The sequence below is a fragment of the Periplaneta americana genome, chromosome 9, assembly GCF_040183065.1.
Source record: "Periplaneta americana isolate PAMFEO1 chromosome 9, P.americana_PAMFEO1_priV1, whole genome shotgun sequence".
In the NCBI taxonomy this organism is placed as follows: domain Eukaryota; kingdom Metazoa; phylum Arthropoda; class Insecta; order Blattodea; family Blattidae; genus Periplaneta; species Periplaneta americana.
In genome coordinates this window covers 100,495,813-100,567,901 of record NC_091125.1, presented here as the reverse complement: position 1 = coordinate 100,567,901, position 72,089 = coordinate 100,495,813, and the positions used below count along the sequence as shown (strand labels likewise).

Here is a 72,089-nt window from a genome sequence, read left to right as displayed (position 1 = left end):
AGGTGGCCAATTGCTTGGCCTCCACGCTCACCTGATCTGAACCCTATCGATTTCTACTTGTGGGGCCATTTAAAATCATTGGTTTATTCGTCTCCGGTGCCTGATTTGGAATCCCTATGGAATCGAATTGTGGCATGTTCTGAGGACATACGCAATACTCCTGGAGTTTGGGATCGTGTTCGCAGGTCAATGAGACATCGATGTGAGGTCTGTATTCAAGCAGGAGGTGAACATTTTGAACATTTTCTGTAATGACAACGACCTGCGGAAAGAAAAACTTTCCGGTGAATTTCAATGGCCATAACCCGGAAATGAAGCATTTCCGGACACATGTTGTAATGAACTATTTTGATTGTCTACATATGGGAAATACATACCTGAAGTTATGCCCCGTATTTTTAAACATCCTGTATATTACACTTAATTCCCAACTCATACTGACTGCCTACGCTAAGGTTGGAACTCGAGAAATGGGAGAACCCTGAGAAAAACCCCAACTGTGACCGTGTCCGCCACAAGAATCACTATGGATTTTTCAAATAGAAAATCCAAGTCTGTTCGAACTCAAACCCGAAGCGCCTGCTTGATAAATCGACGGTCTCACAACTTCTTAAAGTACCGCATTTAATTTTTTTAAACATTCCAAAAATTCCCATACAGTTTGAAATAAAGTTTTACCGCATTAGAATATCTCCTTTATGTTTCGTGTAAAGCGAAATTAGGCCTGACAGTTCACAAATATGACGACAGTATCCCTTTCGTTGCAAAAACGACATAAGAAATGCGTACGTTGATTTGTATTACTATATAAACCTACTTCTGTGTTTCACGTTTATATAGAGGTAATCAATAAAACACGCAACTTTATTCGTTTCCACCCCAAAACATCGATAAACTTCATTAAACCGGTGAAGTTCATTCACTTTTAAATTGTTATGTTGCACGAATCCGAGCGGGCTTGTGCGTGACGGAAGGCATTTCAGCGTTCAGGCATACTGAAACAATTTAATCTCATTATCTTATAGGTGCTCAAAATAATCACTCTCAAATGCGCGTTGTTATGACAACATATTTACAGACATTAGGTCATCAGGATGAAAAAAGAATTACTTTTTTTCCCCTGAATGTCACTGCTAATGTAATATCGCTATGGAACATTTTGTAGACGACTTTCACATATAATTTAAAATGTGACATTATCTCCTATCTTTTACCTTCAACACGACAGATTAATAAACGGTGTCACAAAGATGACACATTTAAATTTTACAAAGCAACTTATTTCTTTACAATGTACACCACCAAGTACGATCAATTATAGCCACTGCCCTTAAAGATGCCGATTACAACACCTTTGAAGAAGTACATGGTCTCTCCGTCATTGGCAGTACACGACGCATAGATATAATAGCTTTCAAGGAATCTACAAGATCTGGATTCACTGTGCGTTTCGAAAGGAATGAGGAACAGCCAGCAGAAGGGGATAAGGAAAAAAATAATATCTACAATCCTACCATTCCATATTACCTCCAAAAGTACGAGCTAGAAGAGCTTGAAGTAATCGGACTTCTGGTTGGAGCAAAAGATACCGCTACTCTCTTCATGAAAGATGTGTTTAAGAGGCTTGGAATACCTACATCTATTATTCCGATTGTAACTTTAGCTGCATTGAAAGGATCAATTGCTCTCCTGAAGCATCACCGATATTCGAAATGGAATCAAGTTCATTAGCATTCTTTACTTTTTTGTAACACTTGCCTCTCTAAAACTAGGTATATTTCCACCAATTACAAAATGTATTTGCAGCTATGTACTTGTAGGAGTTTCATTGTCGAAACAAAATTAATGGTTCACTGAACTTGTAAACATTTATATGGTTATATGTGGCAGCTCACGAATAGTGAGACGATTTCTAAATTAAAAATTATATTACTATTTATAGTTAATTTCCTTGCACTGTCATAACCAGAGCTAGGAAGTTCGTATTGTTCTCGCCAAGCTTAGACGACCTCACTCACACCACTCTGCTGACTCGTGCCTTACCCAAAACATAATCAATCATATGGTGCATGCCTGTTAGTTATGCAGTGTTGTCACATTATGACTCTGAATTAGCCCAGCCGCTGGGCTGAGGCAAGTACGATGTTTTTTAACAGAGAAGTTAGTAGTTACCTCTCGCGGCAAGATAAGCAGATCTCTCTAGTCGGGCTGAGGCCGTCTATGTTTGGCAACGCTGTTATAAAGCAATTCAGTTATCGGACGCGGCCAACTGCATAACATAAACATCGAGAGCATGTTGATGTGACTTCTCTGACTTCTTTCTCTGCTGAGCTGGGGTCGTGTAAGTTTGGCGAGTGAGCTTGATCTATATCTCTTCCGAATGAAAAGTAATAGCACTCTATGGCCGTGTTCGGTGAGTTAGTCTAGCGGCGACATCGGTAACGTCAATCTAGTAGAGTGTTAGCGCTGTGCTGATGATTCAAACACTTCCAACGTGTCCCCTTTTTCTATTCGTTAGTGTGTGATTGTTATAAATATATGTATAATTTATATTATTTCTAAAATTAAAGTTCTAAGTTCACGTTTAATTTGACTCATATATTTACTGTAATCCGTTATTATACTTCTATGTGTAATATTATTCTGTGTTTTTGGCAACCCAGAATGCCTGGGCAGACGATTCCTTGGAAATAAATTATAACTACTAATACATATTCCAAATTTGTATCTGCGTACTACTACCGCAACTACTTGCGTTCTATTTTCCACTTGGTATGGTAATGGCAGCACGCCTTACAATTTTTTCATATAGCCTATCATCAACAAAAAATAATGTTGTTTAGGAATACATTTTGTAACTTGTAAATATTATTGATATTGATATTTATTATAGGGTAAATTAGGGTCTATTAGACAGTCGGACATATTGGACACTTTGTACTTTAACGTGTTACCTCGCCACTTGTGGGCACCACATTCTGCTAGAAGTCAATGACGGAAGTAGCCACTCGTGGCTACTTCCGTCATTGACTTATAGCAGAATGTGGTGCCCACAAGTGGCGAGGTAACATGTTAAAATACAAAGGGTCCAACATGCCCGACTGTCTAACAGATCCTAATTTACCCTATTATAATTCACAAAAAATATATATACATATAATCATTTAAAACCTTATATTACACACTTTCTAATTTTACACATAGATATACCATTTTAATACAATTTCTACAATTTAATTATTTAATATAAGATTTTTTTGTTTTATTTTGCACTTGCGTCTAGTTTTGTGCAAGACTCAACTTATTTTAGTATGTTGTTACATTTAGTAATTCTATACCTATAACAAAAAACAAGCATATGAACATATTTGTCTAATTTTTTTTTCATTAAATTTTAGCAATGTCATTTATTCTTTCCATTCTAATTTTTTTACCCCAAAATAGATACATTAAGATTATCTTGGAATTTATAACAATAGGAAGTTAGGTGCGTGCAATTACCCCACTCTCCCCTATACGGTTTAGACTACAGAGCCATCGCAGGAACATTATGTATATATTACAAAATTATAAATTAAAAATGAACTTACCGCCGAGTTTCTTATGGCAGTTAAGACTATTTTCACTGTTAGAAATAACTCTGACGTACTTGTGCGTGTTATATGCTTTGTAACTCCTCCCGATTCTTTGCGCTTCTGTGAGTAAACTAGACAGTTGAAGAGCGGCAGGCGTGAACTTTATGACAGTACTGTACCTCAGCCACTATATCAAGTTGATTGCCATATTTAATTAAAAGGGGCGACAGGGATGTAATGAAAGGGATTCGCATGCATATTTATACCAACAACACAATTATTACATTATTTTTGTTTATTTCATAATGCATATAAATGCGGCTATATGGCTACAACTCCCCACACACACAATTATGTTTAAAAATGTCGTGATATACAGCCGTCATTAATTCGCATGTAAAATATATGTATTAGTAGGCTGGAATACATTATATAACATCAGAGGTTAAGATATGATGACATATGGTAAGTCTGACGCTAAAGGGCACACGGAAAAGTTGTAATTAAAAAAGAACTCAGAGGGTGGGGAGAAAGATAAGTGAAACAGATTATCTTTCTTGCACTACAACTCGGTTACAAGGTCAGCGCTCGCCTTGCACATTCATATTACCCAAAGAGAAAAATGCAACCCCGTCCGCTGCTATGATAAAGGATAGGGGCACGTTTAAAACATGTTATTTAGCGTTTGGGGCGTCTTTAAAACGTTTACAAAGGAGTAAGAGGAACAGTGCTGCCTCCTGGTGAGGGATCTAGCTTACTGGAAGATTATGAAGTGCGATAATGGTAGAATTTAGGACAACAGCTTCCCCAACCCTTCTCAACCCATCTGCACTAGTACTCACACCACCATTATAATGTGAGGGGGTTAGTTCGGCGAGACCCCTACACTAGATAAATATGTGTTGTGTATCTTTTTTTTTATTATTTTCATTGTATGAGATTGTATTGCGATAGAAACAGACTGTGTGACCTCATTTGCCTTGTATGTAGAGAGGGACGATGGCAGTACAGGCTCGTTTATTTCCAATTCAATATAATGCATTATTTTTAGTCAACAAAGAAGACATGTATGCTTGTTGCGTATCAGTACTAGCACCCTTCACTCAATTTAGTTCTTATATTCGTCGCTGTGTCTGCAAAAGTGGCTATGTCCACTTTTTAGAAAAATGAATTACGTGCATTTAAAAGAACAGAATGGTCTCGAGATTGTCCCAAAAATTTAAAGGTGATAAATTTGCAATCCTAATAAAGTAACAAAGAAAGAAACAAATAAACACCAACAATTTTCTTGTTAAGTTTTTTCACTGTCCTGTAAAAGCAGCTTCAAATCACATAGTCGTTTTTACAGGAACACCGACGATTTGTTTAAAATAAGCGACAGAACATAATGGATCATTCCAAAGATATTTCCATTCAACTTTTTTGTCACTGGTGATATAAAAGTGAAAGTATAGCGTACTAATAATGTTTGAGAACTTTTCGAATATTCGACTTGACCTAGTTTCCAAAACAACCATAAAGAATTTACAATTCATGTTTTGGTTTTCAGATAAGTCAGTTATTAAATAAATAAATAATGTTAAAATGTTCAATCTTACGACTTATCAATTTAATATTAACATTTGTTAATTCATGTTAAATGTAAATAATGTATAAACGTTTTCTCTTTTACGGCATCATCAGATACAATTTGCTTCTACGATATCTAAATTACATACTGGAATTTACATGCCGTAAAGGACGAAAACGTTTTTATATTATTTATGTTTAACATTTATTAACAAATCTTAATATTAAATTTGATAAGTAATAAGATTGAACATTTTAACATTATTAAATTTATTGTATTTAACCATAAAGAAGTTGCTTACTGCATAGCCAAACTCAAATCTTCCTTATACAGAGTGGAGGAGAAATTACCTTGCAGATTGAAAGGGACGATGGAGTACACGTAAATGAATAGAAAACCTACATTACGCTTTGTGATTAAATGCACGGTTAATTAGAAAATTTAGTTTGGAGTTTCAGCAGTCCGGCAACATCGCCGCTAACACACTCTAGTCGTGATACAGATGTAAGAGGTCAACGAACTCGGTGTGTCTCAGTAGGTGAGCTGCTCTCTGCCAAAACACTGTCACTTGCTCGCATCGTGCAATGGATTGAATTTAGAGGTTATTTAAATTAAATTTACATGAAAACTGTGCACGGTATTGAAATACGACAGAGGGATAAATTATTCTTTATTAGATTTTCTATAGATATGGAAATGTTATGTTTTATTTAACGACGCTCGCAACTGCAGAGGTTATATCAGCGTCGTTATCTCTGTGGTAGCGTGTCTGCCTCCAGACTAACCCCCCCCCCGGGTTCGATTTCCGGCGGGGTCAGAAATTTTCGTTTAACATTTCTACTCGGGACTAAGAGAGGTGGCGGTGCACAACTTTTAATCACTGGATTATGCACCAATATGCCTGGGTTAAATCCCAAATCTCTCCACAGTGCATATGAAGAGAAGGCATAGGCCATATCACAGTTGATAATGATTCGTCCGTCGGACGAGGACGTTAAGACTGGCTGCACCCTTGGTGCTATTCGACAGGAGTAGGCTACGCGCCGGCACCGGGTTCCCCCTTCTCCTTTCCTCATCTTCATCAACATCCTCACTAGAGATGAACAAAACTAACTGCAGCTCTCGCTCGCTGTGTTCGTTGCATTTGTCTTTCGAGTCTCGTCTCGTCTCGTCTCGTCATTCTCGTGTGCTTCGGGTCTCGCTCATTATTCTCGAAATAGCATTTGGCCGGTGTGGAAAGATTTCGTAAACTTTGAGTAACATACATAATAAATAACATAAATGTTTAAATGAGACAAAAAGACAAAACAGAACAGTATCTTAGTTATTAAAATGTTTGGTTCTATTACATGATACCACCTATGGTTTTATAAATAGAAAAAAAAAAACAATTCTCAAATAAATTTGCATTTCTAAGAAATATAAAACATAACGTTAATAAATTTCATTTTTGTTTTTGTTTTCCGATAAGCTACTATAGTATAATATATAATAAGTTTTTAATCAACCACCTATGCTTATCTTTTATAAAGGTAAGCATAGGTGGTTAATTAAAAACTTATATATTATATAATAACGTTAATATCTTTTACTTGAGATTGTACACTTTATCTCCAACATATGAAAAAAAAAATCCTAGCCTTTTAATAAGGTCCTAATAATTAAATAAAGCCTGGGGAACGGATTATTATACACTGAAAGGTAGAGATGATGTTTCAAATAGGCTACTTGATTGTTTATACATATATAACTGTTGCCAAAATAGATAAAAGTTCAGTCAGGTATAAACAACTGTGTCGATTCAAGGCTGCTTGACGTTCAGGACTTCGGGAGTGATCAATCTAGACGTCTCGAAACACTCACAAACAGTCTTTGCGTCAACGACGCGACATATACAACATAGTCGTGCGGGTTTTCGGCTTTGCGGGCGCTGTTAGTCTTGCTTTCTCGATCGTTGTTCATCTCTAATCCTCACTCATTCCCTACACTACACTTACATATACACTCATTCGTCGCCCTGGTTGGCAAGTTGGTATAGCACTGGCTTTCTATGCCCAAGGTTGCGGGTTCGATCCTGGGCCAGGTCGATGGCATTTAAGTGTGCTTAAATGTGACAGGCTCATGTCAGTAGATTTACTGGCATGTAAAAGAACTCCTGCGGGACAAAATTCCGGCACATCCGGCGACGCTGATATAACCTCTGCAGTTGCGAGCGTCGTTAAATAAAACATAACATTTAAACATTTACACTCATTCTAGTACACGACAAAACTCTCCAGAGATACACATCATATATAGCGTGGCCCGCCAAAGTGGTGTACAATGTGAAAATGATTCACAGCCCTACCATCTGTCCACAATATGCGGAACCCGAATCACGCAAGTGAAGTGAACAGGCATTAGATACACATATATACACATTTTTTATAAGAGTAAAATGAGTCTAGCCTAAGCCTGTTCCGAGAATTTATATTTATTTAATAATAATAATAATAATAATAATAATAATAATAATAATAATAATAATAATAATAGTACTCTCCATACTTTAAATTTGTTAAAAAATAGAATTATAAAAATTTGTCTATATAAACCTTTTGATTACCCAACGAAATTAATTTTTCAGGAATTTAGTGTATCGAATCTAGAACAAATTTACGAAAACAAACATTGCTGATTTACGTCCACAAAAATCATAATAAATTTAAATTTTACCCTCATGAATAGACTACCATAAGAGAAAAAACTACAGTTTCTTCCTAAACGTCCCCCAAATGCTACACAACTGTTGGATTAAAACACAGCAGAAATTTTGGACCGAGAATATATAACTCATTAATTAGAGCTTGCCATGAGCTAAGTAGGTACACTGAACACACATAGATTTAGGCAACAAATTAGATTAATTACTTAATTTTTTGTCTTTTATTAAGCTGTATGAGTTTAAAATTGTAATATTATATTCGTGTACTTTGTATATTCTATATTCGTATATGTTATTACATGGTCTGCATTTTACTATATTATATTAATGTTATTGTGCTGAATTAACATTCTTCAATTTTATGTAAGTAAAGTGAAATGCGCCCGAGCATACCTTCTGCTCTTTCGGGCTGCAATGCCTAATGTAGTGTAAACCTTGTGCATTAAATAAATAAATTTGAAATTTGAAATTTATAATTGAAATAATAATAATAATAATAATAATAATAATAATAATAATAATAATAATAATAATAATAATAATACTCTCCTATCAAGGGCATTATTTCTTTTGACCAAAATGTTATCTTATTACAAATCTACAGCAACGTAATACCTTTATTAAATTAAAACAATTCATGAAGGTATAATACTTGACTAGAGAGAAGAATAAGGAAAACCTTCCCTGTGTTATGTCCCTTGTCAAGATGAACCTGGAGTCTTTCCTGAAAACGCGTCTCTGGAAAAAAATGAAATCATGAAAGGCACTTTATCCCCATTACAGCAATTTGCAGTGTGTATCTTGTTTCGTATAAATGGTTGAGAATATTAATTTCAGAGATAATAGTTGCAATGTTTTACAATTTTCTTCTGTGCCACTCTTTATCCCACTCCATATGTCACAAGCGTTGCTTTCTTTAATGTTCCAGCAAAACAATTTCACCGCCAGTGCAAGTTTATAATGATACACTTTTCGTCACACGGCCTCAAAGAGAGAGAAACCAGGTATTTCTACTTGAGTGAAGAACATGGTGGTAAAGCTTGTAGACTTGTAGACATAGATTGAAAGAGGAAGATGAAAATAATGATTTCTACGTATCGATAAAACCATCCGTCAGTTTGTGTGTGTACAAAATATAGATTTCAAAATCTAAATGTAATTTATAATATTTAGCAGACGTTACTGGGGCATACTTAAATGCTTCTGTTCCACAGTAAAAGATAATTCACTGGGATTAATGGAAGATTTTCCGTTAAAAATATTTCTAATTTTGCACATTTGTTTCTATCCAGGATCTTTTAATACAATATAACTTATTTTATCCTTACGCTTTTCCCCTACACTACCAGGGACGGAATTTAGGCTTGATATTGTTCCTTCATACATTTAACGATATACCTACCCTTTCCAAGAACGTTATTGCTTTAGGCATAAGTACTAATGTGCTGTGAGATTCACTAGACATGTCGCGAAATTTTCAATACAGTACTTTGCTGGTAAAAATAATTACAATAATTTCACTCAATACAAGTTTTCAAAAATAGAATACAGTATTTTTATTTAAAAATTCCAAATTATGTGTTTTTATGCAGTATAAAATCAGCTTTAATGAGCTTAAACACAAAAATTTAATATGTCACAATAATATCAATATCAAGAAACATTATGTAATTATAAAAAAAAGCCTAAATATGAAAATATATGCAACATAAAATTTGGTTTGATAAGCTTAAATGTTGATTCGTGAAGATAATTAATCAGCAATTAATTACAGCCAATGGAAAAATACTAGGTGGTTATAATTAAACTCACGGTGTTCAGCGTGGCACAGGACGGACTGTAATGATCGCAGGAGTGTGAAACCTCGTAGATATGCAAATTAAACAATGCGCTTGCGAATTTTAGAAAAAAAATAGTTCCAAGTCTTGCCATCAAATGAAAATATGGCCTGTAATTAGTCAGAACGTTGTATGAGCGCCTTACAGATCAGTTTCGGCATTATTCTTCCTTCACCTACTCTTTCCAACGCTGTTTCATTTCTTATTCACAACAACAATAATAATAATAATAATAATAATAATAATAATAATAATAATAATCTCAACAACTTTCACTAGAAGAAGTTTTTTGTTCAATGGCGGGGCTCTTAAATTGTCGTTATTCTCTCAGACTAAATTAGCGGCTCATAGATGTCCTTAGTACCAAGAATCGTATACACTTAGTTCTTCAGAGACTATCCAGAGTGCGCCACAGGCGATGGGTCCACATTGCGCTCGTGATAAATGATGATGGAGAATTGTTGAGATGTCGCAGAGGAACCGGTGTACTCGGTGCAAACCCCCTGTATTGCCTGGACCACGAGGTTGTCCAAAACAAGTTATACATTTTTGGGTAGAGAGGGATTTGAACTCGGGACTCCTGGTTGCTAAGCCCAGCGCTCTAGCACTGAACTACCGTGGACAGAAAAAAGACATGGAACTTCGTAATATCTTATCACATTGTCGAAACGAATAATATCTTTAAATTTGTTTAATATTTATTTGTAAATATTTAAGAAAGTGATTTTAGTAACGAATGATTCCAAAGTAGTAATTATGGAGTAGGCTATATCGTATGGAAAAATGAGCGAGATGAAAGAAAGGAAGGGAAGATAGAAATAGATCTAGTTTTCAGACAGTGAACTTCTGAACAAATAAATATAATAAATAGTGAATATGCCTGGAGCCTTACGTCAAGATTAAATATCCTGAGAAGCCGACAAACAGCTTTGAATTTATTTATAGGATTTTGTGCACTCAGTGAAACATAAAAAAATATTATGTGCAGAGAGCCATTAAAAAAATTGTACCTAAAACAAGGTTACAAAAACTGCAATTATTTAGTTTAATCGTTTTTTCAAAGGAATACATGTAAAACTAAATATCTAGCCGAACTGGTAAATCCAATTCAATTTGTGGTCTACATGTGTTGTATACATTTAATTAAACCGGAGTAACGGCCGATATAAAAAAACGTTTAAATTGAACATGTCCAAGACAAATACAGGGGTGAAAACAGAAATAAAATTGCAACCAATGTATGGAATAACTGTGCAGTCACACAAAATTACTTGTGGATTTTCCAATAATGATATAACAATTTTACTGTTGTAAACACGTAGCTGACATCACAGTAGTGACAATTTTTGATTCAGTGGATAGCATTAAGAAAAGAAGGTGATCTGTCATGCCATATTCAATAAAACAATTGACACCTAACATCATCTTTGATGTGTACGATATGACAATGTTTTAACATAGATGCTATGGAGGAACAAAAATATTGACGGCTCAGTTTAAAAGAGGCCAATGCCACAAAAACTAAATTTTGTAGAATAAGCATTTATTCCACTGAGATTCTCTCTCTTCAAGTGAAGAAGCATTTATAAATGCTTATCCTGTCCAGTAGGCACATGCCACAAGACTGAAAGTTCATAAAAGAGGTCCTAGATAGCAAGATCTATCGGATTATCGAAGAAACTAAAAATCAACAGGAATGTGGCTTGGGCCCCACAATTATAAATGATATCGAAATAGTTGTAGAAAATTTGCCACAACCTAAAGATAATTCCTAGGACGTGGTGGATAACAATCAGAGTTTTGCACCGTGTCATATTTGTAGAAACAAACAACGTTTCAAAGCTGCGTACCGCTTTCATCTTCCATCATCCGAGGGAGGAAGGAGAAGGAAACCTGTCTATTGAGATCGTTACCGTCCAGTTTCTATTAGATAGGATTGCCTTCCTTTTGCTTCCAGCAGTAATAGCAATGGCAGTACTAAATGGTAATCCGTGACACGACAGACCGTGGAGGGTCAAGACCGTCCAGCTAACAGTCAGTTCACAGCATCGACAGAGGTAAACGATCATGCAACCAATACAAGGACAACTTCATCATTCTTACGTTAGTGCTGACTTACGAAACCGAATTTCGCTACTCGATGTAGTTTCATAAATTGATAGGCTACTGTATCGAAATCTTATAAACTGTAATTATTTTATTTATATAAACAACAAATCTGTTAATATCTACATTTTTTAACTATAGCAGATTTATTGGTGCAAACAACGAATTTGTCTATACCAACATCTGAGAATCACAGTGCAAAACGTCACATATCCAATGGATCACAATTTCCAGTAGAAAGTATTTTTATTCTCGTTACAGGGAGCAGTCTAGTTTCTTGGCAAGTGGTTCCATTTGTAGGGATAATAATAATAATAATAATAATAATAATAATAATAATAATAATAATAATAATAATGTTTTACTTTCGCTGGCAGAGTTAAGGCCATAAGGCCTTCTCTTCCACTCAACCAGCCTTAATCAATACAATACATATTTAAATTGCGAATATTTACATTACACTTAAAAGGTTCTCCAGCAATATTCTTCAGTTAAGTTAACGACTAGTAGACTACATATTTATTAAAATTAGATAAACCTATAAGGTAAAGTAGTAACTTAATGCATGAGCTAATTTAATTCAATCAATTATAATTAATTTGAGGTTTGAGATAGTTAGTAAAATGATCAAAAATTAATTTAATATAATCTTACTGGAACTATGTTACAGGGAGAGAAAAATACGTATATATAAATCTAAAATATATTTCTATAATGAGAATATTAATGTAATTGCCATTAGAGGTTTTGTAAATCTATTTAGAGAAATGATAATAATAGGAATGGACAGATGTTAGTTTCATTATAATATGTAATAAATATTAATCAGCAATTAATTTGTTAAGTAAGAACGTATGTAATTTTGTTCTAAATGAAGTTATTGTCCAACAACCCCTTACATCACTCGGTAGTGAGTTCCAATTTCTAGCACCTGAAACTGTGTAAGATGAAGAATATAAAGATGTCTTGTGGTCTCAGGAAGTAAATTGGGGCAAAGGAAAGAAGTCAGATCATTACAGGTTTAGTTTGGGAGGGAAAAATATGATTGACTTGTGACATTTTGGGTCACAGCTATGGATATGTGCCATTTTGAACAGTAATAACATCTGACAGACAGTTTTCAGTTCTCTCCCATCCACTGAACCTTTTCCACATCTCAGTAGATAGTACTTTAATATTCTTCAGGAGAATATCTAGTCACTTTTCCTAAATTTCTTCTGGACGTGTCCTAACACTCAATCTGCAGGAATGTCATCAAACATTATCAAGTTTTGTAGTTTTTAATATCCAACACACAGGAGTACTCAGAAAATTACACACCAGAGAATCAGAGCTGTAAATTGTTTATAGTATACTTTGAAGTTTTTAATAACCAATATAGGAACATTCTAAAAAAATTACACAAATGAAGATCTACATATTGGCATTATGATGTCAGAGAATCTGAGCTCTAAATATATCACCAATCCTGCAGGTTATGGCCTTCGTGTGATATTGTTTATTGTAGTGTGTATTTTTTGTCTTATTTTGAAAAGCCATTAGTTCTCAAAACTGACTACAGATGGATTTTTGTAAAATAGGAAAATTATGTAGGAAAATTTTCACTGAAAACTACTATTTCTCCGCACATCCTTGGATGCCAAGCTTCAAAATGAGGGGGCATTAATTAAATCCGTTCAGACTTTTTCCCGTAATTTCCATTACCAGTTCAAATTATACATGTAAATACAGTGTATAGAATAGACCTTTCCAAACTGGGTGTCGCCTCAAGGTTTATGGGGTGTCGCGAACTGTCTGGTATATTTCATTATTTTATGGTCACCTCTTGCTTACCTAGCTGCCTTGTAGATACGTGTCCTTGACAGACGCATATATATGTGTATAGTTGTAGTATACACGTATAAGTCTAGTCTGTAAGATAAGGGTAAGAATATCTTAACTGCAACAGACAAAATATCTGCCTTACGAGACAAGTTAGCAATTTGATCTCGGAAAGTGAAAGAGAGCAGCTATGAAATTTTTCCAAATACTTCTCACTGTGATTCGAAGAACGAAATAAATTATTCAATTTACAACTACCATCTGACATTATTCACAAATAAACTCGAAAGTTACTTAACAGATCTGAACACAAATGCTTATAACTGCATAATAAATCCATTTTTGTCATCTGAAGTTAGTGAAATTTCCTTAGAAGAAGGAGAAGAAGAATTGGCAGAGATTAAAATTGATAGGAATTTGAAGTTAAAACACCGAAGACATGTTTTGGACAGATTCTGGATTTCACTTGAAGATTTTCCGCGTCCTGCTAAACGGGCTCTTGTGGTTTTGTTGCAGTTTTCAACCACATATTATTGCGAAGCAGATTTTTCTGTGGTGACCAACATCAAAACAGTGAAACGTGGCAGTTTAAAAATGCTGGATGAAGAAATGCGAGTGAATTTATCCCATATTCGTCCGAACATAAAATATATTTGTAAGATTCGCCAAGCACATGCGAGCCATAAAATAATTAAAACCAAGGGTGAAAATAAATGTGATTGTTTTCCTCATCTTAGAACTCTACGTACATGTTTCTTTCGTCTCATATAACATTTTAAAAATACTGGAAATGTATATGTTTATATTATTCATTTTATGAAGGGTGTACAAGTAGCCTATTAATCTGTGGAATACTTTCATTTGAGGGATAAGATGACGCACTAAATTTTTATAGTTTGCTAGGGTGTCGCCATATAAAAAAGTTTCCGGGGTTTTCCCTCAACTCAATATGAGTAAATGCTGGGTAACTTTCGGTGCTGGACCCCGGACTCATTTCACCGGCATTATCACCTTCATCTCATTCAGACGCTAAATAACCTAAGATGTTGATAAAGCATCGTAAAATAAACTACTGAAATAAAAAATATATAAAAACGTTTGGAAAGCACTGGTATAGAAGAAGATGCTGTTCGTGATCGTTATTGTGAGCATGATTGAAATTGTAAGAATGTTTATGATTTGAAATAACAGTTCAATATTTTTTTTTCATTTGCCTTCACAACTACCCGCATTTAAATTAAAAAGGTGGATTATTCTCGTTAAGCACTTCATAAAAGCTTCCCCATTCCGTGAGGCGACTCGAGACAACAATGCAACTGATAGTCGAATATGACGCCAATGAGTTGTTGGAAACTGTAATGGATAATAATATGTCATTATATAGAATTATTGAATTCATTTGAAAATTAATACCACGATTAAGCACTGTAAATTGAATAGTATTAAATTAACTATAACTGTATTTATAGGCACCGCATTTATTATTAATCACTTCCATTTGTGTGCGAACAATACCGCTTGCATGACATTGTGCTCATGGATGACGTCAAAGTGTTAATATAAACTGTGACCAGATTTCTTGAATGCCAATCGGATAAATGTTTCGCGTTAAAAATGAAGTTGTATGCAGTAGTTAAGTACAAAGATGAATATGGCAGCGCAGACCTACGAAATATGATTGGAGAAGTAGTCTGAAAACTAGGTTTAATAAGCATGTAAAACCAATTTAGCGAATCAGTGATACTTGTATAACTACAGAATGGATCAAATGTCTGGAACCACCTTACTGTATAACTCATAAAAGTTAAGTGAGTTTAGATGATCGTATTTATTATAACATATGAATCAACCAATTACACATCAAATTGAAGGGTTCAGAGCCATAATGGGCCAAGCGCCATATATTAAAATCGCAGAAAACACGGGTTAAAATTACTGTAGGTGAAACCATAATTTAATTAAACATATAGTAAGCAATATAAATTATGCACATTAAAACTAAATAATATGTCAATCTTAATTTAATTATGGTATTCACTTAACTTTAATCCTTGCTTTCTCCGATTTTAATAAATGGCGCTTGGTCCACTATGTCCCTGAACCCTTCAATTTCAACACCAGGCCACCTTGAATGCCGCTGGCCTATATTAGACACAAGTTTGAAATTTCAAATGAAAATGAGGTCGTATGAACACACTAAATTGTGTACAATTTTGTATCAATGAATGGTAAAGTAGGTTGTAAGATACCTTAGTTCCTGTAGAACATATTGCACATTAAAATTCCCACAAAAGTTTTACTGTACTGTATTTTCCTTGCTTGGTTATTTAACGACGCTATATCAACTACTAGGTTATTTAGCGTCGATGGAATTGGTGACAGCGAGATAGCATTTGACGAGATGAGGTAGAGGATTCAAAGTAATTGGAGAAAACTTCGGAAATAACCTAACTAGGTAATCAGCCCAAGCAGGAATCGAACCCGCGCTCGATCACAACTCCGAATCAGCAGGAAAACGTGCTACTGCCTGTGATACTCCCGTGGCTACTACACCTTTAAAAAGTATAGTTATCAGAGGTTACGAATAGCCCTAATGTGCATTGCCGAAAATGAAGAGCATGTTGATATTGTGTAGGTTAGGTTAGGTTAGGTCACGGTGGCTACGGGCGGGTTAGGACGACCCTTTGCACGTCGGCCATAGTGAGGATTATTATGCACCCCGAATATTATGGGATGAATGAGGATGTGGGTGTACCAGCCCACCGGCCGCATGTGACCCCTTATCCGCTCAACAAACGGGGGCCTCCTACCCTCCCCCGCTCTAAGTTTACGCCGCCAAGTTGACCAAGCAGTACAGGATTCATTCCAACGGCCCTTCCAAGGTGTCGAAGCGCCCTAGGAAGTGCTCTTAAGGTTTGAATCCTGGCAGAGATATTGCAGAAGATTGGGAACTCAGGAACGTTTATAGAGAGGCCGCCCTCTTCCGTAAGCGTATGAAGACATGCATCTTGACCTGAATATGGTTATTGAATGACATGAGAAAGATGAATGAAATGATATGAAAATCTAAATTATTTCTTTTACGCGGGAGGGGACTGCGGCAATGAAAATTCCAAGCCGGCATTTGCCTAAGTAACTGTGAAAAACCACAGTGAGGTTGGTCGGACCGAGAATCGAACCACGGACCTCCCGAATGCGAGTCCCATGCGATACGTATGAGCCAGCTCGTTCGGTGATATTGTTAAAAAGGATTTTTATTTTATGTTATTAACAATTCCTAAAATTTATTTTGAATTCAGAATTTCAAAGTAATAAATTTCAATATTTAATTTGAGTTATACAGGCAAATAGACAGACAGGTGAGTAGGAAAACGAACGACAAACGGAAAATGAAGGACCAGACAGACTTATAAACGAACAGACAGAAGATCTTATTAGTAACGACTATACTGAGTAAGTCCACTTAAGTATTTCTCCAAACGTTCTTTGAAAACACATTTCAAGAAGAAGGAAACGATTTGTACACTCCTTGAAATGGTAGCGACGCTTCGTTTGAATCTTTATTTAGTCTCGGGAGAAGCAGCAGAGAAGCAAACATTAATTAGATGAATTTTTCAGAGTCAACAGTCCATAGCAGTGGAAGGCAAATACATTTCTTAATACAAAAGAGAGAAGGAAACTGTTCTACGAGCGGTCCTAATGGAATTGTCTTTTAAATAAGAAAGAGGCCTTAGGACCGTGTGCAGGGGTCTCTCCGCTTATCTAATGACGGTGGAGAGGCGGGATGGGAGTGTATGCAGAGTTATAGCAACATACGCTCCCTATTGGCCGAGAAATAAATTACAAGATCTTAGGACAACGATAATATAATTTCAACCTGCTGATTCCAGAACGCGGCCACTTCGAAACCGTTTCGAAATGTTCCGAATTTAAATGAGGTCGGGATTAAATACTTTATTGTCTTTGTGATATTGGAAACCAGTTGCGTAAAAATTATTCTGTTAAGTAAATCTGCTTGCATATATATTTCCATGACAACAAATCATAATTGATGATATAAAAAACTATTAATTATTATATATATAGATTGTTCACTTTGCTGAAGGTAATTCTCATTTTTGTTCTGGGCATGATGAACTAATTGCAGAATGTTAACATTACAGGAGAAAGCAGTAGTTATTGAGGCAATCGTATGAAATACTATAAAATTATGGAACCTGGTTCAACAAAGTCAACTGTCTGAACTCTATTGAAAAATACGTATTCTAACATGATATTTTACATTCTCAATATCAGATAGTCGACTATCTGAATTGTATTGAGAAATACATCATTTAAACATGGTACTTTACATTCTCAGTATCAGTTAGTCAACTCTCTGTATTGTATTGACAAATTCGTATTTTAACCATGGTACTTTACATTCTCAGTATCAGTTAGTCAACTGTCTGTACTGTACTTAGAAATTCATATTTTAACCATGGTACTTTACATTCTCAGTATCAGTTAGTCAACTGTCTGTACTGTATTGAGAAATTCGTATTTTAACCATGGTATTTTAAATTCTCAGTATCAGTTAGTCAACTGTCTGTATGTACGGAGAAATTCGTATTTTAACCATGGTACTTTACATTCTCAGTATCAGTTAGTCAACTGTCTGTATTGTATTGACAAATTCGTATTTTAACCATGGTACTTTACATTCTCAGTATCAGTTAGTCAACTGTCTGTACTGTACTTAGAAATTCATATTTTAACCATGGTACTTTACATTCTCAGTATCAGTTAGTCAACTGTCTGTACTGTATTGAGAAATTAGTATTTTAACCATGGTATTTTAAATTCTCAGTATCAGTTAGTCAACTGTCTGTATGTACGGAGAAATTCGTATTTTAACCATGGTACTTTACATTCTCAGTATCAGTTAGTCAACTGTCTGTACTGCAGTGAGAAATTCGTATTTTAACCATGGTACTTTACATTCTCAGTATCAGTTAGTCAACTGTCTGTATTGTACTGAGAAATTCGTAATTTAACCATGGTACTTTACATTCTTAGTATCAGTAAGGTCAACTGTCTGTATTGTACTGAGAATTTCGTATTTTAACCATGGTACTTTACATTCTCAGTATCAGTTAGTCAACTGTCTGTACTGTACTGAGAAATTCGTATTTTCACCATGATACTTTACATTCTCAGTATCAGTTAGTCAACTGTCAGAACTGTACTGAGAAATTGGTACTTTAAATATGGTACTTTACATTCTCAGTATCAGTTAGTCAATTGTCTGTACTGTATTGGAAAATTCGTATTTTAAATATGATACTTTACATTCTCAGTATCAGTTAGTCAACTGTCTGTACTATACTGAGAAATTCGTATTTTAAATATGGTACTTTACATTCTCAGTATCAGTTAGTCAACTGTCTGTACTGTACTGAGGAATTCGTATTTTAACCATGGTACTTTACATTCTTAGTATCGGTTAGTCAACTGTCTGTACTGTACTGAGAAATTCGTATTTTCACCATGATACTTTACATTCTCAGTATCAGTTAGTCAACTGTCAGAACTGTACTGAGAAATTGGTACTTTAAATATGGTACTTTACATTCTCAGTATCAGTTAGTCAATTGTCTGTACTGTATTGGAAAATTCGTATTTTAAATATGATACTTTACATTCTCAGTATCAGTTAGTCAACTGTCTGTACTATACTGAGAAATTCGTATTTTAAATATGGTACTTTACATTCTCAGTATCAGTTAGTCAACTGTCTGTATTGTACTGAGGAATTCGTATTTTAACCATGGTATTTTACATTCTTAGTATCGGTTAGTCAACTGTCTGTACTGTACTGAGAAATTCGTATTTTCACCATGATACTTTACATTCTCAGTATCAGTTAGTCAACTGTCAGAACTGTACTGAGAAATTGGTACTTTAAATATGGTACTTTACATTCTCAGTATCAGTTAGTCAATTGTCTGTACTGTATTGGAAAATTCCTATTTTAAATATGATACTTTACATTCTCAGTATCAGTTAGTCAACTGTCTGTACTATACTGAGAAATTCGTATTTTAAATATGGTACTTTACATTCTCAGTATCAGTTAGTCAACTGTCTGTACTGTACTGAGGAATTCGTATTTTAACCATGGTACTTTACATTCCCAGTATCAGTTAGTCAACAGTCTGTACTCTATTGAGGAATTCGTATTTTAACCATGGTACTTTACATTCTCAGTATCAGTTAGTCAACAGTCTGTACTGTATTGAAAAATTCGTATTTTAAATATGGTACTTACATTCTCAGTATTAGTTAGTCAACTGTCTCTATTGTACTGAGAAATACGTATTTTAACCATGGTACTTTATATTCTCAGTATAGTGTCAACTGTCTACACTATATTGAGAAGTACGTATTTTAACCATGATACTTTACATTCTCAGTATCAGTTAGTCAAGTGTCTCTATTGTGCTGAGAAATACGTAATTTAACAATGGTAGTTTATATTCTCAGTATCAGTTAATCAACGGTCTGAACTGTATTGGGAAATATGTATTTTAACCATGGTATTTAATATTCACAGTATATTAGTCAATTGAACTGTATTGAGAAATACGTATTTTAACCATAGTATGCAAATCAAGATTTCAGGTATAACTCCCTGTAAAGTTTACAGGGAGTTATACCTGAAATCTTGATTTGCATAATACGTCAGTGTTCGTTAACAGAAAACCACAATTTAAGTCACACGGAGTTAGTGTGCACTCGAAGTTGGTTGCTTGACGGTTGTCAGCCCACTTTGAGGTCTGTAGATATAGAGGGAAAAATTGGATCGGTGTCGGTTAGAGTTCCCGGGTAGCTCAGTGGTAGAGCGTTGGTACGTTAAACCAAAGGTCCCGGGTTCGATACCCGGCTCCGGAACAATTTTTCCCTCGAAATTATTCAAATCAACTTTACAGGGAGTTATACCTGAAATCTTGATTTGCATAATACACGTCACTGTTCGTTAACAGAAAACCACAATTTAAGTCACACGGAGTTAGTGTGCACTCGAAGTTGGTTGCTTGACGGTTGTCAGCCCACTTTGAGGTCTGTGGATATAGAGGGAAAAATTGGATTGGTGTCGGTTAGAGTTCCCGGGTAGCTCAGTGGTAGAGCGTTGGTACGTTAAACCAAAGGTCCCTGGTTCGATACCCGGCTCCGGAACAATTTTTCCCTCGAAATTATTTAACCATAGTACTTCATAATCTCAGTACCAGTTGGTCAACTATCTGAACTGTACTAAGAAATATGTATTCTAATCGTAGTTATTGATACAGTACAGGAATAAATTTTCGTGGCTGAAGAGTTTCAATAGAAGAAGAAATCATACGATTTGTGTTTACGCGACATTGTACGACGCTTTTTTAGAGTCTACACAGTCATCGGAACAATGGGTTCGTTAAATTATTTAACAAATGTTAATTATGGGCCATCATGAATACTAGAGGATACCCCTAGCATTTAATTTGAACATTACAAACAGTATGGGTGCTATTCACAGGCATTTCGCTAGCCCGCGCTACGAGCGTGCGAAACAGGATTCATATCGTATAATATTTCTAACACTGGTTTATGAATACGAAAAACGTTAGTTCGCTGATCGTCCGCCGAAAACCCGCACTAAGAATATCTATGAATAGGGCCCCTATGAGATTATAAAACAGCGGATAATTTAATCAACACTCAACGGACCAAGAATATTACACTGACAACTTGAAGAGGTGTTCGACAAGGGTGCAGTATGTCACCCACTCTTTTCAACATATATAGGATACACACCATATATTGAAGAATGGAGAGCAATGTAAAAACAGGGTTGAGAATAATTCACAATAAAAATTAAATGTTTTTCTGTTTGCAGATGCAATAATAAAAAAACGGAAGATGACGCCCAAAGAGCTATACAGAGATTAGAATAAATCACCATGAAGTACGGTTTATAAATATTTATCCCGAAAATCAAAGTGATGACGTTCCTGGGATAACACACAATAAGCTGAAAAATAGTAGTGAGTGGGGAAATTACAGAGCAATTATTATATTTTTGGTATCTAGGAGTAGACATAAGTTATAATAATAATAATAACAATAATAATAATAATAATAATAATAATAATAAATAAATATATATATATATATATATATATATATATATATATATACTGTATACTAAAATTCAACGGTATGGACATAGGCTGTATATGTGGACTCATTAGTAGAATCTTGAACAATAAAACAAGTAGATACTAGGAAAAAAATGCATAAAGTCATGGAACACCAAGTCTGATGTATGGGAAAGGATGTGTCCAAACACGAAAAGATACAAGAAACATATGAGCAGCGGAAATGCGATTTTTGAGAAGAGTGAAAGGATGGTCCAGAATGGACAAGATACGAAACGAGGATGTAAGTGTAGAACTGAGTGCTTATAATACTGAAGAAACTATAGATCAATATCGAAAGAACTGGAGAGAACACATAGATAGAATAACAGAGGTTAGATTACCTAAGCACAAACGAGAATATCTTGTAAACCATATGAAGGAAGAGACTCTGGAAGACATCTGTGGAGTAGCGGTTAGCGCATGTAGCCGCGAAACCAGGTGGCCCGGGTTTGATTCCCGGTCGGGGAAAGATACCTGGTTGAGGTTTTTTCCAGGGTTTTCCCTCAACCCAATATGAGCAAAAGCTGGGTAACTTTCGGTGCTGGACCCCGGATTCATTTCACCGGCATTATCACCATCTCATTCAGACGTTAAATAACCTAAGATGTTGATAAAGCGTCGTAAAATAACCTACAAAAGAAAAGAAGAGCTAGGAAAAGATGGCAAAAGATGTGAAGACGGAACAGGCATATTGCCTAAACCATGAAATGAAGAAGAAGAAGAAGAAGAAGAAGAAGAAGAAGAAGAAATGTGTTACTGAGGATGAAACAACACTTTTAATAAGCAATAAAGTGGGATTGAGATACAGCATGGGGCCCAGAACTTCACATGTCGCTAAAACATGTGGCTACTCGCATTTAATAGTAGGTCTAATTGGTACAAAATTATATTTGTATTGCTATCTATAATATTGGAATAACAAGATAAATACAAATAGTCATTTCTCTGTAAAGTATAAACCAAATTTTCTCAGCCTTGAATTACATTTAATATATGTTTAATTGCATTATACAGTGAAATGCGAATGACTTTTGTGAGGAAATTCAAAGTATTTGCACGCAAAAGCCGATTCAAAGTTTTCAAACCGCCTGCAGCAAGCAGCTTGTTTAGATACCACGCATTTCGCAGGATACTGGGAGTTTGTCGCATCTTCCCTGAGAGCAATTTTGTACGATTTAATCGTAATTACTTCAATATTTTACTTGTTTGTCAGTCACAGATATAGGCCTATTCTTAATGGAAATGTAATTGTCATGTTTACCAGTGCCTACAACAGAGGATATAAAGATGGGATGAGTGTATTGTATCTTTTAACTAGGCCTATCTTCGAAAGTAGGTTTTTTATTCTTAATCTGTTATTTATCGACACTGTACCAAGTATTAGGTTATTTTGCGCCGATGGTATTTGTCGAGATGAGGCCAAGGATTCCAAATTAATTGCCTGACATTCGCTTTACAGTTAGGGAAAACTTCGGGATTAACCCAACCAGGTGATCACCAAAAGTGAAAATCGAACCCATTACTCGAGAGCAACTACGTAATAGTAGGCAATCGTGCCTTCCATTTTATTCTAAAACTTAATAAAACCGTCATTCACAATTCTTCTGTAGGCTCTCACATTAAGAAATTATCAGGTGATAAGAGTAATTTTAACTCCTATCATATTGTAAATTAATTTGTTTTACATCACTGTAGCGTCCGAACACCTGCAAGGAATAATATCATATTATATCTCTCCGAATAAAGACTGTTAATTGAATTCGTTCAATTCGTAGTAATTTAGGCCCAATAATATATAACAGAATTATATTTAAATATCCTAATCTTGTCAATTCTAATATTTCTAGTATTAAATTTAAAAAGTAATGTATGGATTTTATAAAAATTGAAAAATTGTAAATTTTAATTTATATATGCTTACTGAGTAATAGACATAAGACAAATTGTATTATATACTTCTTAATTTCAATTCAGGAATCCGCCCCCGAGCGTGAGTTCAGGACGAGCTAAAGTTTTCTGTTTATATTATACAGTGTTACTATCAATGATCTTTCCTATTACAAACTTGAACAACTATCGTTAGGAGACACTTAGAAACATGATATTGGTATCAATGGAAAGAGAAACTCAAATATGTTTTGTTATGTTGGTGAACCTGTCGCATATTTATTGATTTCGTTGCTAGGAGACGATATAACAGAAATATGGCTGCAAACGGAGACTGCAGGGTAATTTCTGTGCTAGATTTTCACATATCCCAGTCTGTTGTCACTGTCTGCCGTGAAAAGGTGTACGGCCCTTTCTTTTTTGTCGAGACGACAGTCACAGGTAATTCGTACCTAGACGTGTTACAGTTATGACGTGTTATAGTTATGGCTTCTTCCACAACTGGAACAGGACATTGAAGGTCTCATTTTTCAGCAGGATAGGGCACCACCCCATTACCACTTAGATGTCAGAAACGAACAGAATACACGACTTCCAAGAAAATGGATTGGACGTGCTGGCCGTGAAGATTTAGAATGTTTGCATTGGCCTCCACGTTCCCCCGACCACACTCCTTGTGATTTTTTTCTGTGGGTTTTATAAAACAACAAGTGTATCAGCCACCATTACCACCTACTATTGAGGATCTTCGTGTCCGCAACACAGAGGCCATTTCACTGGTGGATGGTCCAATGCTACAACGTGTATGGCAGGAAATTGACTACAGACTTTATGTGTGTCGTGTGACGCAAGGAGCTCACATTGAGCACATGTGACTTACTTAGATTGTGAACCAAATGTTACTCTTTCTGTTTCATGTTTCATGTTTCATGTTTTCCAGTGAAAAAAAATTAAAAAATTATTGGAGTTTCTGTTTCTGTTGATACCAATTTCATGTTTTATAATTTTTGCTGATTTAAGAGTAGCACATCTGATTTAACCTGGATAACAAAAAATATTTGAGTTTCTCTTTCCATTGATACCAATATCATGTTTCTAAGTGTCTCCTAACGATAGTTATTCAAGTTTGTAATCGGAAAGATTATTTATAGTTACACTGTATTTTATGTTACAATTATTAGGAAAATAAATAAATACAATTCTTATTGTAATTATTACAAAATATGAATTATTAAAATGAAGTGCAACAATAATGTCACCTGCTCATATTCATGAGGCTGTTGAGTTCCATGCATCATTTGAAAACAATCTTGTGACTAAACACACACAATATGGAAGTTATGATTGATATTGTGATGACATCGCTATCAGTGCAGTCAAATCACACTTTCGCATTCTCTCAGTTTTATGACGACATCAATAACAGTTCTTCCACACCCGCGCAATTTTGACATGTGCATGATTAGCGTCAAATCCATACGTCATCGTAAGCATAACCGTGTGTCTCGAGTGGGGAACTATAATTTATAAACAAAGCATTATCCTATTAAGTTAATTGATTCCATAACATTCTTTCGAAACTTTTTAGTTCGTTATTTATCGATGATACATCAACTTCAAGACTATTTAGCGTCTATGGAATTGGTGATAGTGAGATGGTATTTGGCGAGATGAGACCGAGGATTCGCGCCATCTGATATTCGTTTTACAGTCGGGAAAACCTATGAATAATCAGCCCAAGCGGGACTCGAATCCACTTCCAAGCACAGTTGCGGATCGGAATGAAAACGCGCTACCACCTGAGCTACGCCGGTGTATCTTGCGAATTATAAATCATCTATACTGTTAATAAATCTATAACCAAAATTTTTCTGGTAATTTTCGATTTTCCAAAAATAATTGGTGTTAACATGTATAATTAACCAACCTGAGACCAAAAAATTACATTTTTGAAAATTTTTTTGTTTCCCTGTATATTTGTTACTTTTTCACGCGATAATGACTGAACCGATTTATATAAAAATTAGAATACAAATTAAATTTATTCTAGACCTACATTTGTTCTAACTTCGATTATAGGCTACATATCATTCAAAGTACTTCATTTAAAAGGAGGTTATAATGGGGACCTGAATTAAATAAATCTAAATATCTCGCTTATTATTGACTTTTGTGAAAAATGTTGCATAACAAAAGTTTCTTTAAAACTAATTTCCAATAAGTTTTATTCAATGTAAAGTTTTGATAGGACTGATATTTAACGGGATACACGAGTTCCATAATAACAATGTGTTTTATAAGCGCCGCCTCAGACTAATAGTTATAATGAAATGAAAACAAATGACTACGTCTATTGAAGACGGCCTTGCATAACAATAAGAAGATATTAATTTAACACTATTTTCATTCGAATATAATTGTTTTCTATGAAGGGAATAATAAATGTTTTTGTCCACAGTACATAATAGTATTTTTAAGAGTTTTGCACAAATATTAAAATTACTCTCCTACTGCCGTCTGAATTCTGAACAATAATAATTATTGTTTGTAGAAGCGTAACAAAGTTACCATAGCAGCGAAACACGCATCGATAAAAACCCCAAACCTTCTAAACAGTAATGGTACCTATATGAAACATATGATATGTACAGAAGATACAGCTGTTTCAAAATGGAAACTTAGTTTTGAATAACCTTAGAAGTAATTGTTATTAGTGAGTGATTATGTTATATTGTTATGAGGCAGCCATAACCTTGCCACTTTTAGATTCTTTGGTCGTTTAGGTTGGTCTACGCAGCATATTCTTACAATGTTATAAATAAATCTCACAAGTTGCAGATTAGCTTGGGCAAATATTCTAACTGGAAATGGTTAACGTCACTAGCTTTCTCGAAGTAAAATACGTAAATGGGTTATTTAGTTTTTCCCTTCATCTATAATTAAAATTCCACATGTATATAGTAGGTCTACCTTTAACTAATAAACATAATATTCCCTTAATTATACTAAATCTAGATTCACCTATATTAAATATACAAATATATTAAATTATGATGAACTTAACTTATACTAAAGTCCCTAAACCTAAAGTTTGGTGTAGATTATGAAGTGGGAAGAAAGTACAGTACGATTATTTAGTCCTGACAGTCGTCGGAGATGTGCGCCTGGATCAGGCGAGTCCATTTAGTTACGCCAAGATATGTTCAGGTTAGTCTGTCGCCTGCAGTAAGAGCGATAGGATGTCATGCATGCGGTATAGCGTTGTGTTTCCAGTACAGTTAAGCTGTACTGCATTCCTTTACCGACCGCTCGCCCTTCTCTCTACTCCGGAGCTCTCCCCACTACTCCTATTCATCATCATCTGTGGTCATACAGCCCTTTTAGTTTAGCCTTGACCTCCTTAAGAATTGCCGCCCAATCTTCCCTCTCTAGGGCTCTCCGTCTCCATATCTTAATTTCTGCTTTAACTAGATCATCCTGAACATCATCCAACCACTACTCCTATTACTTTCCCTCTTTCGCGTCGCTGAGCTGTCAGGACTAAATAATCGGTCTACTAACTTGAAGTTGAAAGGAACATAATATATTATATCGTTGTAACTTTCATATTCATATGAGCCGCTCAGAGCAAAAGTGGTGTAAGTCAAAATTGGGTAATGAGGTTTAAAGTAAAATTCTGTAAAATACAGCGCAAAGTAGCAATTAATATGCCCTTCGTGCTATCCACTGATTACTAATAGTTTAAATAAATTCAATATAAATTGCTACTTTGCGCTGTATTTTACAGAATATTTAATTTAACCCTCATTACCCATTTTCTACTTACACCACTTCTGCTCTCAACGGCTCATATTATACTTATAGACTATGACTCGCCGCGGATAACTCGTCACACGGTATGACTAGTCACACAGTATATTTCGTCATAGGTTCTAACTCGTCACACATGTTGAGAATGGTGATTATCACCTTATTTCTTGCAGTTTATGCATATAGTGTGGTTTAATAACATGATTAGGAGATCAATTTCCATTTAACAGATAAAATCCTTCATGGAAAAGTCGATAGAAAATCTGTCCGACTTTATGATAATGTGGCTTTTCAAGCTTTATTCTATATGGCTAACATACTAAAATCTTAACCACAAATTTGCTAAGTAAATTATGTTTTCATAGACTGTTACATAGAATGTTCAAATGAAACTAACAAAATTTGAAGATAAACAATATTCACCCATATACGTAAACATCTTCTAATAAACTTAGATACAGAAGTAATACCTACGGATCTACAAGGTCTCCGTTGTCATTGCAACATCAAGTGATTTATCTGATATTTAGTCAAACCATACTCAGTATTCACCTCTTCATCACAGAGATGCACACGTTTCCCCGAGAATTCGTGGCTGCTCAAGAATCTCTTGACAGACATTCGTAATCTGGTTGATGTAATGTCTCCAAGTCACTGATTGATCTTCAATACATATTATATCTAAGTCCTTAAATACTGTATTCATACAGTCAAATAATAGGTTAGAGATTATTGCTAACAAGCATTTTGAATGTTGTACAGCTACAAACATTTAGCATTAAGAAGAGCACACTTTGCCTGATAAGACCTGAAATGAATGGGTGCTCGCAGAAGCGGGCTAACTATCATTTGTAAATAATGGAGAAAAATTGTCTTTTGTATCCATGTACGAACAAAAATATTAATGCAAGTGAATACCATTTCTACATTTAATAACAAAAATATTCATGCAAATGAAATATCTTCTTCATTTAATGAATCAGAAAAGTGAATTTTTTTTACACTATTACCAAACAATGGTTAGCCTGTTTTGCGAGCATCCATTCAAATGCTAAAGTATCAAGGTTATTCTCTTTCCTTCGCGTTACATGTAAATTCATGTAAGTGAGATGTTTTGTGCTTCAATTAAATATATAGTGTAATATTAACCTACCAACCGGTAAAATGAGAAAAAGTCTTATGGAACTTCTAGGACGTTGTTCTATAGACATACAGACATGCTTATTAAAATATTAAAAGTGTTTTTCACTTATTTCGGTGAATATCATTCACATTTATTTAATGAATCAGAAAGTGAACTTTTCTACACTATTACCAAACAATGGGTAGCCTGTTTTTGCGAGCATCCATTCAAATGCTAAAGTATCAACGTTATCCTGTTTCCTTCGCGTTACATGTAAATCCATGTAAGTGAGATGTTTTGTGGTTCAATTATATATAGTGTAATATTGACCTACCAACTCGTAAAATTAGAAAAAGTCGCATGGAACTTCCAGATCGTTGTTCTATAGACCTACCGGCATGCTTATTACATCATTAAAAGTGTTTTTCACTAATTTTGGTGAATATTATTCATTTTGAAGCCTGTAACTCTTTTAGGATATCCTTCATACAATAATTTACTTTTCAAATGTGAAAGAATTTAGCATTGATCTGTTCTCACGAAATGTCTAGTACATCTCTATTATCTTTTTAATTTGAATTTAAATATGATATTCTTACATTCTTCTGTCATGTTACATGAAGATATTGGTAACATATACTCGTAATTATGGTGGCCTTAAAAATGTAATGCCTCTACTGAAAGGCCTACAGAGGAAATAGGGCTTTTTTTTTTTTTTGGGAGACAACATAGGTCTTACTTTTTTTTTATCGTTCCTAATATCCTAGTATATAGGTTTTCAAAGTTCCAAAGGCGTGAGAGGATTGGAGGCCCTTCTAGTGACGTCACAATTAAAGGTCCACGCTCTTCAAGGTCAACTTTAGTCATTTTTCTCTGCTGTAACATTTTGTCAATTTCTGTTCATCCAAATTATGAAGTTATTGTGATGTACCGAAGTGCGTGTGATATTTCCGTGCAGGAATTCTGCGTTATCATATGATGAAAGATGGGTGGAGCGGAGAAAATTTCTCTCCGGCACCTCCAACCCGGGTTTTCAGCTCTACGTGTTGACGTGTTATCCACTAAATAATCACTTAGTGATTTAAGACGGCGCTCATTCCGTCGGATCCCAGCCACTTAGTCACTCGAAATGAGTGCACCTCTGCACATAGTGTGTTGGACATTGTGCCACTGTCACACATCTGTGACACAGAGCATGAGAGTTAGCTACTAAAGGAAAACCAAGAGGTGGAATTTAACTGAGAGGATTCAATCCGGCATCGGAATTGGAATCCGGTGTGGCTTAGTGGATAAAGCGTCAGCACGTAGAGCTGAAAACCCGGGTTGGGGTCCCGGTGCCGGAGAGAATTTTTCTCCGCTCCACCGATCCGTCATCAAATTATTAAGGCTTTTACAATTTTGTAGCTAATAAGCTGAATTTTTTCTGCGATATTCATTACACCATGCTTACCAATTTTGCGCATGATATTTTTCTGTCAAACTTTTAAAAGGAGAAACACATACATGTGACATAAACAAAAATTAAAAATAAAAATTGGTATTGTTTCACAAATTATTTTTTTTTTTGAAATCGGGGATTATTTAAGAAATAAATTCACAATTCTCTCTCAAACATAGCAGAGGTGCTGTGTAAAAATATTCAGATTGAATTAACGAAATTTGTATGAGAAATAGAATTTCGACAATTAACCCCCCCCCCCCTTTTAAATTGAATAACTGAGAGAATAAGTGAACGATGAAACTCAAATTTTGATAACTCTATTAGGTTCCTAAGATGAATATGTGTAACAAAACTGATAGCTATATCTTAAAAAATGTAGAAAACTTCACTGTCTCTATAGTCTTCCCTCATCTCTATCAGAACTCTATTCGATTCCTTATACTGATTTCTTCTCTCTTGCAGGAACCTAGTATAAGTTTATGAACTATTTTCAGAAAAATAGATATACAGAATTTAGACAAACATATTTATTTCTCATACGTTTACAATTTATGAATAAATCCATATACATTTTCATAATTATGCTACGTCATTAACATCTTCCAATTTGCATACAATGCAGCGTTAAATATCCCAAAAGCGAGAGGCATAGACCAGAGAAGCGAAAGACCAAACCAGTTCTTAACGTTAAAGCAGTAGTAATAATTATTGTTATCGAAGATAAATGCTTTGTTCCGGACGTGTCCCGGGCCGGCACGTTCACACGTTCTTCAGCCACGGTGGCGCCGTTTGGGCGATCGCGGATCTGTGGAAAAACAGAAAAAGAAAAGAAAAATAAAACTGAGAAAATAAAAGAAAAACTGGTTTGGTCTTCACTTAACAAATTATATTTAAGATGTGGTTCTTGAAAAACATGAGACGAACGTAACACCAGATAGATATGTTCAGCGAGATATGATTTTTTTCTGTTTAATATTCATGACCTTGGGTCGTCTGTAACGTTGGAGAGCCTGGGACACCGAAGTGCGGAGAATTATAGTAATTGTGCATGCAAAATCTTAAGTGAAAGAGATGAGCTAAATGGACTCTCACGGAGAGGTATGTAGACCTATCATAGATGTAGGAGACATTTTTTCTACAATATTAAATATAGGGTATTTCAAAAGTCAGTACAAATATTAAACCGCTATAAATATTATAATATTTGAGATAGGGAAAAAACAAAAACATCACAGTGTTTGGCAAATAACGGGGTTTATAAAACACTGGGAAGATGTCCGCCGTTCTCTTGTGCAATGTACAGCATTTTGCCTGCGACACCATGCACAGCATTTCGCCGATAAAATCTTGGAATACTGGCAATTTCTTGAGATGGCATCTTTCATTCGCAGTAGGGTTGTTGGATGTGTCAGGAAAACTCGTTTTTTAAGGTAACCCCACAAGCAAAAGTCGGCCGGATTGAAATCTGGAGATCGCGGTGGCCACATTGTTGGAAAGTGCCTACTGATGGCTTCGGTCGGAAAACGAACCCCAATTATGCGTGTTAACTACACCATTAATTTTTATCAGCATCTTAGGTCATTTAGCATCTCAATGAGAAGGTGAAAATGCCGGTTAAATGAGTCCCGCGTCCAGCACCGAAAGTTACCCAGCATTTGCTCATATTGGGTTCAGGGAAAATCCCGGAAAAAACCTCAACCAGGTAACTTGCTCCGACCGGGAATCGAACCCGGGTCACCTGGTTTCCCGGCCAGACGCGATAACCGTTACTCCACAGGTGTGGACAATAATGGAATAAGACAGACTGTTGTAGTAAACGGGGAGCGCTACTGCAGCATGTTACAGAACTTCGTCATCCCTAGACTGAGGATTCATGATATGTAAAACATAATCTTCATGCAAGATGGCGCTCCACCTCACATCTTTATCCCTGCAAAACAATTAATTACGCAGATGTTTGACGATCGAGTCATCAGTAGTCACGTTGTTTGCCCAACATTGTGATGTTTTTGTTTTTTCCTTATCTCAAATATTATAATATTTATAGCGGTTTAATATTTGAACTGACTTTTGAAATAGCATATATATCCGACTATTCTCGAATATCAGAGGAGCTCGTCATTACGGCGTACGTCGACTTCCGCATATCAACATATCAGCGGGCCTTGTTAAATGGGCATCCTAGATTTTTACTACTGTCCAAACTGTGAGCGTTTCGCAGAGAAGTAGTAAAATGTGCGAAACTTTTTATTCTGAACACCGAAACTTGTAGATCTCTTTTTAACCACAGTTTTGTATGAAATAAGCAGAAATGGGAAGGTAAACTGGAGACTGTTTGAAAGAAATTTTTGTTGCGGGAAACGCGAAATCCTGTGAGAAATTTCTATCCTAACACTCCACAACGGGTATCACTGGAGTCACCAGTGGATATGAAAGCATTAATCGCAGAATGATAAGCCCATACTCTACCACTGATGTACAACTAGGCTTGCCAACTTTCGTAAGTAAAAATTAGGAACACAAACGTTACTGACAATTTTATTACATTAATTTCCACTTACCAACCCACATATTCAACACTAGTACTCTTATAACAGTTCGGAGCAGAAGAAATATCAGATGATAAACGATATTAAGATATATGGATCATATGCGGAGACGAAGAGGAAGGCAGAAAATAGGAAAGACTGGAGAATGCTGGGTTTGCAGTAAAAAACCTGTCCTTGGGTAGAACATAATGAATGAATGAATATATATGACGAGCTACTAGAACAGCACGTCTTTCAACGGCAAAATTGGCACAAGAGGAGAAGTGCAGTTTGTAATAGTAAGAAATTTTTCTTTTGTTTAGTCAACTGTTCGAAGACAGATTTGGACCCCATAAGTGACATCAATAAGACATCACATGAGGCAGCTAAGCCAGGAGATAATGGAGTAGGTTCCCAGCTCCTTTCCTCTTCCATTGCATATATCGCTGACTAGCTACATATTACACTAATCAGACTTGAGATGTATACAAACGATATTGTTCTTCCTCTGACACACATCAAGTGAGATGTACGCCTGATAACAGATGTAGGACTACATATCAGCCAGAACCTCAATCAGAGTCTTAAGATTCAAATATTTGTATGTAAATTATGCTAGTTTGCAAACATTTTTCTGAAACATCAAGTATATGCCATGGCATTAAAAATATTGATTGGGAAAATCACCGACATGTAAATGTGGGGAAAATGCTCGAAAGGTTGAACAATTGCTAATCGAATGCCAAATATTTCATCTAATGAGACTAAATAAACAGAATATTACATATAGGGAAAGAAAAAAACTACACCAATTTTATTTCATATTATGCTTTTGCTAGGTTGATCTAAAATATTTTTGAATTGCATATAAGCCTATAGCATGATTTTACCGAAGTTCTTGGTTTCTTACTGCACCATAGATGCTGAAAGGTCATAACTTTTTGATTTGCACCTTGGCTCTTGGAAATCGATGAGACAGATTTGGTTCAACATTTCTGGACTTGATGATCGAACAGATACGCAACTTTAAAGAATTGATTGTTTATACATTTAAGACATGATGCAAATATCCAACAATCTCCTACTGTATATAGTAGAAATTAACTATGAATAAATTTTAGCTTTTGACATGATTTCGTCCGTATGCTGATTTGTTTATACCTGAGTGCAATATTACCGTTAGATCCTATATTACGGGTTTCCATTTCGGCCGAGAGCGATGAGTTCATTAGCATGGCCTCTTCCGGTAAGGAAGAAACGTGTGCGTGATGGAGATCTCCAAGCAAATCTATCGGGCATTTGACGCCCATTTTGAATTTCGATGCTGAATAATCTTTAGAATTGAAAGCGTCTTTAAATAAATACACTGTGACTACTAATTATTATTATTATTATTATTATTATTATTATTATTATTATTATTATTATTAGCAGTAACAGTGGCTTACAATGCTTTTGTATTTCAATTTATATTTACTAGATTATAATTGTAAGTATTTACATGTATTTTGTGAGACTTCAGTTTGTATGTAAGAGTTTACAAAATGCATCATTTTGAGCTACTTTGTTTGAACTGTCTGAATATACGAGATTGTATGTATGTTTATTTCAAGATGTATTATTTAAGTTTGGTTTGTAACTTTCGAAACTGAGTTTGTAAGAAATATGACCCTGTAGATTGTACTTGTGAAAAGTAGGATTATAAATAAAAAAACCACACACAATATGATGGAAATATACGCAGGTAGTAAGAGCATACACGACAGAATAATACATTTCACGAGATGCTATTATGCAGAGACATAATATGCTGTTTCACGAGACGTTTCAATGTAAGGTCGTCTCTAAGAAAAATAGTAAAAATTGAATCGATTATTTTTGAAAGGACACATGTCCACTTTCGTCAATTTTATAGGAGAAGCAAAAAACTGTTTGTTTTGCAAATGGTACTTTGAAGTATAATCAGATATTTTTTATTCGACGACAGAGGTGTAAAGTTACATTTACATGCATAAACTGGTGGTAACATCACTAAAACTTAATTCTAAAAAAAATCATATTTATAATGGACTTGTGTCCTTTTAATAATAAACAGTAAGTAAAACATAATGAAATAAATGTTTATATTCTTAAATATGTCTTAACTATTATTGACTAACACATACTTAAGAATGCAATTGTTAAGAACATTATTTTACCGAGATAAGATCTCTTATTTCTGAAATAAAGCAATTCAAAAGCATAATGAGATGTTAAGTTTTTTTCTTAAATATTTCCTCTGAAGTTTTCAGTCAACTTTATTGTTTCTTTCTTCTCGACCACTGGAGAATTTCTTCATAAAATTGAAGTTATTCAGGATACATACTGCATAACTTTGCTGACATTAACTTTCTATTTATTTACTAGCCGTACCCGTGTGCTCCGCTGCACCTGTTAGAAATAAATATAAAGTAATTTCATAATTAAATAGGACGTTTGATCCAGGGAACAACTTTTACAACAGCGCAAGATAATCTGCTTCGCTCATTACCCAATTTTTTTTTTGCATTGCATTTATTGCATATATATTTTGTGTATTTTAACACGATTCAATTGAGCATAGTTAAAATTTGAATTATTAAATAATGGATTGCTAAGCTAACGTACTATTACTGCATACTAAATCAATACACTCTCGTTGTTCATTAATTCTCTGAGATTAAAATGAGTGTACATAAATATTATTTTAAGAAATACAGAAAACGAATGTACAAAATAGCCTATCAAATTTTCTGTGCATAAGAAGCTATTTTAATCTTACCTGTCCTCGATTTACTCAGACGTTACTGTAATAATATTATAGCCAGGGAAAGGATTTATATGTAAATACATATTTACTTATAAAGCTAATATAATTTATATTTTGCATTATCTTTATGTTTCACAATGTGTAGGGTTGAAAAATCCTACTTTTATTTTCCATATTTTTCCATATTTTAGAGTTTAGTACATATTTTCGTTAATTTCCATATATTTTCCATATTTCATATAAAACAGTCCATATTATATTAGGTTTAACAATAAAACAAAACAAAATTCCATTAACTTTTAAAAATACATTTCAACAATAGAGATTTAAACACATGTTCAGTAATCCCTTTAACATCAGAGTTATTTGAAAATTAGCAGTCCTATCAACAATGGGAAAGTAAGTTACAAAACTGTATTAATTTAATTTAAAATTTTTAACAGACTTCAGTTGTGCAGCTCAACAGTTAAATGCCAGTCAGAGTACACATAGGTTCAGTTTTGTAAATCATACTATAAAGACGGTAAATATGCCAAAAGTACGTCATTCAGTCAATTTAAAATCAAAACTAACAAGTTACATTTCAGAATTTAAAGAAGATGGTTTATCAACTGACAATAAAATATTATTTTGTAATTTGTGTCAGTGTGCAGTATCATCTACACAAAAGTTCCTGGTGCAACAACACATTACAACTAGTAAACATCAGGCCAACAAACAACTAAATTCCAAGCAGAGACAATTGTTTTTAACACAACCAACAACATCGAATGTAAGATCTGAGTTTAACATCGACCTGTGCCGTTCTCTCATCTCTGCTGATATTCCTCTCTACAAACTAAAGAATAAGGTCTTCAGGGAATTCCTTGAAAAATATACTCAACATACAATCCCGAATGAGTCAACACTTAGGAAGACGTATGCTCCATCCATCTACGATGAGACAATAGAGAAGATAAGAGATGAAATTAAAGATAGTTCAATTTGGGTTTCCATTGATGAGACTCCCGACAAAGAAGGTAGACTTGTTGGTAATGTAGTTATCGGTTTGTTAAGTGAACAATATTCTGAACGAATTCTTTTACATTGTGATGTTCTAGAAAAGTGCAATAACAAAACTATAGTTAAACTGTTCAACGAAGCTATGGGTATCCTGTGGCCAAAGGGTATTATGTACGATAATGTGTTATTCTTTATTAGCGATGCTGCCCCTTATATGGTCAAAGCTGGACAAGCATTATCTGTTGTATATCCTAAATTGACTCATTTTACTTGTGTGGCGCATGCATTTCATCGTGTGGCAGAAGTGGTCAGAGACAATTTCCCTAAAGTAGATTTGTTGATTTCATCAGTGAAAAAAGTATTTCTCAAAGCTCCCAGTAGAGTTAACGTGTTGAAAGAAATGTACCCTGAAATTCCATTGCCACCAAAGCCAATTTTAACTAGATGGGGTACATGGCTAGAAGCAGTTGAATATTATGCCGAACATATAGACTCTATTAACAATGTTCTCCTTGCATTGGACTCTGAAGATGCAGTCTCAATTGATACTGCGAAAACAGTTACCTGTGACATAAGTGTGAAGAATGACTTAGCTCACATTCAGCATACATTTTCATGCATCATAAAAACGCTCAAAAGTCTCCAAAATAGGCACCTTTCACTATCTGAAAGTTTTGAAATTATAAATAGTACTGTGGAACAACTGAATCGTGGTAGAGGTAAAGTTGCAGATGCAGTAAGAGCTAAGGTGGACACTGTACTTTCAAAAAACCCTGGATATGAAGAACTACAAAAGGTTGTTGCTGTGATGAGTGGTGAATCAACAGTGAAGATTAACTTGGACTTATCCCCAGCAGACATTGTGAAATTGAATTATGTACCAGTTACTTCTTGTGACGTCGAACGCTCTTTTAGTCAGTATAAATCTATCCTCAGAGACAATAGAAGAAGATTCACTTTTCAGCACTTGAAAGAAATGTTTGTAACCTATTGTTATGGTAACAGACAATAAAAATTGTGTTTTGTTGAAACTACATTGGAAGATAAGGTACGTCCATTATATTTTTTGTTTAGTTTGATTAAAATGTACCAATATTTAACGTACATAGTCATTTTTTTATAATTTTAAGTCCATATTTAATTCCATATTTTGGTAAAAATCCATATTTAATTCCATATTTTGGTAAAAATAACTACATATATATTTACATATTTCATATATATTTTTAGTCCATATAAATCCGTTCCCTGATTATAGCATTATGTCCATCTAGAGAAACTACACTTTCCAATGGTGAAATAATTATTAATTATACAAATCGGTTAATTTAGCTTCTAATATTACTTCATACTAACACAGTAACATTCTCTGTAGACTATGTTTAATAGCTTTCGATTGTTAATGTCCAAGGCCCCTGTTTCGATTGTTGTTGTCCAAGGCCCCTTATAGACGAAGTCTTTTGTTCATAATTCATTGCACCGTCTTAGATGGCGTTATTTTAATTTTAAAATTCATTTATCTCATTAAATATCAGTCCTATCAAAATTTTGTAAAGAATAAAACTTATCAGGAATCATTTTCAAAGAAACTTTTGTTATGTAACATTTTTCACAAAAAGCAATAATAAGCGAGGTATTTCGATTTATTTAATTCAAGCCCCCTTATAACCCCCCTTTTAAATAAAGTATTTTGAATGTCATATAGCTTGAAACCTAAGTTACAACGAACTTAATTTATATTCCAATTTTCGTATAAATCGGTTCAGCCATTATCGCGTGAACAAACATACAGGCAGACATACAAACAAAAATTTCAAAAAAGCGATTTTCAGTTTCAGGGTGGTTAATTATATATGTTAGGACCAATTATTTTTGGAAAATCGAAAATTACCAGAAAAATTTCGGCTACAGATTTATTATTAGTATAGATTGGGACTTTTTCATAATATGCTTCACTTTCAGGTAGTTTCAAGTCATTAGAATACATCGCAACATTTGAATGTGTGTGTCATTTCTTCATCAATATATAAGCTATACGATCGTATAATAATCATATTCATATGCAACGAATGTTTCCGCGAACTTAGCATCAAAAACCATCATTGAATACTGTGAAATTTGAGAGTATATTTTCTGAACTTTTTGGTACTCCTTTCCCTAATGATTCAGCTACTCACTATTTTTAACTGTTGTAAACAAAGAATGGAATCATGGGGTTTTATATTGTATATTATGCAAAGAATGATAGGAGAAGAAGAGAGTTTGTTATTGATAGGTCACATGTCTTGGACACGTGCCCTTTCAGTACTAAACGGAGACTTCTTTACACTGTAACACTTAGTAGAGTGCACATACTTGTGTCTTTTCTTCAGTAAACGGTGCGCTACAATAAGAATATATTGGTGGTCACAACTCAATTTGTCAAAAAAGTGGACATGTGACCTTTCAATAATAACGAATTGAATTGTGGACAAGGAAGATGTCCGACTCCTCACTCAGAGATGTGATTCTCTTATGTGCCGGAAGTTCAGGAATAATAGGCTACCCCAGCTCCATTACCCTTCCTAAGAATTTTATTTAAAAAAGTTTATTACTTCGCCAGGTTTGTATGCATGCATTTCAGTTACGGTAACCACTCGATTATGATGAATAAAGGTTCCTGTCTTCTTTGAATATGTTATCTTGTCTATACAGTATTCGATTTTGTGTGTATAAGAGCATGAAGTGTTTGTGTTCTGAACAAATTTATATACAAACAAATCCTTAAAGCCTACTCTCTGCTAATCAACAAATTACACAGCTTTCATTCCCGCATTAAATTTTGTTGTGTATTATCGTCAAACATAGCAATGTACAACTGTAAACACATGTAAACAAGTCCTCCATAATGCAATGCCAGCAAACAGTAGAAATGGAGTCTCGTGTATTTTGTAAGCACTTAAGAAGTCAGTTTTTCAACGCAAAACAAGAGGGGAATAAAATAAATGGATTCATAATTAACTTCATCAAAGTCAATGATTACGCCTGTACGATATCTATACTAATAATAAATCTATAGCCGAAATTTTTCTGGTAATTTTCGATTTTCCAAAAATAATTGGTCCTAACATATATAATTAACCACCCTGAAACCGAAAATACCTTTTTTTGAAATTTTTGCTTGTGTCTGTCTGGATGTTTGTTACCTTTCCACGCGATAATGGCTGAACCGATTTATATGAAAATTGGAATATAAATCAAGTTCGTTGTAACTTAGAATAAAGGCTATATGGCATTCAAAATATTTTATTCAAAAGGGGGGTTATAAGGGGGCTTGAATTAAATAAATCGAAATATCTCCCTTATTATTAATTTTCATGAACAATATTACATAACAAAAGTTTATTTAAATATAATTTTCGGTAACTTTTATTCCATGCAAAATTTTGATAGGAATGATATTTAATGAGATAAATGAGTTTCAAAATTACAATAACAACGCCATCTAAGGCGATGGAATGAAATAAAAAAACAAATGACTTCGTCTATAAGGGGCCTTCGACAACAACAATCGACAGCTATGAAACATACGGTAGCCTACAGAGAATGTTTCTGTGTTTGTATGAAATAATATCGGAAGCTAAATTAACCGATTTGTATAATTAATTATGAATTCACCATTGGAAAATGCAGTTTCTCTAGATGTACATAATGCTATAATGTTATTACAGTAACTTCTGAGTGAATCGAGAACAGATAAGATTAAAATAGCTTCTTATGCACAGAAAACTTGATAGGCATTCGTTTTCTGTATTTCCTAAAATAATTTTTATGACCAAATGAGTGGTCTCTGGATCAAAATGATCGCATTTTAATTTTTTAATACAATTTAAAATAAGTAACATAATAAACGATTTATCTTTCTATCAAACACGAATGTTCCCTGGATCAAATGTCCTATTTTAATTATGTAATTACTCTATATTTATTTGTAAGGGTGCAGCGGAGCGCACGGGTACGGCTAGTGAAGAATAAAATCCTTAAGATTTGCTGATGATATGGTGTTATTAGCAGAAGAGGAAATGATATTAAAGTATATGCTACTGGAGCTAAATGACAGCTGTGAGCAGTATGGGATGAAGATAAATGCAAATAAGACGAAGAGCATGGTCATAGGAAGAAAATACAGAAGATAAACTTGCGAATTCTAAATGAGGCAGTAGAGCAAGTAGAAATCTTCAAATACTTGGGATGTACTATAAGCAGAACGTGAGCTGTTGCCAGGAAGTTAAAAGGAGGTTAGCAATGACCAAGGAAGCTTTTAATAGAAAAAAGAGCATTTTCTGCGGACCTCTGGAAAAGAACTAAGGAAGAGACTAATGAAGTGCTTTCTGTGGAGTGTGGCATTATATGGGGCAGAAACATTGACACTATGACGAAGTGAAGAGAAGAGAATAGAAACATTTGAAATATGGATATTTAGAAGAAAGGAACGTGTGAAGTGGACAGAGAGAATAAGAAATTAAGCTGTGTTGGAAAGAGTGGGTGAAGAAAGAATGATACTGAAACTGATCAAGAAGAGGAAAAGGAATTGGTTGGGTTACTGGCTGAGAAGAAACTGCCTACTGAAGAATGCACTGGAAGGAATGGTGAACGGAAGAACAGTTCGGGGTAGAAGAAGATATCAGATCAAAGACGAGATTAAGATTATGGATCATATGAGGAAACGGAAAGGAAGGCAGAAAATAGGAAAGATTGGAGAAAGCTGGGTTTGCAGTGAAATACCTGCCCTTGGGCAGAACACTAAATGAATGAATGAAGCACTTACAATAGAATTAAAAATATACTTCAATTTTCATCTATGGCCGTCAACATCTTTCTACACATTGGGATTTTTTCGTCTTTTGGTACGGTGAAGTGGTCGGGAACGTAGCATTGTAGCCTCTAGTGGGCTTATTGTGTATTACCACTCCTACACTGAAAATAACTTAAAAAAAATTAGAACAATCGTGCTTTTGTAGATATCTTTACTCTGCTGTGTGATGACATCTGTACATTGAGTGTGCACATTTTCAGGTTCAGGTGGAGTTTATAAAGAATGTCTCCTATCCCTCCCTCCTCAGATTAATGCCATCTGTACACTAGTCATAATACTACATCACGCCGCACCATTTTTGGTAAAGACTACTGAGATGATAGTCAATAATTCAAGCGAGTATCCTACTTGGAGAATGATAATGAAATTATGAAGAGAAACAGGAGTACCCTGAGCACAAACGCTCAGGAACCTTGGCTTTGTGCACCACAAATACGACTCCATCACCGGGATTCGAACCCGGATCCGCAGTCATCGTAAGCCAGTAATCTACTAAATGAACTACCATTGAACTTACAGAGAAGATAAAATGAATGCTTTCGCATTATAATAATAATAATAATAATAATAATAATAATAATAATAATAATAATAATAATAAAAGTAATCACATTAATAATAATAATAATCATAATCATCATCATCATCAAGGAAGATTACATATCTCATACTGTAACAAATCTTCCATTCACAAGGAAATTGGAAGATCACCTTGCCAACTTAATCTGTGACAACTAGCTTATTTATTTCCTACGACATTATTGTGATATTTGAAATAAATGTGTTTATCATCATGATCATCATCAGAGCTAATACAAGTCTTTCATCGATATGGAAAAAAAATAGATCACCTTTCCACTTTAATCCGTGGTAATTCACATTTTTATGTTCTCTGTGCTTGCAAGAATAATTCTTAAAATGAACGTGTTTATCACAATCACAATATCACAATATCGCAATATTCATAATCACAATTCCCCTTTCGTTGAGATGGGAACTACGGTATATCCTCCTGAGTCCTCAGACGGAATGACTTATTGTATAACCATGGAAATTTTTATTCCACTCTGAACACTAAGAGCCTAGAAATATTTTTTTAACAATTTAATAGTACAGACATCACTACCCCCTCCCTTTAAATTATAAGACGAACTCCGAAATGCAACAATTTTAATTCATTGACTTTTATTAAGTAACAATTATTTTCATACTTTCCCCACTTACAGGAGTGCAGGGCACTCTATAGGCCTGCAGGTAAAACAACTATTTTCCAGTTCACATTTCATCAAACTATTTTCATACTTCCTTAAGTAAAGATGCTTAGAACACGCTGTATATGCAAAACAAGACTTTTATACTGCGTTAGTCAAACACTTAGTTCGCTTCGTGCAGGAGGATTGCATACCCTCCAGGGTACAGTACATGCTTGACCAAAGCAAGCAATGGCTGCAGTCTCTACAGAACCCCATTGAAACAAACTTGAGCTGATAATTGGATAATTTGGGACCTCGATGCAAGGTATATACACACGCTGAACAAACGGGACTTTCAAGTGGACAATGTTCCCTTTTGAATCATGTCGAAATAACAGGCAGGTACTTCATGCATTGGATGGAAATTCTTCAGCTCTCCACCTAGTGTTTGCGCTTCAATGTGTCTTCTATTCCTTCGCTCTCCACTCTTTATCAAGCTAATCCCTAGAACGTCAATTTACGATAAAGAAGTGAGTTACCCAACAAGTTAGCTAATGAGATACTGTTCGGAGTAACGCTAAGAGGAGAATGGTTTCAGTTCAAGGTGTAGAGACCTAGTATTGATTATGTTCCACTTTTGATGGAAAAAGACTCTTAATATTAGATGATAAAAATACGCTCCGGCGCCGGGGATCGAACCCGAGTCCTTGGTTCTACGTACCAAGCGCTCTCACCATTGAGCTACGTCGAAGTCCAATCCAAAACACCGGATCGAACTCTCCTCCTCCATTGTTTTTCCCTTTGTGGCCTGCCTCCAAGTTGGGCATGTATGTTGACTTTTTTTTTAATTAAGTCAAGTACCATTATACAGGCAGCGAACTCAGTTGAGTGACTTGGTGGCCGGGATTCCACAGTAATGTGTTCGGTTCGATCCCCGTAGCCGGAGCGAATTTTTCTCCTCTAATATTAATTCTTACCATAACAGATATATTCTGTAGGACCAAAAGAAAAAGATAATCTTTAGGAAAAAGGCTCAGCAAGTTATCTCTATGTACACTAGAATCCACAATTACTGTCTTTGTTATTTTGCTTTTAGTTTCTCGAGAGAAACTATATTTCGAGATTTTTTGCAAACCTTAACGTATTTAGCATCCTTCACACTAAGCCACCTTTGGAGTTAAATCAAAAGAGCACTGACCTTCGACAAACGAGGACAATGGAATATATAACCTCTAATGGCTAAATCGCATTACATTCATATTCGTATTATTTCGATATATTTTGTATTTAGAATTTGATCTCTAGTTGCAGTAAACTCAGGTTAATTGTAGGTAATTCTTCACATATTGCATATACATTGAATTGAATCATATTAGTTCATAAATAAATCTAATTAAACAAATATATTATAAATCATATTAAACATATTACGTATAATGTTTGTTAAAATTTAATTCAAGATTATTGCTGTAGAATCTTCAGTACACTTTTAATATTGATTAAAGGTGGATGAGTGGAAGAAAATACTTTTTGGCCTTAACTCTTCCAGTGAAAATAAAACATTTTACGTTCAGAAAATATACTTCAGTCACGATTATGATAGTTTTTCTACGGTTCTCCCATTTTTTTCCTCGTCATTCAACTAATACTATTCACAATTCTTTTTTCCATGATTATATCCGTCTGTAGACCACCAATTGTATTTCGTGACTTGTGTCATATAAATCGTGTCCCATGGTGAATGTTAGTTAAATCTACATAAGAGACAACGGAATACAACCCCCTTCTCAAGTTCGGCAATATGTGACGTGACATGACGATTCATGCAGATCTGCGAGGTACGTATTTGTTGGCTGGAGAAGAATGAGTGGTGTGACGGATGGTAGAACTGACTTAGCCTGACAGTACAGTCGGCACGCGACTCATTCCATCACGGATGCACAAAAAAGCTTATTTAGTGCTGAAAGATGCCCACGTATTTCGCTCGATAAACAAATATATTACTTCTATAGACTAATTATATTCCTCATACTAGAAGAGTTGTTTCGAGCATACCTCTTTCTGTCTGTAGGTTTACAGTGATTTTACCTGAATTCTTATGCAAGGATTTTTATTTGAAATCGAAATCACTCGTTGACGATTTAGATTAGTGCAAAAAAACTGTAACGATATCCTTCATGAATTTCATATTACGTAGACACAACGAATAAAGTGACACAGTTAGTAAAGAACGACTACTGTTAAATTAATTAATTATTTCATAGAAAATTATTTAATTTTTTTCCCTTTGCGATTATAAGTTAATACTCTACTCCCTCCGACTATATCACTTCACACGGAAGAGAAATTTTCTTTTACATAAAAATGATGTATTCACAGGTTATAAACTCCCCTACTCATGCGTGTATGAAATTTTACAAATGTTAGTTTTGAACTGTCTCAATAATTATATTTCTGAATTTTGAAAGAAAGGAATTTGTTTAGAATTCTATTAAGGACAAGCTATATGTATATATTTTTTATTTTAGTAGGTTATTTTACAACGCTTTATCAACATCTTAGGTTATTTAGCGTCTGAATGAGATGAAGGTGATAATGCCGATGAAATGAGTCCGGGTTCCAACACCGAAAGCTACCTAGCATTTGCTCATATTGGGTTGAGGGAAAACTCCGGAAAAACCTCAACCAGGTAACTTGCCCCAACTGGGGATCGCACCCGGGCCACCTGGTTTTGCGGCCAGACGCGCTAACCGTTACTCCACAAGTGTGGAAGACAAGCTACATAATTTAACATTTTTATAAGGGATATGCATATTAAAGGCTAAGAAGTGATGCCTCGTATCTACAAAAATCGTTATTTAGCTTAACAGCCAGATTATTATTTGTATTAACTAGCCTACATTATTTATTATGTTCACAAAGTTGAAAAGTTAACGAATATTTTGTCCTCAAGTAGAAAATCTTGCTAAGTAGAAGGACATATAAGAATTATGACTATTAAAAAAAATGTAATTTTTAAAACAGATTTTTATTCTCCTGCAAATTCACAGATACAAGGTATCACCTTTTAGCCATCAATATGCTGTAATATTGACGGCGGCCAATCATGGTGGCACCATGTGGTCAATCAGAGATGGCTGAGGACACGCTGCGCTGCAATGGTAGAGGTTTGTGACATACACTCCACTGTGACTTCAGACTTCATCAGCAGTAACGTGACGGCGCCAACTGCGACTTAAATGGGCTCCGATGTTACGAAATGAATGGGAAGATCTATACTTGTTTGTGGTAATTGGAGTGGCAATTATTTTAATTTGTCATAAAACCTTGAACCCATCAAAAATAAACAGCGAAACCTTAGTTTCTAATGTACCGTTGAATTAAGTTATGTACTGTATTTGTATAAGCTTAACAGGCCTATATTTCATTTTGAATTGTATTAAATATTACAGTATATTTGCAAGTACACTCAACACGCTTATTTCGCTCTGACTTGTCTTAAAAATAAAAAAAGTAGTGTTTTATGCCGCGAGTTTAACTGCGAAATTTTGTCACCTGCCTGTCGGGAGTACTAGCTCCGGCTCCGTATGGACTCTACACAGCGCTCACGTTTCACAGACAATCTGCTCATCCAATATATTAATATTAGGATTATCAAGAATGTTTCATGTGTCCAAACCAGAAGACGAAACTTTATTCTCTCTGAGGGATGTCAAATACATATCTTCATTTATGACTTTTGAATAATAGCTAGTTTCAGAAAATAGAATACTTTAATATTGATAAATTACTCAATTGTCTGACAGGTGTAAAACGGATAATATATGTACCATCTTTGTCAAATGAGTGTCATTTATTAACATGAAATGAAAGAAGTGATTCGTATTAAGTGCGACAAAAATGATAAAACCATTGAAGATGTTTACATTTACTATATGATTGTGCTATTATATTTACTTCACAAAGAAGTGTGACATACTAACAATAGTTATAAACTTGACAGGTAATTGGAAATTATCTTTGTTAGCCACAAATAATGTTACATAACCTGTTTCCAATTTTCATTGTCATCTTGTTTCCATGACAACTTGATTGCCGAATAACATCGAGAAGTATTGTTATTATTTGAATAACATAACTTCAGGTGTCATAACTATCACTGTTAGTTCAAACTTTGCATGGGAATACTGTAGTAAGATAATGGAGGGAGAGGAAATTTCAGTTCTCAGAGATTGATCCAATACGTACAAACATAAATTTATATAAGTGATGCGTTCAATACAAACAAAAACCTTTGCAAACATAGTGTTAACTAAAGTAAACATATATGCTGGAAGCACGTCATTATTTCAAATATTTTCAATACGTTTAGGTAGACATAACGATACCGATGTAAATTCTGAATTATGTCAGCTCCAAGGTTTTATTATGTTTACATCTAAGTGAAGAATCCAGCTTCAAAGAAGACGGGAGTGAAGTGATAATGGGAGTTGGAGACTCCAATTTAAGTACAGAATAAACCTACTGTCATATTTTTCAGCGTGATTTAGCTCTTAATAGTACAAGAAACCGAAAATAACTGCAAAATCTGCTTCCGGTATCAGAATTTACGCCCTTACTTTACAACACATAACTTAAACCAAACGTATTACCATGGCACACCAAGCAATCGATCGTTTCCCCACAATCGATTCCATTAATCGACGACACTTCAATACAATTGGTTATTTCTTACGTCAACGCCCCACATTGTAAATCCTGAAGTTTTCCTGTGTTGTTATCCTGAAGAAGAGGGCAAGCCATAGCGCTACGTCTAAGATAACTTTCCCCTTAGACTAGTTCCTTTCGTGCATCGCCATCTGACGATAGGAGAACACAAAGGAGCTCGAGCGAAATGTTGATGCCTAAAGCGGGGAAACGGTAGAAACAACAGAAAAAATATAGCTGCGACCTTGTCCGCCACAAGTTTGATTATGGGTTTTTGGATGAATATACCTAAATCTAAACGGTAATCGAACCCTGACTGCCTGCGTGACTGATTACTGATATAGACCAATTAGGTGCGGCAGGAACTTTTCTGATATTATTGATTTAGTTATATACAGCGTGATTAAAAATGTATGATGCAAAAGTAAACCTGATTTAATGTCAGGGCCCTACTTATAACTCTATAGGTAATGATATTAAGAGACAAACTACGTAATAAGTCTCACATTAACATAATAGGGGTTCCATGTGGACGCCATTGGAGACACGGTAGATGACGTCGACATCAATTACCTATGTCGGAGATTAGTATTGCGGTTCGTCCGTTTGCTGTGGCAATGGGGATAGGTACACGAATTCTCGCTGAATCCCCACATACAAAAGCCGCAGGGTGTTAAATCTGGCGACTTTGGAGGCCACAGCATCATTGGCATATCATTTCTAGGACGGCACCCAACGTTTTAGAAGGGTGGCATTCAGATATTGACGAACATCCTGGTGAAAATGGAGAACGGCTCCCTGTTGAAAGATTAAGTCGGGAATATCCTCCTCTAGGTGAGGCATAAGCCTATTCTATTGTTCTATTAGAAACGGCTAGTGACGGTTGGCTGACAAAAATAAAGGGCGGTATAATTGTAATTCACATTCACATTTGGCTAGTCTCTAACATGCACAACAATGACGTATGGTCTTTCTGACCCACAAACAATGGCATTTTGACGGTTGGCTTTCTGATCGAGGTGGAAGGTGGTCTAGTCGCTGAACACTAGCCTCTTGACAACAGAATGCACGGAGTTCACGTGCACCGCCTCTCTTCCGTCTCTTGTACTCCGCAAAGGCAGTCTTGGGATTGTTCTATTCGTCTTTGGATACCCTTTTCTCCTGTTGTGTTCGTCTCCATTTTTTCATTCTCTTAACATTTAAATTTCGAGTAGTTTTGAAGTCAACAATTTTCATGACTAATTTTTTCAAACTTAAGGGTCTAATTTATACGCATCATTTTCTTCACATTTATTTGATCGATTTCACCGCTCTCGTCTGATCACAACTTAAAACGTAGAAATTCGTTCAGATCGTGCGCATAAAATTGTCGCTTGAAAGCAGTTTTCGAGGCATATTTTACTTCAACAGTTCCACCGTGCTTCAGGGTTTGTCGGTTTTGTGCGAATGTTTACGGTTACATAACTCCTTTGTCTTTCCGGAGGTATATTGTAAGTTTCGCTATGCTTATTTGTTAAAAAAAATTATGTAATATTAGGCTTCTTTTGGATATCGTTACCGAATGGTTGGCGACCTACCGTGCCGAATACAAATGCGTAGTTCTACGTAAAAAAAGAGTACAGTGAGGGACATAATTGTTGAGCTGCCGAAAATGATTCAAAATCTGTAGCGCGGTTCATGAGAGACTGTACTATTAATTCCTTCTCAGCATAGATATGTAATAGGTATTTGAATAGAAAAGCGAAGCAAATATCTCGTCAAAATATGACCGAAAACTTTCGGCTCGAAGCATGCGCAGTGTGGCATTCTTTGATTCAGAAAAAATTCGTGTTGCTAAACTCTTATGTCCCTCACTGTACAACTCTGTGAAAGACAATAAAGTGAATTACACATAAATTTTTATGTAAATATAACAGTGTACTCCTGTGAATATATAACTCACTGAAGTTCATAAAAGTAAGATTTTAAACTCTGGCCCTTATTTTCAGTTGAGCAAAGCTTCTTCGGAATAATACTGTTTATATCTAGCGGATTATACGTACTAGTATTGTACAAAGGTGAAATTATATGTTAGAGTTTTATGAAATAGCTCCTAAAACTGATATACAGTAATATAATAAAAGAAGTAAGAGACAATTTACTTTTCTTGATAGTTGAGGAAAACAAATTAACAAGCGAAAACGGGATTCCAAACTAATTTCACTTGCTATTCCAAGGCCATGCACGAGCTCGCTAACCAGTAATATATCGCATCATTTCGGAACACGAAAACTCTTCAAATCCGGCCTACCATTTGGGCTGAAAATACGTATATTTTTTGGCCGAACGTGTAAAAATTCATAGTGGTCTTAACCATGTGAACGCCATGTAAGGACGATAATGACAATAACAATGCTTATGATAATTTTAGTCATTAAATGTGGAATAAACAATTAGAGGACTGGCCTCCGAATGTTTCAGTAGCAACTTCTATTCCTAGATTCTTTAAAACTTCTTCACATTACTTTTCCGTTTTCAAAATTTTCCTGACTATATGCAAAACTGCATGAAGTTTTGGGAAGGATGTACGTACAATAGTTACGAGAGTTTAATAGGATTGCATCAGTTCCCTTAGGGCATGCAGTGTTTACGTGCATCTGGTATTAAAGTCAATGTATTGTTACTAGGATACCACTGAGAATTACAGAGAGTCATTTCCCATTAACAGGATGAAAGTTATCCCCACATAAATTCAACTGTTTGTGTAGAATTACTTCCATACACTTTAGCACTTCAATTATTATAATATGAAAATCTCCTATAAATTTTTACAGAATGCAAACGGTATTGGTGCCGAAAGTTTTACAGGTGATAAAGACCGTTTACCCAACAAAAATTTCTAAAGCAATTTGTCGTAATCGTAGTATTATGTCAGCAATAACATTATTGATTATTTGAAGTCAAATTTTATCCGTAATATGCAGTTTAAGAGATATCTGTACTATCTATTGTAATTGGGGCTTTGCCCTGTTATCGACATAAATAGATAAATAAAACACATTCTAATATTCTTTGCTGTGGGAACTGATTCTATCCTAGTAAATTCCTTTTATATCTTAGCGTTAGATAAGTCACATGCATCACTCTTTAAACTGCAGTTTATTTATTTATTTACTTATTTATTTACTTACCTATTTATTTATTTATTTATTAATTCATTTATTTATTTTTCCTTTTTTACCTGTTTGTTTGTTTATTTATTTATTTCCTTGTTTGTCCATAAAAAAGTTAAAACCATAGACCTTGTCAAAGAAAGAAAGGAAAAAACAATAATTAAAACAGAAGACAATAATTAAAATAGATGAAATTACAATAAATTAGCACCATGTAAACCCACACATATTTTCATCTAAATTGTAGGGACAGAGATTTGTTAAAATTCTTTTGATGTATCTTTTAGAATATCTTAAATTGTGCGTAGTTTTAATTTATGAGGCAAACCATTATATATTTTTAACCCATAGAATATATACGTTTTGTTGAAACTTGTCAATCGATGTGCTGGAATATTAAAATTATCTTTAAAACGAGTGTTGTAATAATGAAAATCACTATTTCGATAAAAAATAGTTCTTATTAGAATGTATTAATTCCACAAGCTTAAAAATATATAAAGTATAAACTGCTAATAGTACATTATGCAACGAGCCTATAATGGTAGTAATTAAGTCGCGAGTATGTTTATGAAACTCGCTTGCGCTAGTTTCATAATTTTCATATGAGCGTTTTAATTACCATTATAATCAAGTTTCATACGACTTTTTATGCTTGACCATATTTCTAACTTGAAATTATTAAGAAGTATTCATTTTATTCTTATGTCACTGAAGAGAGGAAGTGACCTTGTACATATCTCGTAAATTGTGAAATCTGCGCAGACGCGAAAGTATTGATTTTTTCCGAGGAACAGATGTCCACACTGACCTTGATATAATCTAGAGAGTAAACTAAATATTAATATTGACATAACATTGAAATTAAATTAGACATTGAAAAGCGAGATGACAAATTGAATTTATATGAATATTATTTACAATTAACGTTAATTATTATAGTAACAGAACATAACCTTCTGCGACAGTATTGGATTTGCAACCTCCGTGACTTTTCGCTAATTGTCTTTCGATTGCATATCCGAGAATAATCGATACTTGCGGTTTTATAATGGTGCAAAGGTGATTTGTCATTGGCTGAACACCTGAACTTTAATGAATAGGTGTACTTTAATGAGGTGGATTAAAGGGCTACTACCAGGTATATAATTACTACATTTCGGTATGGTCGAGTACAAAATATTAAAACTCTTAAAATATTCCCACATGATGTACGATTATCAACACTTGCCATGCATCTTACAATATGCGTCTGAACAATAAAATCATCACTTATCTTTGCACTTGACCTCCAGAAGCATATGCCATAATATGATAATCTCGATTCTACTTAGACATAATAGAAGGACTGAATACTTTCTGTGACACAAATAAGATCTCAAATTTCTAATTTGTTAACAGACAACCTTAATTTTCTGAATTAGGTGTGAACAGTGTAATTTCCAATTAAAATGTTCATCAAATATTACGCCAAGAAATTTAGTTGAAAGTGACTGGCATACTTGGTGCTCGTTAATACTAATATTTAAAATATAGCAGGTAGCAGCAGGTAAGAAACTTACAGGTTACAATTTAACTAGTTACTGTTGAATACTTGTAAGGAATTACTGTTTACGATCTCTAGAATATACAACTTAAATGGGAGTGTAGAAATATTTCTTAATCTTTGCACTTTAGTTTGAAACATGCGTGTCTTATTGAAATATGCGTGTCTCTGAACCAATGCCTGCTGCATCGTATCCTGTAGCTGCGTAAACTGCCTGCTCAATCAAAGTTATTTTGCCGCTAGGTGGCAGGCAGTGCCCACAGCTATTAACATTATCAGTATACTCAGTCACTACCTGTCACCTAGTGGCTACACACCCATAATCGTTGACTGAGCAGGCAGTATAAGCAGCCATAGGATATGATCCAGTAGGCAGTGCTCTGAACATTAAATTAAATTGAATTTTCCAAGATTATGTTTAACGTGAAATGAGCGTTGTTCATTCTCCGTTCTGTAACACATTTTAAACACAAAAATTAAACAGTATATCGTGTGTATCTATTCTTACTATTCCAAAAAACAGTGTAAATGGCAATGAACTTCAATAAGCCAGGTGAAGGGGTTGTTCAGAGCAACACAATTTAATGTGTGCTGCCTGCTGGTTGCAGCGTTGCAAGATCTCGTAATTCATGTATTTAAAGTGCACGTTTTTCTTGAAAATTATTCAAAATATATAAAACTTGTATTTGACTTTTTTGTTGCTCTTTTCTCAAGGAATCAACCACCAGAATTAATGACATTATTTACGGTTTACGCTGTATAAACGCAATTGCACTAAGAACCAGCCGACATTTTGGCGGAAATAATTGTTGCGTTGTATGAACAAAGTGGCACAAAATCAAGTAATCCAGATAAAGAATCCCGAAGAAAATGAACTTTATGTTCGGTCAAAATACACGTTAACAAGAATTTTAAAATGACTGATAATTAGACAGTGGATGCAGGATGACTTATCGTTGAATATAGGTGCACATTTACTATATGTTACATTTCTTTCATTCAGACCATTGGCTAAACAGGTTTTAAACGTAAACAGACGACGTCAACATGCTACTGTATCTCCGTACAGTCAGAAGAAAGAAAAATGACGTACTGTAACACATACCTTGAATGGTTCAGTCCTCGTTATCATTGATGGAATTACCAGCGTTGCAGTAAACGACGATATATTCTCGTAAGTTGTCGAAGCTGAATCGTCTTCGCCTATCGCTTAAACAGTTCTTGTATCGAAAGAATTTCTGAAGAAAACCTCTAAAATGGGGATCACTCAATTTCTTTAGAGTAATATTTACACTGAGAATCATGTTGCACATGTCTTTGCAAAACGTTTCATTTAGACCCGTACAAATAAATGATGATGTAAATGGTTCCTCAATTTCATCTCAACGCATTTCCTCTGCGATGTACTGTTGCAATATTTCTCTGTAGCCAGAGTTGTTCAATTTTACTTACATTAAACATGATAACGTCTTCGTTAATACATAAAATGGCATTCCCATATTTCTTAATTGCACTTCGTATCTCTGACCGAATTGAACGTTTTGGCTTCGACATTATGAATGGATCAACACAATACTATTCAACGCGTACTAAATACCTGAGCAGGATAACACAACTGCACACATTGCGTTGCAATATGACTATGAACGGATCGGGGTTCCTTCGTTCTGTACCCTGCTGTACTCGCCAGGTACACAAAAGACGAACAACGCGGCACGTGCCATATTACTCTGATACGAAACAACTTCACTTTTCCTTAAGTCATCCCGCATACACTGTCTGCTGATAATCATGTCAAATACATATGCTGCATTGCCTGGTAATGGTAGTACCCAAATACAGACGTTAAGAGATTTTAGGAAGCTGTTTTTTTGTCTTGTATTTAAATTTTGACAATAGTTTTTTTTTTCAATTTAAGCTTTTCTTTACAGTATAATTATTCAAGAATGGTTCCAACCTGATGACTGGTATACTAAATCTACTTCAGGTTGTATTTAAAATTGTATTGATACTATTTCTTTGGTATGCTTTCACATGCTGATAGCCCTTGAATGCGAGAAGTTGGAAGAAATAAATCTGTCTGAATAAAAAGAGAGATAACACTTATTTCGTATTACTTATGGTTTTACTCTATACAGTATTTTTCTTCTTCTGCGATAGAGAGGACGTTTCATACCTTCCGCTAATTCTATATTTCGGACTTTCTCGACTTGAGAGAATGGACATATTGTGGTACTCTCAGGACTTCTGATCAGAATTACGTTCGTTCTCATCTAATACAATATAGGCCATCATGGTAGCATTGGAAAAAAAAATCCTTAACATACACGAGATTCATAACCATAGTCTTCGGTATCACGTAGCGCTAAACATGGACCTCAACTCTTATGTATGCCACATAGTGTGCTCGTAACTTCCTTCCGTGAATAATTTCTGAATTTCCAGCAGTTAGATAAGCTTTATCAAACCAAAAAAAATGAAAATCTTCTTTTAACTTAAATCTTTGTATGAGAAGAGAAAAAGGATTGTTTCCAGACATATCTAATCTTTGCGGAGATGGGGGAAAGAATAAATTTGCATCTAGACAGTGTACTTTCAAAGAGCAGCGGTCTGAAAGAGAAACCACTTTGTTATAATCAATGCATTTTGTACAAAGGGACTTGGGATCATTTCTTCTCTTTCTCTCCGTACCTGAAGTCATTTTCCTCTAGAATGAACAGAAATAAATCCCTCTCTGTGTCTCGGTTCATGCTCCCGCGAGACCGCTCCCTCTCTCACAAACAACCTCCTTAGACAGGTACCTATCTACTGCCAACCATTAATCTGAGACACACAGACGCGGGGACCAATAAAATTTGTCTTATTTTAGTCCTCTTACACAGTACTCTGTGGGCTGGAGAGTCTCTGTGGTAATATAACAAAACAGAATGATAGAAAACCCTATCATGATGTCTGACAAATGAACACGGTGCCGAGTTGTAACTGCAGAAGTCAGTTTTCTATAGGGTATGTGTGCATCTTATTGAAAACTCAAGAAACATTTGCTTTAGGTTTCAGTTCATAGCTTCATCATTACCTTTTAAAAATGGCATCGAGTGGCTATTCCTCAACTGCTACTCTTAATTTACAGAGTACGGAAAGTCGCTGTGCATTTGTATGACCCAGACAAAGTAACTTTTTTTTTATTTAATTCTTACAATTCTGATGTCACAGCAACACTGATTTCTGAATGAAATTATATCGACTTTTTTCATCTTTACTATTTGGCAACCCTGCTTTTCAACACTAGAACACACAAACTGCAATAATTCTGTGGTCTTCGGGTAAAGGGGTATAAGTCATTTTTTTGTCCAGGTGGAATTTTGTTCCCCAGATGAACACACAAGTTAAATTATGCAATTGGGTGTGCAAAAATAAAAGAATACAAGCAGTTGATGTGTTTTATTTGTGTAGAAAATTATTTTTATTAAGGGTTCCAAATTTAATTTTCATTTATTTCCGAATTCATTTTTATGACTTATCTCCCTTTACCCAAACACCACAGAATTGGACAGAGTTTCGGAATAGACCAAGCGCCAAAAACCTGTTTCGAGATATTGGCCATTGAAATAAATCTCTTTTATAAAACAATTTATTTTATTTTTAGTAGGTTATTTTACGACGCTGTATTAACATCTCAGGTTATATACATATTCATATTCTTTATTTGCCTGAAGGTACAAGAATACAAGAGGCCTCGTCAATGTGATAATATAAAAAACAATGTGTCAATATTTAAAATATTAAAAGAGTAAAAAATAATAAAATTTAACTAAAACACTACCGGTACATCATTTTCAAAAAATTCATTCATATTATAAAAGGGATTATTTTGTATCCATCTCTTACTCTGAAATTTAAATTGTGTTTCATTAAGTGCCTTTATATTTGTACGTATCTTATTATATATTTTTATTGCAGTAATTACATAGCTTGATTGTGTATTTTGCAACCTGACATGTGGTACATTTAATTGATCATTATTTCTTGTTTCATAGCGATGCAGATCTACTATACTTGTATAATTAGTAATATTCTTGTTTACATACTTTAAAAGTTAAAAAATATATAGATTGTAGACTGTCATAATCTTTTCATTTTTGAAAAGAGATCTACATGATAGTCTGGGTGGTGACATTGTTATAATACGAACTGCCTTTCTCTGCAGTAACAGAATGTTTGGATGGTCAGAACTATTTCCATATATAAGTAATCCATATCTAATAACACTTTCAAATAGTGCATAGTAAACTTGTTTTAAATAATGTTTGGGAATCTTGTACAGATGCCTCAAACTAGCAAGCTGTCTCGTTCGCGCAGGCGCATAGAGCACTACTCCCCTACCACTGTCCGCTTACTGCTATGCACTGTGGATTATAACGGTACAGCTCAGTTCTAATAACAGTTGAGAAGGCTGCATAGGGAGGGTACATCTTGAATACATTGTCAAGAGGTCAACTTTTCAGATAATATGACTATACCTGGGTATCGGAGCCTAGGTGGGCCCCCTCCGTTAGCTCTACTACTTCCCCTATCCAGGCAGCTTCCTAGTTTGAGGCCTCTGTACATGATACTTCTCAAGAGATAAATTACTCTAGAAATTCTTTTACATACATAACTGATATGGCTATTCCACCTTAGTTTAGGATCCAAATACATACCCAGCATCTTTACAGATTCATTTATCACATTATTTTGGGTTTGTTTCAAACTTAGAGTTCACACATGAGTTTTTTCATCATTAACAATAAATCCATTAATTGAAAACCACTTTCTTATTTCAGCAAATACAGCTTGCTTCATAAAATCTAACTCAGCAGTATTATTATGTGTGATAACAAAAGTTGTATCGTCAGCATACATTATAGTTATTTAGCGTCTGAATGAGATGATAATGCCGGTGAAATGAGTCCGGGGTCTAACACCAAAAGTTACCCAGCATTTGCTCATATTGGGTTGAGGGAAAACCCAGGAGAAAACCTCAACCAGATAGCTTGCCCCGACCGGGAATCGAACCCGGGCCACCTGGTTTCGCGGCTAGACGCGCTAACCGTTACTCCACAGGTGTGGACAGCATTTTATTCAAGAAGTATTATAACATTCATTTACTTACTTACAAATGGCTTTTAAGGAACCCGAAGGTTCATTGCCGCCCTCACATAAGCCTGTCATCGGTCCCTATCCTGTGCAAGATTAATCCAGTCTCTATCATCATATCCCACCTCCCTCAAATCCATTTTAATATTATCTTCCCATCTATGTCTAGGCCTCCCTAAAGGTCTTTTTCCCTCCGGTCTCCCAACTAACACTCTATATGCATTTCTGGATTCGCCCATATAACATTCATACTATTACAAAAAATAGCACAAATAATGCCAAAAAATGCTAACCGATTTTTAATAAGAGACCAGCAGTTGAATTAATATTTCAAAGAAAAATAAATAAATTAATTTTATGCGATAAACAATTTTTGCTTATAAATAGCAGCAAAATTCAGATATCGCATTCTTCATTTTTTCCGAGTTAAATTAGCCTGCCATCAACAGATATGGTCTGCCTGGTTGGCGGGGTTGGTATAGCGCTGGCCTTTTATGCCGAGGTTGCGGGTTCGATCCAGAGTCAGGTCGATGGGATTTAAATTTCCGGCACACCGGTAAGGCTGTTATAAACTCGGCAGTTACAAGCGTCGTTAAATAAACCATAATTTCGAAACTCCGTCCAATTATTTGTTAGGCGATATGGTTTTTTCAAGATTCATATAAGAACATATTCTTCTTGTAGGAAATTATTGCAGGAGAAACTTTCTAATACATTTTCCAGAAACACCAGTTTCACATCGTAATTGATTAAGTGCACTTATCGGTAAACTACGTGAATCAAGCTATGTGGAAATCATCGGAGTGGGAGACATCTAAATTGAGTAAGAAAAGGCTACTGGATATCAGCAACTACAACGCAGAGACTCAAACATTTTTTCACATTTTGTATGCAGATTTGGATATTGCGTATAAAATTCACCATTAATATTCAAGATATGATAAACACGATAGAGTACGAATACTACAAATGACTCCTCTCAGGCTTTTAATGTTTATCTCAGAGTTTCATATGAAAATGGGATATAATTATACAGACTGCAGACAGATATAATATTATATTGCGTATCTTAAACATGTGCATCTTTTTATACACCTGCAAACAAATAAACAATGTCATAATTTCAAGGAAAATTGTTCCGGGGCCTGGTATCGATCCCGGGACCCTTCACTTAGCGCGCGAATGCTCTCCGGATGGAGCTGCCCCAGCAAAGGGTCCCGGGATCGATATACGGCCCCGGAACAATTTTTCCTTGAAATTATTCAAACCTGCTTTACAGGAAGCTAATACCTGAAAGCCAGATTTGCATAAAACAATGTCATAATAAACTAATTATCTAAAGAGTTTACTTAAAGAGTTTCTCACGATGGGAAACGACAAGAATTCTAATGGGAACCGTAGTGACAGGAGTCAGGAAAGCACGATTAAATTCATATGTTGCTACCTATATGTACGCTGCACATTATCCAAAATATTATTTTTGACATGAAATTACCAGAAAGGAAAGGCTGGAAAATCTTTGAAGGCGGAACAGCAGATAGCTGCCTATACAATGAAGTGAAGAAGAAGAAATTTAAAGGACGATGGATTGAGAGGAATAGACCTATTACTTGGCCGACAAGCTCACCCGATCTCACTCCTAGTGATTTTTAGTTATACTGCAATCTAAAGAGTCTGGTGTATGCTGCAAGACAACGCACCCGAGACCATTTGTGGTAATCAACTGAGGAGGTATATGCTGGATTTTGGAACTCTCCTCTCTCCTTCCAAAATTAAAGAGACCAGTACGCCTATATAGCAAATGTAATAGTAGTCTTTTGAACACCAGCTATGATACAACAAACTATGCCAATAGTTTGTATTTATGTGGTTAGGAACAGCATCTTTCAATGATACCTTTTTTCTGTCGTATCTCTGTAACTTAGTCGTATAGACAAGTAGTTCATAATATTATTATTTTTTCAAATGTATAACACGATACACATGTTTAAGGCGCGCAATAACGTGACATTCTGTATATACTGTAGGTTTAACTATTAACATTATAATAATCACATGACAATGCAGTTTGTAACAGAGTAATAGATTTACTAATGACTCAGTGCATTCTTCGGGTGTTTGTAATCAATTGTTATGTGAATATGGGTATATAAAGGATTACCCAGTAATGTTTAATAAGTAGTAAAACTACTGAATACGGTGTAGTAACCACATGGCGATGCGGTTTGTAATAAGAAGTACTAGAGTTGCTTATGTGTCACCACATGCTTCAAACGTTTATATTTATGTTTTTGGTATGAAGATGGCGTATATAAGAGATTAACCATTAACGTTCCACATATATTTAACACACAGTGTTTTATGTAAAAGAGCAGCAGAGTATGAAGATGGAGTAGATAAATTGATGACCTACCATTCTAAATGTCTTAAGTGCCAAAAACAATTCATATAGCAAATCTGTTTCTCCCCCTTCAAATGTAACCGAAAAGGGCAATAAAACAATTTCCGCTTCTAGAAGTCGTTTTGACATAGTGCTCTATTGCAAAATATAAACTACAGTAACCTCATTCAAGTTCTCAGTGAAAGAAATGCACATCAAGTAAAATAAGATAAACTCAAGTGAATTCATACTGCGAACAATGTTTCCCTCCCTCCAAATAAGGACAATAAAATAATTTCCGCTTCTACAAGTGCTTCTAACATGGTGGCCTACTTATATTAATATTGCTTTCACATAATGGGTCGTTATATTAGTAAAACAATGTAGTTACACACGAAATAGTGTGATTTTTTCAAATAGAATGCATATAAAATGAATTATATTGTGCATCTCAAAAAGTCGAACTGATGGAACATTTTGCTCGTTTTTTTTTTTATTCAGGAGGTCGAAATTAATAAGAATTTGTTGGTTTTATGTCTGGCGCAAAATGACTGTTGACCAGTGTAATTATCACATTACAATTAAATATACGTAATTTACGAAATGCCATTAAAATATGATGTAAAATACGCAAGTGTGTATATTTCCATTAATCCAGAAATTTTACTTGTGAATTGGCATTATTTACTTGTACTAAGTATGGACTTCAAATTCTTATATGTATATTGGAATTTTATACAGTTTACTTTTGATAAGTGACTAAAATTAACGTGATAATGCTTTGTGACTCACCGGAATATTGACGTTTTTTTTCTTACAATTTGTGCACTATGATTTACCTTAGACAAATAACTGCGACATGTTACTCACTATATAATATGCGAAATTATAGGTATAAACATGTTACTAGTAACTCACCACATTCGCCTGCATGTTGAACGCGCGTGTTCTTCTCCTGACGGCACGACTTGAGTCTCATCACACAGTGATTGGAATAGGTGACGCCATCGGTTCCGCACACCGGAGTGAACGTGGACGGGCAGTCCGATGGACACTGGCACTCTGCACGTCCGTCAGCCGTCTGCACGCAGTTCGCCCCATAAGCGCAGTATGTCTTCTCACAGAGCTCTGAAAGGAGATATCACTACAATGACAAAATTATCTTCTGCGTTTCCATGAAATCTGTTTACATTTTATTTCATATTATATTGTGTAAAATTTTAATTTCAAAATTTTTTTGGGATGATGGATACGACCAAGAGGGACACATTAAGGAAGAAAATCATGATTCGAGACTGCGTAATTACTCCACTAGGGCTGCTGATCACTTTGTCGATAAAGTACAATAATATCTTAAAGAAATGTTAGGATGGAGGTGGATCGGAAGAGGATAACCAATATCCTGGCCTTCAAAGTCTCCGGACTTTTAAATTCTGTATTTATATTTTGAGTGGCTTAGGTACAGTAGTAGCAAAAAAACCGGACCGACGGAATAATCAATGTCCCCGAAATGACCCAGTGTGCATGCAGCGCCTGCATTCACAAGATAGCGAGTAATCTATTGAAATTGTTGTAGTTTCGAATGCTGACGTAGCCCATTTCGAAAGCCATTAGAAAATAAGCTGGTAAAATTCATGTTCTGGGAATAATAAGTTAATTAAGTAGTAAAATATCGCTGAAATCGAATAAATTTGAATAAGGAACCAAAAAAGTTTCCTTCCCAGGCAGGATTCGAACCACAAAAAAATCTTAGTTACCAGTCTATCGTGCTGTCACTGTGAACAAGGTTCTGAAATCAGCTACAAGGGTCGGTCCGGTTTTTTTGCCACTACTGTACATTTGATATATTTTTTATTCAGAGACAGTGGAGTCTGAACATCTAGTCTAGGCTTCACAATTTACTGAAATCGCTTGAATTTTTGTAGCCAACAAGGGAACACGTCAATTCCTTCTCCTTAAATGCATTGATTGTCCGCAGTTTGAGAGTAGAAGTGTAGTTTTGTATTAGAAAAGTAAAAATTCTTGCGCAAAACACTACATATATTTTTTTTGTTACCATTCTGCTACAACTTGTCGTATTGCCATAAGAGTGGTTGTGTACCAAAGCAGACTTAAAAATTTCAATCGTGTTCTCGCTTGATTTCCTACTTAAATACCCGTACATGTTTTTCTAGACAGTCGTTTTTAAAAGTAGACCTTTGAATGCTAGGCAAGCGTGTTAAAACATTATTTTATTGTCATACGGTAGAGTGCAAAAAATAATTTTAACAATAGTGCGAAGACTATTTTTAACACTGACTTGTCCACACCTGTGGAGTAACGGTCAGCGCTTCTAGCAGGGAAACCAGGTGGTCCGGGTTCGAATCCCGGTTGGGGAAAGTTACCTGGTTGAGGTTTTTCCGGGGTTTTCCCTCAACCCAATACGAGCAAATGCTGGGTAACTTTCGGTGCTGGACCCTGGATTCATTTCACCGGCATTATCACCTTAATTTCATTCAGACGCTAAATAACCTCAGATGTTGATATAGCGTCTTAAATAACCCAATAAAATAAACACTGGCTTTCAAATACTTGCGGCGATTGTCAATAAAATTGTTTCCCACCAGATGTCACAAGGTAGCGATCGCAACCGATCAATAAAGGGGTTGGAGCAATGTCAGGTTCACTTTAAAAATGGCTGGTATTAGTAAAAAGCATTAAAAAATTTCTTCAACAACTATTTTGTTAACAGCTATATCAAACAATTAAGAATGGCATAATTATACAAATTTATGGAGCATTCGGGTTTGAACCAGTAGTAAAAAGTTTTCAATGTTTTGTTGTTAGAAATATGTCCCGAAAATATTTGACACAAATTTGCATATATCCTGTGTTTAGCGTCAATGTATTTGGTGAAACTAACATGGTATTTCGTGAGGTGAGACTGAGAATTCGCTATAGACTACCTCACATTCGCCTTACGGTTGGAGAAATCATCGGAATAACCAAACTAGATAATCAGTCTTAGCTGGAATCGAACTCATGGCTGAGCGCAGCTCCATACCATAGGTAAACGTTCGTGTGGTGTTCACAGTTCTTTTAACTAATTATTAGTTGCTTAGAATAGCTTCTTAAAATTCAGCAAGCACGCGAGCATCAGCATTCAGCTATTTAAATTTATATTCTTTGTTTTTATTTTCCCTATACTATTAGACATATTTTATTTCTGTTTACTACTTGCGAGTAAATGTATCCGGAAATGGAGCAAGATATAGCCTACAGTAAGTTCGGTAAAAAAATAATGGGCCTCTATTTGTAATCACAAGCTCATAGCGGCAATTAACTCTTAATGGAAGAAGACTTCCTGTATTGCGCAGCACAAACTGGCAGTGAAACGTTATAGTCCGTATCAAAACAAAAACAACTTCGCAATTTCAGACATGATCCTGCTGTCTTCTGTATAGGGGAATTCTAATAAAGAAACGAAGTGCAGGTGTTACGCGGCCCATCTTGTAAAGAATAGCGCTTGATAATTCTGAACCCTTTGCAAGGCGTGAACTAATGTTCACAGAAGTAATCAGTTTAACTTGGAAATTAATAATTATATTGCAGTAATAATATTCAAAATGTATATAACATTCATAATAAATTTCCGTAAATATGAAAATAACATTAATATTTTTTCAAACATTATAATTAGAATTAGAGAAGTCCATTACATCCTCAGCAGGCAAGGGCCTCCTACCATCGGTAGGGCAGCTCTACTTTTGCTCACGGGGTGAGCTAGTTCCTGTGGGCCTTACTCTAAGTTGAGTCACTTCACTTCACTTCACTTCACTTCACTTCACTTCACTTCACTTCACTGTTTTGTGTTCTACTGTTACTTATTCTAAATCTAAAATTGTCTTTCCACTTTTCTCTGTCTCTCGCAATACGCGTCCACTGCGGTCCTATCACGTCAACGAAGTCCTGTGCCCATCTCCTTCTTGGTCTTCCCCTTCCTCTTCTTCCCTTCCTTGGGTCCCAGACTGTAGTGGCGTATGCCCATCTGTCGGCGGGTAGTCTGGCTACATGTCCTCCCCATTTCCATTTTAGTCTTCTCGCTGTCTTCTCAAACATACTAATAGCTATTTTACGCGAATTAGTCCAGAATTGAATAAAATAACAGAGATAATAAAATTTATAAATAGTACATTTGGTAGGAATATCATAATAAATCCCTTAATGTGTAACTCAGAAAACGAAATTTATTTTATTTCCTTGAGTACCGGTAGTAAATGAAGGCTATATGGGTCAAGGATTAATTTTAATAGGCTACTAGTTCAAGAAAATAGTTGTAAATTCACCTCTCGTTACAAGTCATTTTAATTATTTTCAAACATGTCAAAACTGTACGGAATTTAATACGAAATTGTCTGTCATCTACCTGACACCGACGGTTCTATGTTTACTAATTCAAGTACATTTTAATCTTAATACTGTTACTGCTAGATTATCAAGCGCTCGTGTATTTTACTGAAGTATCCAGAATAATCATTATTTTCAAATTTAAAAAAAGAATCCCATTTATGTACCAAGGGTATTAGAAATATATTTTTATTGTAATATTCTTAAAGATATGGCGATATATTTGTTTTAAATATCAATAAGAAGAAAATAGTTTCAATGAAAATATAAAGAGATGCAGACAATGAATGGAATATAAATTTGGACGGAAGGAATCTTATAGAAATTCACACCTTTAATTATTATTTGTGATGAGAAATTTACTAACATTGAAAAATACAAAATTAAATGAGCAGAAAAATTAAAAGAAGCTCGAAAGTACATAACATGATTAAACGTTCAGTGTGAAAAACATATATTCCCACAAAATATAAAATTTTTACATAGGCTTACAAAAAATTTCAAATCATTTTTACATATAGTCCTTGTTCCTGCAGTAACTCCTATGTGACGTATTTATCGATTTTCAGATTTTTGCTCTATTAAATAACTTAAATAGTAATACAGCAAATAAAATCTCCTATATGTAATTATATTCCTTTCTTTCGAAAATATAAGAATTCACAATCCCCTATGTACACTCTGCCATAGGATGAATAAATGTGTTTTTTCCGCCTACTAAAAATTAGTATATTTTGCACATAGGAGTTATTGCAGGAACAACGACGATATGCATCTGAAACTTGGACATATGAATAAAAATAAATTAATAGAATTCAAGCTGCGAAAATGAAATTTTGAGTGAAATTTTTATCAAAAACAAAACCGACGGAACACGAAATGAGAAAATTAGAGAAATTTTAAATATAGATGAAGTTCCGATAAATTTAATATGAAACAGATTGAAATGATATGGGGATATCAAAAGAATGGAGGTAGACATTATCTGGGAGAATGTTAATATTAAAACTGACAGTTGAACGACCAGACCTCGAATGAGGTTCGTCAAATTAAAAATAGCATAGCAGCTCGTTATTTTCAATAGGGTAGATATTAACCAACAAAATGTGCAATGATAGAGACATACAGAGGCAGATATGTGACGATATGAGCAATATGATGTTAATATCTAGTGACGATAAAGCAAACCGTTTAAATATTGTACAGAAAGTAATAGATCTACTGATTTTTGAGGCAGTCTTTAATTATGATTCATAGTTACATGTCACGAAAACAAACTAAGAGACATTGGTAAAATATTTGACAACCTCTACTTAATTATTAAAGCACGATTCAATATTTGCACGGAGCCAATCAGATTTGTAAATCTATCAGTAACGCTTCAATTATAGAGTTCAGATTTCAATAAACATTTGTCGATGCGTTCATTTGCTTTTACAAAGAAACAATCACCAACAAAGGTTTTTTTAATGATACATATATTTCCATCACAATATGTATTCATTATTTATATTCCTACAGCAACTGAGTATATTGCAAACATTGAGTAGGTTTGTGTGTTCGTAAATTACGAACAAAAAATATTTTTGCAAGCCACCAACACTTGTTGATAGAACATTCCTGAGAATTATCTACGCAAGCAATTACCTGAAGCAATTTCAAGTAATTGCTGCACAAATTAACTTCGAAGTATAAAATAAACCAACCAATGTAATATGTACATACTATAAGCTACATACAATTTTGAATTAACTAATGGAAAAAAATCAGAATTGAAATATTCAAAATTCTTAGAGAAGACATGGCTTGGACTTCTTTGATCGCTAACATAGGGGGAAAAAGGCTGTGGTAGTAATAACAGCTAGAAATGGACTTTAAGGGCCTAGTAATTATTAAATAAAGATTGGGGAAAGGATTATTATACACCGAAGGTAGAAATGATGTTTCAAATAGGCTACTTGATTGTTTATACATATGTAACAGTACCAAAACAGATAAAAGTTCAGTCTGGTATAAACAACTGTGTCGATTCAAGGCTGCTAGACGTTCGAGAGTTCACCACTTCCGAAGTCTTGATGGCATGATTCACTCACAAGCAGTCAATTACTGTACCGGTATGTCGTATTAATAATATTATCCAAAGGTCTTTAGCTCTTAGACCACATTGAAGATCAATAAGTTCAAGCTGTAAATCGTATAACACTGTTTCAACTGGTGTTGAGGGAATTTATTATGATAACTTTAAACTTCTTTTCAATTAAGACAAGATCTTGGAACCTAGACTTAAATTTATTTTGAATTTCAATTAATATTTGCACATAATCGTTTAACATGGCTTCATCACGAGCAGTTTCTATAGTTGGAAAGTGAGCCATATTACCTTCCCGAAACTGACTTACGAAAAGTGTAAGTTTACGACTAAAATCCCGTAATTTATTCAACATATTATCAACAATGAGCTGGCCCTTTCCCTGAAGAGAGATATTTAAATTGTTGAAGGTTAGTAAATTCTAACGTACTCTGCCTCATGTAATAATGCAACTTTCAACTCCTGAACCTCTTTACTGCGATCTTCACCAACAAAACCATCGTATCTCTATGTGTGGACTAGTAATGACGCATTATATTATGTTTTCCTCTTTCTTTTAAGCTTTTGTGGCAGATATTGACTCCAGCCGTTGTGAAAAAATAAGCATTTTCCCATGCAATATTGAAAGAATTTGCCTGATGATCACTTTTCCGTTTTTTAGATTCCCCCATTATGTAGCCGTAGATAGGCAAAGTGAAATAGCTACTGATAATACACACTACACGAGATAGCTGAGTGGACTATCCTCCACCTATAGCAGGCGTACGTCATTCCGACGTACCTTTCCGGCGAGCTGTTAGACGGCCGCGCTCAATGAGCGCCATTTATGCAGGCCTGGGTTACACAGTTAGGCGATCGATCTTTTTTTGTTTTAACCTTTAGAATAGTGTTATTTAGATAAATAAAAATACGTTTGCTATGTTTGATTAGACTACATTAGATAAATAAAATCTCAGCTTGGCACAACATGTAAAGATAATTGTGTGGTATCGATCACTGAACGGAGCCTAACTTTGTTTACTTTAAGTTTTACTCAACTAGTATATGTGAACGAATTTTTTCTATCCACAAGTGTACAAAAACAAAATTGCGGTCGAGTATTTCAAATGCTAATTTAAACCATATTCTCAGGATTTCTGTCAGTCGTACTATTGCTCCTGATATAATTGGTATCTTCGCAAAAAAACAACAACGAAAGAAACATCAATAGGCTATGTTTCATGTTAAGTGTAACGTTTCTGTGAATAAAAAATAACATTCAAGTTACGTCAACACACTTCCTGTCAGATTTTACTTAATAAAAACAAAAATTGTAAATAAATATGTAACTTACATTTATCTATTTCGCCATGCGCAGTGCAATGCACTCTGTGAAATACTGTCTTAGATGTATTTTTCGCTTTATGATCCCTGTTGACACTACGTTTCTGCATGTAAGCTTCCGTTTACAGTACCTCACCGCGTACGGCTTTCTAAGGGATGTTTCGACCTGATGATTCTACAAGATTCGTATGTGAACTATAACATGATCACAACAATATACGTATATTTTACATCTGACAAGAGTAAGAAATGTATTCAGGAGTGCAGAAATGGAGTGGGGTTGAAAATCTAAGAAATTCACTGCATATGGCTTGCATGCGCAATATACCGGGTGTCTACAATAAAATTTCCAGAAATTTACCTCGTTTTAGAATGTATGAAATAAATACATAAAAACCTTATTGATACACACCATTCTCATAACATATTAAGTTCTGAAACAAGAACTGAATACACATCCAGACTGAACGTCCTTGGTGCTAATCATTCATGAAAGACTATACCAGAGCTCTGTTGTCTCCCGTTATTGTCGCCCTATCGAAAGCGCTCAAAAATCCCATCTGGTTGCTGTGGTTCTCAGAAAGTTTTCAACTTTATCACCAGGTGGTGTTGCTAGGCAACGTGGCCACGTTTATTGTCGCTCGTCTGAATTAGCGATCTCCGAGTTGTAACGTCGTTTGTACTTTTACGAGGGTTGCATAAACACTTCATAACAACGATATGCCTCCGTCAGGGATGAACAAGCTGCAGCTCAGACTTAAAAAGCAACTGACATCTAACGCAACTTATGTTGTGTATGAAGATAAATAGGATTGTTAAAAAAAATGACTTTTCCTATTTCACAGTTTCCTTAACTTCATTTCCCTTTGCATTTCTTTCATTTCTTTAATTTCTCCGCTTCTTAATATTTTTCACTTTTGCATTATTTATTGAGTTTTTCCCGGCTTTCATTATATCCTCATCTTATTTATTCTTAAATCACTACCGTCAATAGTGCTTAATTTTATAACGTAAAATTAAAAGTGTGAAATAATAATTATAACATAATTCGGAACGTACAGGACTATGCACATCGCCAAAAAGAGCGGCTTCCTTCAAGCATCACTAGTTAAAATAATTGTAAAATAATTCCGAAATTATGATGTTATGTATTATAGGCTATTTTGTGCCAGACACATTTTCAATTCAATGTGGGCTGAAGCAAGGAGATGCATTATCACCTTTGCTTTTTAACTTTGCTCTAGAACATGTGCTTAGGGAATTCCAGGAAAACAGAGAGGGTTTGGAATTGAACGGGTTGCTTGTTTATGCAGATGACGTGAATATGTTATAAAAAAATCCGCCCACAATTAGCAAAAGTCTGAGAATCTTATCTGAAGCAATTAATGGGATCGGTTTGGAAGTAAATACCGATAAAAAAAACAAAGTCTCGTGACAAGAACATATTACAAACTGCAAATATAAAAATTCGAAATATATTCTTTGAAGAGGTGGAAAAATTCAAATACGTTGGAGTAATAGTAATATAGATATACAGACAGATATAAATGACACTCGAGAGGAAATTAATTGCATGGTAAGTATGGGAAATGCCTTCCATTATTCAGTTGAATAGCTTGTGTTATCTAGTATGCTTTCAAAAAACTGAAAATTAGAATTTATAAAACAGTTACATTACCGGTTGTTCTCATGGTTATGCCAGTTGAACTCTCACTTTAAGAGAAAAGCAGAGGTGAAGGGTTTTTAGTAGGTTATTTTACGACGCTTTATCAACATCTTAGGTTATTTAGCGTCTGAATGAGATGGAGGTGATAATTCGGGTGAAATAAGTCCGGGTCCCAGCACCAAAAGTTATCCAGCATTTGTTCGTATTGGGTTGAGGGAAAACTCCGGACAAAACCTGAACCAGTCGCTGTCATCCTTTTTCTTCTTTTTGACACTATTGTAATAAAAATCTAATCACGAAAGAAATTCATTGGCAAGTGAAATAAAATAACACAAAATAACTATTTATGTATCAATATTAATAATCTTACTGATATTAATTAATTATTACTATGTTCAAATTTTGCTAGCTTCTAGTAACCGACTCAGAAATATAATACAATTTTAATTCCATGGAACTTCAGTACCGACAACTTTTGTCTCAGCTGTCAACATACCAGTTACAAAATCATTACCATTTATAAGTATTTGTCATTATCGCAATTAGAAACGAAGTTGGTAAAAGAAAATTAAACCTGCAAACTAGAGAATCACCACAATCCACTAGCATATGTAGTAATGGGGGGAAAATGGTTAGGTTTCACCCTTAGGTCATGAAGTAAGCTGATCCGGACTATACTCATCTATTTACGAAGCATTTTGTTTATTCGATCGTTACTGAGTAACTTTTGTTTCTTATACGGTTACAATGATGGTACAAAACTGCCGTTCTTCAGTATCAAATTGAAACAAAAATGAATTCTACAGAACCCCCATTATAAATTCTATAGTGATTTTATTTTATGTTTTCCCCAAAAGTATATTCGTTCTGAAACTTTGAAATCCTTATACAGTGTGTTTCCGAGGTGGTGTTACAAACTTTCAGGGATGATGGCGAAGGGTTCATGTATCAATTTTAGATAAGGAACCCTGGTCCGGAAATGACCGAGTCGAAAGTTACAAGCAAAAATAGTTGTATGGAAATTAAATAATTTTATTCCTCTGTAAGTTACATCTTATTTATGTGTATCTGTACATCTTACACATACTGTATTCATCTGACGTTGTTTACGTTGTCTACTTACAGTATTCCATTCAGTGCGCTGTCTGAGGGATGGGGACAGGAAACTACACTAAAGCAATGCAGATAGCGTAATGTGTAACGGACATGGTCGGTCCTGATATGCACGTCTGTAGACAGCAGTGTATGTGTACAAGTTGCAGTGTCCAGTCGATCAGTCCTAGTGAAGTGGAGGAGTACACGAGAGCGGAATATGCAGACCTGATTTTCGAATATGGATGAGCCAATGGGAACAGTAGACAAGCTCACAGATTGTATCGGGCCAGGTACCCACGTAGGAGACATCCGGCCCATACCATCTTTCCACGACTGTTCCAAAGGTTAAGGGAAGGAGGGCAAGTGGTACCAAATTACAATATTCCATTTCCACACAACTATTTTTGCTTATAACTTTCGAATCAGTCATTTCCGTACATGGTTCCTTATCTCAAATTGATACATGTGCCCTTCGCCATCATCCCTGAAAGTTTGTAACACCACCTCAGAAACATCCTATATATGGGACTTGTTGGATAATCTAAATGCTTATTTAAACAACTTTAAATTAATCTCTTAGAAAGTTGATTCAGGAGGAATAGAACAAATTTTGATATGTCTCCTTTATCTATTATTCCATACTGAATAACAGACTGGACTGAAGCTGAATAAATACACGACATTTTATTACATCTCGGAAGAGATCGTAGCTGGAAAATTTAATTTATCTTAATTTAGAGCAAAGATTATCTATACGTTATTCCACAATGTAAGTTCTGGTCCATTATAATACGCAGTTCGGAAGTTATAATTCTATGTCCACAGACACAGAAGCATTATATTTTATATTTCGCCTCACTAACGTAACATTGATTTTCAAAATAATAAATTAACAGATATAGAGTTGAAATAGAATGTGAATCTTTACGTAATATTAAATTCAATAGACTATGGTGATATTATGTAGTGCATATTAAAGCTGGAGAACATATTCCACTCTTGGTGTGGGTGGTTTTTCCAGCAATCAGTGGAAAGTAGATTGCTCTGTAAAGTGTACAATGTATTATGCTGAACAAATATTAGTGCATATGAACAGTAGGTACATACGCAGGATTGTATAATAGATGTACGACACAAACAATCAAATAGTCTAGTCGCTATGTACAGCAGCACACCGTCTGCTTTCCATTAGCGAGCACTCCCTCGAGTAATTTGTATGTATGATGTATAAAACTCGCGCACCTCTGAAATCTCCGTGCTGTTGAAGTCACAAGAGAAGCCTTGAAAGATATGTTTACTGAGGAAGACAATATCCATCTTTTCTTTCTTCTTTGGCACTTCTCCTGTTTCACTCTCTTCCCTACTTATCTTCAACTTCTTTTTTTATTTTTTCTCTGCTTCTATCTTCTCTCCTTTGCCGTCTTCAATTTTTCCTTTCTCCTTCTACTACTTTTTGTACCTATTGATATTTACTTTATCTTCCTCTTATGTATTTTATTCTTCCCTCCCATTTATTTTTTATTTTTCTTCTCATTTATTTACCTTCCTCCTGCTGCTACATTTCTTATTTCCTTCTTCGTGATAATTAGTTATGTTAAAATATGTATAATGAAACTCATTTATTCTTGTACGAAATATCGTGACTACGGACAGTATTTTCTCCCACGACATTCCAGGGTTAAGTATTACTAGACATTTTAAATGGATTACGCGCCTGCATATGCAAGCGAAGTAATTGATCGGCTGCTCACGCGACTCTTATTTGGTCAAGTTATACAGAACAAAATATGGACTGCCTAACAGTTACACTAATATTTACAATTTAAATTATTTAAACTATGTACCGGTACACTAAAATATGCTATTTTACTATTTACACTACAATAAAGAAAGTAAGCCTACAATGAAAGAACATTATTTACAGTACAGTGTTGTGTAATGTAATAAAATATTTTTTAATAATTTCGAGGGAAAAATTGTTTCGGGGCCAGGCATCGGACCCGGGACCTTTGGTTAAACGTACCAACGCTCTATCAACTGAGTTATCCGGGAACTCTACCAGACAACGATCCAATTTCTTCCTCTATATCCACAGACCTCAAAGTGGGCCGACAACCGTCAAGCAACCAACATTGAGTGCACATTAACT

At 34.9% G+C, this 72,089-nt stretch overlaps 1 long non-coding RNA gene across 1 annotated transcript; it reads right to left on the bottom strand.

Moving 5' to 3' along the window:
* Positions 1 to 30,606: 30,606 nt before the first annotated feature.
* LOC138706316 (uncharacterized) lies at positions 30,607 to 60,511 on the bottom strand. Its single transcript, XR_011333956.1, has 2 exons — positions 60,300 to 60,511; positions 30,607 to 30,899 (listed from the first exon to the last, which is right to left on the bottom strand). It is a non-coding gene; the product is annotated as an uncharacterized lncRNA (long non-coding RNA).
* Positions 60,512 to 72,089: the final 11,578 nt, after the last annotated feature.